The 70,579-nt window shown below is 40.9% G+C and overlaps 5 protein-coding genes and 1 long non-coding RNA gene across 10 annotated transcripts in view; 2 read left to right on the top strand and 4 right to left on the bottom strand.

Moving 5' to 3' along the window:
- The window catches only part of LOC130134999 (uncharacterized), a 4,522-nt gene extending 7 nt beyond the window's left edge, over positions 1-4,515 (top strand). The window contains exons 1-5 of the long non-coding RNA XR_008814487.1: positions 1-131; positions 248-313; positions 890-979; positions 2,746-2,923; positions 3,982-4,515. The exon at positions 1-131 is cut by the window's left edge and continues 7 nt beyond it. This is a non-coding gene — a long non-coding RNA (uncharacterized LOC130134999). The remainder of the gene's footprint in view (positions 132-247; positions 314-889; positions 980-2,745; positions 2,924-3,981) is intronic.
- Positions 4,516-11,516: 7,001 nt separating this feature from the next.
- Positions 11,517-17,486, bottom strand: LOC115682436 (probable glucan 1,3-alpha-glucosidase). Of its 4 annotated transcripts, none has more exons than XR_008814497.1 (7): positions 15,756-17,486; positions 14,313-14,586; positions 14,084-14,219; positions 13,628-13,838; positions 13,319-13,525; positions 12,191-12,647; positions 11,517-11,857 (listed from the first exon to the last, which is right to left on the bottom strand). XR_008814497.1 is itself a non-coding variant. In XM_056303183.1 (7 exons), the coding sequence occupies exons 1-6, from the start codon at positions 17,337-17,339 to the stop codon at positions 12,279-12,281; spliced, it is 2,781 nt and encodes a 926-aa protein (XP_056159158.1). In that variant the 5' UTR covers positions 17,340-17,486; the 3' UTR covers positions 11,517-11,958; positions 12,273-12,278. The 4 variants fall into 4 exon arrangements, 3 of the variants coding, with proteins under 3 accessions (XP_056159158.1, XP_030462520.2, XP_056159157.1); XM_056303183.1 differs by having other exon boundaries at positions 11,517-11,958; positions 12,273-12,647; XM_030606660.2 differs by having other exon boundaries at positions 12,273-12,647.
- Positions 17,487-19,688: 2,202 nt separating this feature from the next.
- On the bottom strand, positions 19,689-26,124 carry LOC130134975 (uncharacterized). Its single transcript, XM_056303096.1, has 10 exons — positions 25,614-26,124; positions 24,435-24,532; positions 24,298-24,343; positions 23,326-23,408; positions 23,174-23,238; positions 21,949-22,010; positions 21,653-21,712; positions 21,400-21,432; positions 20,219-20,284; positions 19,689-20,122 (listed from the first exon to the last, which is right to left on the bottom strand). Exons 1-10 carry the CDS (start codon positions 26,019-26,021, stop codon positions 20,078-20,080), a joined length of 966 nt encoding a protein of 321 aa, XP_056159071.1. The 5' UTR covers positions 26,022-26,124; the 3' UTR covers positions 19,689-20,077.
- An 8,442-nt stretch (positions 26,125-34,566) lies between these two features.
- LOC115665486 (beta-galactosidase 10) lies at positions 34,567-43,445 on the bottom strand. The gene is made up of 19 exons (XM_056303253.1): positions 43,102-43,445; positions 42,601-42,696; positions 42,371-42,483; positions 42,161-42,227; positions 41,919-42,015; positions 41,605-41,744; positions 41,241-41,329; positions 39,900-40,005; positions 39,290-39,377; positions 39,063-39,181; positions 38,400-38,561; positions 38,012-38,220; positions 37,460-37,569; positions 37,005-37,114; positions 36,595-36,702; positions 36,168-36,272; positions 35,841-36,052; positions 35,294-35,636; positions 34,567-34,934 (listed from the first exon to the last, which is right to left on the bottom strand). Exons 1-19 carry the CDS (start codon positions 43,270-43,272, stop codon positions 34,824-34,826), a joined length of 2,556 nt encoding a protein of 851 aa, XP_056159228.1. The 5' UTR covers positions 43,273-43,445; the 3' UTR covers positions 34,567-34,823.
- Positions 43,446-51,088: 7,643 nt separating this feature from the next.
- Positions 51,089-54,964, bottom strand: LOC115682639 (protein tesmin/TSO1-like CXC 2). 2 transcript variants are annotated; one of them, XM_056303244.1, is made up of 10 exons: positions 54,772-54,964; positions 54,343-54,573; positions 53,911-54,127; positions 53,555-53,801; positions 53,383-53,457; positions 52,883-53,066; positions 52,694-52,795; positions 52,289-52,355; positions 51,849-51,941; positions 51,089-51,755 (listed from the first exon to the last, which is right to left on the bottom strand). In XM_056303244.1, exons 1-10 carry the CDS (start codon positions 54,817-54,819, stop codon positions 51,397-51,399), a joined length of 1,623 nt encoding a protein of 540 aa, XP_056159219.1. In that variant the 5' UTR covers positions 54,820-54,964; the 3' UTR covers positions 51,089-51,396. The 2 variants fall into 2 exon arrangements, with proteins under 2 accessions (XP_056159219.1, XP_056159220.1); XM_056303245.1 differs by having other exon boundaries at positions 51,849-51,938.
- A 7,882-nt stretch (positions 54,965-62,846) lies between these two features.
- LOC115682605 (NAC domain-containing protein 2-like) lies at positions 62,847-64,431 on the top strand. The gene is made up of 3 exons (XM_030606874.2): positions 62,847-63,138; positions 63,522-63,799; positions 63,912-64,431. The coding sequence occupies exons 1-3, from the start codon at positions 62,976-62,978 to the stop codon at positions 64,353-64,355; spliced, it is 885 nt and encodes a 294-aa protein (XP_030462734.1). The 5' UTR covers positions 62,847-62,975; the 3' UTR covers positions 64,356-64,431.
- The last annotated feature ends 6,148 nt before the right edge of the window (positions 64,432-70,579 follow it).

Here is a 70,579-nt window from a genome sequence, read left to right as displayed (position 1 = left end):
TTGCTGAATATTATTAATCCGTTTGGGCACAAGGTCCTGCACCATCCGGAGAATTCCAGGAAGTTGAAGGTGAAAGTGAAGAAAGAAGAAGATCCAGACTGGAACGCAATCAGAGAACGCAAGAAAGAGCGGTAGGTTTTCATTTTGGCAATTTTTTTTCTGCAACTCTGAAGTGTGTGCTTTTTCAGCTGAAGGCATTTCGAATGTTGAGTGTATTATGTTTTTACTCTTTGCATGTTTTATTCAGGCCAAAGCACTTGCTGAGAAAAATCAGCGTGATCTTCAGACTCTAAAGGAACAGGAAGAGAGACATGTAAGAGGCTTGAGTTTCCCACTCTGTGTATAGTTTCACCAAGATGCCGTAGGTTTTCTATCATACTTATTTGATGTTGTGGCTGTGACATGGGAAAGGTGGAGTTATCAATGTAGCCCCTCAAAGTGGAATCAATATGACCCCATTTGATATGTTATGCTACAATTTCTATCCGATGTTTAAGGAAAGTGATAAGTAGAGTAGGAGGTGTAGTTGCTGTAGTGGGGATTATAATGGGTGTTAGAATCGGAAAGCAACACAGGGACTTAAGTGCATAGACTGAACCCCTCCCCCCCCTCCCCCCCTCTCTCTCTCTCTCTCTCTCTCTCTCTCTCTGTGTGACATGATGTTAGTTAGTTATGCCTCATTACTTCCCAAAAAGTTGTCTTCATGGTGCCCATAAATGCTTGGAGTTGCATATCTTTGCTTGTGACTAATTCCTCTTGCTTCTGATTACGCATTTATCTTCTCGGTGAAAAGCTATATCCTCTATGCCTCTATGGCTATTTGCTGACACTCCTGCTATTAAGTTTTCCTTAAGTTAACGTTAACCGCTTATCTGACAAATTCCTTCAGAGGATTGCTGAAACACTGGATATTGAGATAAAGCGCCGGGCTGCTGGAAAAGAGGGGAACTTGCGTGCTCTGCTATCCACTTTGCAATATGTAAGTTTTTTTTTCGCTAAATCTTTGCAATATGTAAGTTAGATGTGTTCCTCCATGTTCTTTTCCCTGTTGTGCATTGCTTGCAAAAATACAGGCTGCATCTTCTGGTACTCATGCTCTGGGACGTCAAGAAGTCCCATGAGGACTTAAATTAGTGTAGCGAACGCATGCTTTTTAGGTAAATGATGCTTTGGACGTGGCCTGAGTACTTTAGGCTTTGTTTTCTTTATTTAATGATACTGGCATTGGATGGGTGCAACAACAAGTGTTATGCAATCTTCTGTTACTCATCCTTTGGGACATCAAGAAGTCCCATGCGGACTTCTATCAGTGTAGCTGTTGTATTAATACGCATGCAATTAGGTAAAATGATGCTTTGGACGTGGCCTGAGTACTTTTAACCTTTATGTTTTCGGATTAACTGATATCCGTATTGGACGGGATGCAACAACAAGAGTAAGACAAATACACAGGGGAGAGAATAGGCACCCATCTGCATTGAAGCTGTTACTATCTCCTGTCTTGGTTTCATTATAGAATAGATTTGTTAAAAGAATGCATGGTTTATTCAGACGCGATCTTTTGGTATACAAGTAATGGAGCATTAAATATTTTTCCTCACCAGAGCCAAAAACTGATGTTCCCCGTTTTCAAAGCTCCAAAAAAAGAGGTGGATTTTATGTGGTTCAATATTGAAATTTGCGGTGGTAAATTTGGCTGAATATGGGATGGCCATTCTTCTTTAGCATTTCACTCATGACGAGTTCTTGAGATCCTTGAAGTCAGTATGTATAACATGGGATTATTGGATAATTATAGCAGGATTTTAATAGATGACACAATAATGCACTTGAGTCCTAAAACTCACTTGTTGGATTTAAATCATCAAACTTGTCACAGTCGTTCATTTTAATCCTTCTGTTAACTCTGTTTGGCTTTAGTGGATGGAAGATCTACGTGGCTTCTTTTTTTTCCTTAAAGGCCACAAAAAGAGGGCCACATGGCGTTTCTAGGACCCAAGTGCATCTAAGTAGTTTTAGGATTTAGATGCACTAAGTGAAAGTTTTAGGACACAAGTGCATTATCATAACAGATTGTAGGACTTACCTTGTCATTGTTACTATAAACACAATAGGGAGATGTCTGAGTGTTCTTCTTGAATGGCAGTTGTGGCACTCTCTCACAGTAATCAAATGCTTTTCATTGGAAAGCAGTACATAGGAAACAGTTTTGCATGAAAAAGATGTAGGTGCAAACTTTGTGTCAAGTGCCTACAATAAACACAGCAAACCCAGAAGATTTAAATCTGCTGGCAGTGATAAGAGGGATCGTGCACTTACAGAAATTCCTCATTGGTCTACTTGATAGAGAAAGTAGCTACTTTCTTGCTTCGTGTGCATGAGTTCAGATGTTTTTTGCTTTAAAAAATTGTACTGGACACATTGAGGTTTAAGGAAGATGCTCCGAAGAAATACTGCTTGTGAGCCATGTTAAACTGATAGCATTGTTGAGCTTTTGCTGACTTGATCTGGATGTACTCCTGCATAGGACTGTTTTGCGTATTTTTAAGCTACCTGCTTGTTTTTAAGCTACCCTGTGTTTATCGGCATATATCACCCAAAGTTATTTATTAGACATTTTGCTCAAATCTCATATCAACTTTTTATGATTGTATCCTCTACCATTTATTTCTCTTTTTCAATTGTTTGAAGAATACCTTTCTGGTGATAAGGCTAAGCAATTTCTGTTAATCATATTCTTATTAGGTGCTCTGGCCTGAATGTGGTTGGGAACCTGTTTCTATGACGGATTTGATTGCTGCTGCTTCAGTTAAAAAAGGTCTATAGGAAGGCAACTTTGTGTATTCATCCTGACAAGGTGCAGCAAAAAGGTGCCAATCTTCAGCAGAAATATATTGCTGAGAAGGTTATTGACCTCCTTAAGGTATTTAAAACCCAAGAGCTTTGAAATTATCATCTTATTTTTTTGGTGGACTGAAAAGCATTAGGACAGTTTCACAAAAATAGCATTGCTAACATCGGAAAAATACAAAATGACTCTAGTCTTACACCCATTCATTGGCATGCCATAAGCCGCAGCCATGATGCAGTAGATTGTGTGTCTTAATCTTGATGTTATGCTTTTCTTTGTATTCTATGGTTGGAGAGTAGGGTTAGTCCCATATTATCAGGTTTGAATGGAGGGTAGGTCCTCCATTTGCATCTGATTCTATTATGCATGTGGAAATCAGTTAATTTTTTTTTTTTGTAATGTACGTCATTGGATTTGGCAACTTTTGCTTTGCCATTTTTTTAGGAAATACCAGCTACACAAACTGATCTGCTTGTTTTCTCATTAGTTATGAAAATTTTGTCGACGGAAAACATTAAGACATTTGGAAAAGAGCTCATATAAAGAAAATGCTCATTTGCATGATTGAGAAGTTATTACAAGGTTACATTTTGGATGCTTTATTTAATGTTCTAAATCATTTTAAAGATCATTAAAAGAAGATCCATCCTCTTCAAAGACTCCATTTTTTTTTTTCCTTTCCTTTTGGGTACTTACCAAATGAGGAATAACAGTGGGAATTTTCTCCAAAAAATAAAAAATTGGTAGGAAGTTTCTTCATCTTTTGGCATGTGAATACCCTGCCAGGTCTGCAATTCTGGTTCCCTGATCTTGCAGTGGTGCCTCTTTATCATTCTTTGCGCTTCTGGAAGTCCCTTATTCTTTGTTGGTTTTCCGTAAACATAATACATCATTAACAATTCTTTTGGAGGAGGGTAAATGACCCTTCTGAAGATTCTCCCTCAGCGCTCTCTACTTTTGGTAATGTTTGCTCCATGTGATTATGTGGGAAAGAAGTTTTTTTTTTTGGGTCAAAGCGGGGAAAGAGGTTTTTACTACTTTTATGGGTGCCATTTGGTTCTTGTTTCGTGGTTTTAGTAATACGACATTCCAATGTCAGCGTTGATTATGAATTGTCCTTGTTATTACAGGAAGCTTGGAACAAATTTAATTCAGAGGAGCTCTTTTGAATTTTTGAGACAACCTTTCAGCTTCAAGCTATTTTAAGCAAGCGTACCATTTCTTTCCTTGGCGGATACTCCTGGAGGACAATGAATGTCTGAGGAATATAATCTTGCCAATATTGCACCCATTTTGAAATACAGTATATTTAAGGAAATTTATCCTCAGAAGCTGCCGAAACCGTTCTCCTCATAGCCAATGATTTACTCAGGGTTACCAAACAAGTACATTCACTCAGGGACTATAAGGATCTTGGTGATCCTTATGTTGTAGGTTACGGAATGGAAGATCCTGTGGTCGCGCCTGCAATGAATTCCCTCCGCATTGTCTGAGTGAGGAGGCTCAAACGCATTGCCTTTTGGAATCCCCCACCCAGCAAATATAATAGCATTGCGTATACATCTCATGGAATTGGAACATTAACATCCATACCAGATTGCTGGTATACTTGTGAGAGATTTTTAGCATGGGTAAATTGTCGATATTCCCCTTTGAGGTTTTTAGCTAGCGAACCCCCTCCACTTTGAAAACAGTGAAAGCAGTCCCCATGCTTTTGATATTGGTGATAAAAGTCCCTCTGTACCCTTTCCCTTATGCGGTAGCATGTGAGATTGCTACTTCACCAGATACCTAAGTCCAATAGAACTGTTGTCAAAAGTAGGATGGAGGTTTCACCAATATCCAAAGCTTGTGGACTAACTATACTAATTTTAGACTGTCACGCCCCGAACCCCTACGAGCTCGCGACATCTCCTGCTCCGGTCGAAATAATGCGACGTCCCAGGAACGTCGCCGACCCAATCCAAACATCAGAGCCACATGCGGAAGCGGATATAAAAACCCCGGATAAAAAGATGACGACAACGGGGTAGAACACCACAACAATCAAACAACAACATCTTCATACAGCACCAAACATACAAACATCATATTACAGACATAAATACAGACGAACATACTCCGCCACCGTTTTAGCAAAAAATCAAGGTCTGGTTAACTTAACTTCCCTATGGGTCAACCCGATTTACACAACCCCTAAAATATCCTAGTGAAAGCCTACTGGTCGCCCTTCCGCTCTGCTTCTGATTCTTCGGGTTTGAGCGTCCGGACACTCACCTGCAATTCCACCAGGCACCAAAGGCGGTTCCTCGAACTTCCAAAAAGAGGAGGCAAACTTCCCGGGTCTAAGGCTGGGGGTCTGAAAGTGGCGGTTATACAACCGTGAGACGAATCTCAATAACTGTACAACCCCAAACCCCACGTAGGCACTCACGTACCGCCAGACGAAAACACACATAACACACAATGATCAGCCAAACTAACAATCACATGCGACCCTACCTGGAATTTCTCACGCACGTCCCTGCACGTTAGTCAACCACACAGCCAGTATGCCACAGAAATACATCACCGCCGCGCGCGTGCCCCGATTATAGAGCAAAACCCACTTGGGCACGTCCCATACCATGCCTAGCAGTTTTTACCCCATAATCGAGCATCACACCACGCGATACAAACACACTCGCACACCAACTCACACCACACGCCACTTTCTTAATTTCACTCGTCCCGCCAATTCTTGCTCATTCTCAGCCTTTCCACCACTACCGCGCCCGCGTAAAACGCATCAAGCCAACGTTCTTCTGACCTCGTCAGGCATCGTCACCCCGTCGGGCCGAGCATCGTCACCTCGTCAGGGACGGCATCGTCCCGCGTAAACGTACACGCCTCAGGACGGAATCCTACACACACTTTCCTTCTACCGCGCCCGCGTAAAATGCATCAGGCCAACGGTCTTCTGACCACGTCAGGCATCGACACCTCGTCAGGCCGGGCATCGTCACCTCGTCAGGGACGGCATCGTCCCGCGTAAACGTACACGCCTCAGGACGGACCTTTTTCCAATCAATCCTACACATCCGAACCTTCGTTCCACACTCTCTACACGTACCACGCCACCACACAAACACACTGCCAAACATACACACTTCACACACATTTCACATTTACACAACCTCGTCACGTGAACACTACACAAACACCCAAGCTTGGCACGCGAACTCAATGCGCAATCACGCCACCACACCTCACAGCCACACAATCACACATACGAGCTCATTCAAGCATCAAACTACCAGTCAAAATGCCATGACAACACCGAATAATTCTCGAGAGAGAGAAAAACCGAGAATATATAAAATCGGGTCAAAACTGGGCAGTTTACACAGTGACCGAAATCCCAATAAAATAAATAGTAAACGAACTCCAAAAATTCTAAATTTTGGATATGTAATAAAAAACATCTTGATCAACATTTCTTATGAAGAACACGAAATCCAGTTCAATCTGTAACCATGCCTTTTTGTCCCTCGAAGTCAGACCAAAATCAGTTCGCTCAAACAGACCGTTTTGTCCTCAAAATACATTTATTTCAACATCCAGATCACCTTGAAAAGCTTTGAAATTTTTATATGTTATAGCCACAAATGTTCCCAACAACTTTTGTGAAGGAAGTATTTTGAAAATAGGCCTGGAAAAATTTATAAAAATTCGAACAGACCCGAAGGTCGGGTGAACAGTAAATCGGGCAGTTTTATTTCGTTCCAAAGATGGACTTCCGAATGGCATCAAATGATTTCCAAAATTTCCCAAATTAAAATATGTTATACTTCAAGATGTTGGGAACAACTTTCATGAAGAAACCTTCCTCAAATTCGGGCCACACAAGTCACAGTAAAAATAACAAAAATCAGCGACGCAACAGCAACCTAACTGGAAATCAGCCAACACACACCACCGAGCAAACCAGCCACTAAACTCACCCTAAACCGAGCCCTAAACAAGCCTAACAATACCCGAGGTCCTAGGCGACATTTGGGGAGGTCACTTACCTAAGAAAGACGAGACGAACGGGCTGAATGGGTGGCTGAAATGGGCAGAACAGCAGCAGCAGCAGCAGCAGCAGGTGGTAATGGGAGGAACAAGGATGAAGAGAATGAGAAAGAGGGAGAGAGAGAGAGAGAGAGAGGGGAGAGGCTGATCGTGAGGGTTCTGGCCAGAATGAGAGGGAGGAGAGAGAGAGAGAGAGAGAGAGAGAGTGAGAGAGAGAAAAAAAAAAGCTGATCGTGGGGGTTCTGGCCAGAATGGGGAGGAAGAGAGAGAGAGGAGGGTCAGCTGGTTAAAAATAGTGGCCTAGCGGCGTCACGTGTCGCGATCCTACTCGATTTGACCAAAATACCCCTAATCTAACGGTTCTAAAGAGATAGGATCAAATAATTGAGGGGTAATATCGTCTTTGGCCCCTAATAATGCAGCTGATAATTATTCATAATTATCCCAAATTATTTCCCAAAATTCGGAACTGAAACGGCCAATGGTTAAAATGGTCATTTTTCCGGTCCCGGGTCGAAATTCCATTTTTCGCCCGTACCGACCCCAAATGTGTGTGGCCAACATAATATGGCATCGGAATCGTGAAAATAGCTTCTTAAGCCCTCGAAAATCGACTGCAAAGTCCTGGGAATAAAATAATATTATTTTTCACTTCCGAGCCAAAATTCCAAATTTTGACCGAAATCACTCTAAATGTCCGTGGCCACCCCAAAATGGCATCGGCCTCGAAAAATAACCTCAAACAGCCTCAAAATCCAACATCGGTGTCCACAGGGGCAAAATCATAATTTTCCCGGTCCCGAACCGAAATCCATTTTTTTGCAGAAATGGTTGGCCCCAAGGTTGGCCAAGCCAAAAACGTCATCGGCCGCTCAAAATTGTCACTTTCAAAATTCTCGATTCCCGGGCCCGAATTCCAAGAAATGACTGAATTGAACAATCACGACTTTAGCTTATCTCTGGCTAACGGGTGGCTCATTGGGATTACGCGCTCTCGACCCGTGACCTACACCAAGTCAAATCACGTTTAAGCTTACTCTACCTGGAACGACCTTGATTGTCATATAATTGCGAGGGTCTGTCACTAGTGCCCTTCGGACACGATCAATCAAATAGACCGGTCTCGGTTGGCTCAAAATATTCCCTCGTCAATCGATATGGTCGAAGCTCGAACCAAGGTCGAGTTCTTTGGTCGTGCGAACTCAATCCCGTACTGGCCTTACCCCTAAGGTTAGCATCCCGTGAATGCGCATTTCCGGGTGAGATCTCACTATAGTGCATTGATCAATATTCATTTCTTAAATCCTAGGAAAAGGATCGAAAATTCAGACTGTTACATAGACTAGAGGGGTCGCTGGCTAAAATTGCGCAAGTAGCGGAGGTGTCTCGACGATTAAGCCCTCTGTTTTGGTTGTATTCAGATTATTGTCTATAAGGAACCTGAATGGCGACGGGTACTTCCCTTTGATTAGTTTCTTTTCCTCTCTTCATGAACAGGGATTCTACAATCGCTCAGCCCGGTTATTATAGTCTACTTTAGCATTGAAGCAGATGGGTTTCTTTTAGTTTTTAGAGATTTTTGGATATGGTAGATGTCTACAGAGGATTTACTTTTTCCAGGGAAATGTGCAGGGCAATCTATGACTTCAATTGGGTCTGAATGCAATGGAACAATGAAACATTCTATAACTAAAACTGCCCTAAAACCTATTGGGAATACTTAGTTTGGGTTTGGTTTTTCTGACACCCTTGGCTGCTGGCGCTAACATACAAATTGTAGTAATTTCTGCGAGACGTCGAGCAGATCTTACTAGGCATTGAGCAATCCAGATCAGAGCAGCTTCATTACCTCCTGGCCGGTGGCCAAGTCATGATCAATCAAACAGAACTAACTTAGAGAATTTGTAATGGTGGTTCCCACTATCGGGATCATTATAATCATCGTCAATAAACTAAGATCTACTTTGCCTAAAGCCGCTCAATCGGGTGATTAGCATTAAAATTAAGGATGGGAGGAGTGAAAGATAAGAAGATTTCAAATAAGTACGAGGATTCAATTCACAAGTCGACTATATTAGCTGGTTGAATATCTTTAAATAAGACTGCTGAGTGTTGACTAAGACAGTGTTTTGTTCAATGTCCTAACCAATTTCCATCCTCCTTTAATGCACGATTCTTTCATATTGATCCTGACTCAATTTTCCGCTCCAAGGGAACTCAAAGGTCGAAGACTACCGACGGCTAGAGTGAATTCAAGCATACAAAGCGATCAGAGAAACCCGAGTCACGGTTCAATTCGACTCTTGATTCCGTGTTCGACTCGGGCTCCAACTCATCATCGAGCTTACATGATGATGATAACGTATTTGATCGCATGTTGGGATCAAAGAGCTCTTCTATTTTGAGTGGAAGTGATCATTTTCATTACATTTAGCTGGATTTTGGGTAAAGGAGCGGTGGCTACCAAGGAAGTAATAACACCTAAAGAGGCTAGAGCAATGCCTAATTGAAAATGAATCGAATTATTGATTGTGTCATAAAGACCTTTATGTCCACGCCCCAATCGCACCCCCCCCCCCCCCCCCGGAGGAATATGTGCTTCTCAAAGATCTTTTATACTGTGCCCAATCCCGAAATTAGTTCTATACATATGACCAGCAACGAGAAAAAGAAATGCAATAGCTAAATGATAATGAGCAATATCAGTCAACCAAAAACTTTGCGTTTGTGGATGGAATCCCCCTAGAAGGGTTAGAATGGCAGTTCCTGATCCTTTGGTAGTGTCGAGGTGAATGGCAATCAGCCTTAGCAGCATTTTGTTGAATTGATACCTGGATCCGATCTAATATCTTCTTCGATAAACAGGTAGTTTTTTGTTTTCAGTCGACTTTTATGCTCAATTCACCTTATAATGTTTTGATTGATCATATGGTCGAAGTTATACGTCAACTTGGTGAACACGTTGTAATTTTGGGAGACTTTCATGTCAGCCATACACTAAGGCTGCGCATGACAACGATTCTGTGCCCGGGAACAGATTCTGCTCAAAAATGATTCTTTTTTATTCTGTGCCCGGAATTGATTTCGAGCATTTTAAGGCGTTTGTTAACAGCCCAAAATTCCATCCTTGGAATAGAAAAAGAACAAAAATGCGTTTGGTAATGCCACAAAATTTCTTTTTATTAATAATATTTTTAAATATTTTAATATTTCTTTCTTTTTTTTCTTTTTTTTTCTTTTCCTCCTTGGCCATAGCCTGCTCGCCGGCCATGACCGGTAAAATATTTTTTTATTAATAATATTTTTATTAAAATTATTTTTTTTTTTGCCATGGTCTGGTCGCCGGCCATGACAGGTAAAATATTTTTTTATTAATAATATTTTTTATTAAAATATTTTTATTAAAAATATATATTTTATTTTTTTTGGCCATGGCCTGGTTGCCGGCCATGGCCGGTAAAATATTTTTTTTATTAATAATTTTTTTTATTAAAATATTTTTATTAAAAATATACATTTTTATTTTTTTGGGCCATGGCCTGGTCGCCGGCCATGGCCGGTAAAATATTTTTTTTATTAATAATATTTATTATTAAAATATTTTTATTAAAAATATATTTTTTAATTTTTTTTTGCCATGGCCTGATCGCCGGTCATGCCTGGTAAAATATTTTTTTTATTAAAATATTTTTATTAAAAATATATTTTTTCTTTTTTTTTGCCATGGCCTGATCGTCGGTCATGGCCTGTAAAATATTTTTTTTATTAATAATTTTTTTATTAAAAATATACATCTTTATTTTTTTTGGCCATGGCCGGTAAAATATTTTTTTATTAATAATATTTTTTATTAAAAATATATATTTTTTCTTTTTTTGCCATAGCCTGGTCACCGGCCATGGCAGGTAATATATTTTTTTCTTTTTTATGGCCATGGCCGGTAAAATATTTTTTATTAATAATATTTTTTATTAAAATATTTTATTCTCGTCAGATCCAGCAAGGGCGGTCAGGCTGGACATTAGAAGCTAAATTAAAAATCAAGAAAAGAAAGAAGAAAAAAAAATTGATTCTCAAAATTGTTCCCAGAATCAAGAAGCTACTTTTTTTTTTATTCTTGATTCTGCTCCAAAATTAATTATGGGAACAATTTTTGATAAAATTGTGCCCAGAATCAAAAAATTAAACAAACGCATTTCTGTTCCCAAACTGATTCTGGGAACAAAAGAACAGAATCAAACACTGTTTGGCAAGTTGTCATGCGCAGCCTAACTGTGACTTTCATGTCGAACGATTCCATCGAGCAGCCAGCCTCCTGTTCACACTAATTTTTAATCTAGGTGAACCGCGAGTAATTCATATGCTTTAGGTTTAGTTATCCATGATTGTGTCTGTAACTGGACTCTCTAGAACAAAGGTGAGTTTCTCTGTCCTGGACATCAGGTATGTTGGACATCATTACTTTCCCTGATTCAAATTACTAGTCACTTATAAAAATATTGGGACAATGCCACATGAAGTCCTGCAATCAAGTTCTACAATCTAAAATTTTCAAATCGTGCAATTAAACCCTAAATCTTGCACAGAAAATGCAATGGAGGGCTACTTCTGCTTGACTAGACTCTATGAACTGAAATTTCTGCTAGCGACTTTCCAATACTGAGTAATGGTCTAACCATCTCTCTATCGCTTCTCTTACAGTAATCTGATAACTGAACAGTTAATCTAGTACAATCCTCAAATTGTAAATTCGTATCAACATTCCTCACTGTCATTCACTCTTCCAGAGAGAATGAGTAAGCAGAACAAAAATTGACTGAAAAATAACCAGACAGATGACTTTCTGTTGCATAGTGATTCAGGTCATCTTCGAGCAATCCTGGAATTCCGGTTCCTACTTCTCAGTAACAAAACCAACCAAGTTGCTAGTTCCATTTGCCCAATTTGCGAACTCTGCAAAAGGAAAGGGAGAGTGCTTGTTGTGCAATCATAAGAAAAAATTTTAAAGAAAAGAAACCCAGCATTTATAGCTGAACATGGAAAGGACGACAGGTCTGCACAGAAATCTAGCATCAGTTACGAGCATTAATTTGTCACTACATGATAGTGGCGAAAAAAGGAAAAAAGAAGCTTCTTCTGAACATCAGAATTATCACCAACTATTAGTCCCACCATACACTGGTTAAAAGAGGGTGAAATGTGATGTTTCCATAATACAAGTTTGGGCAATATACGAGCATTTATGAGTAGGCTACCCAAAGCTGATCAAGAAAGCGTGAAATCCACCTATGTGCTTGACAAGGTGGACCCAATGACTACAGTTAATTTCAGATGTGTGAGTGGAATAAGGAATTCGGGACAAGCTCACATGCTCTTACAAAACTTTTATTGTCCAATCATCTGCAATTCGGATGCCAGGTTTCCGTATGGTCAAAACACCAGAGCTGCTTCTTCCTTGAAGCAGAAGGGGCCCGAATTCAATCTGGGCCTTTAGATTTCCTGGCTCGATGAGAGCATTCTTTGGCCCACCAGCATGTCCAAGAAGTATGATCCGCCCGATTATGCACTCTGATTTAAATGGAAGATTACCAGAGGTAGCAGGTGCCATGTTAAGTGATGTAAGTTTGCCCTCAGTGAAAACAAATCGCCGGTGAATGTATGCCCCATGCTTGAATTCAAAGCTTTTCCCATCATCAATATAGAGTTCGCCTTCGGCTGCTTGGGAACTATTCAGAGCTATTACCTGAAATGAGATAGGAATGCTGTAAGCAACACTCACATGTCATCAGTAACAGCATTCACAGGACAGCAAAAATGGGCCTTCATAATGTCTGCATTAGGAAAATAATCACATGCACAAGCAACACTGAAAGAAGTGTAAAAGCATCAAAGGAAAAATCTTACAAATCTGGACATATTATAGGTGGATGATGTAAATAAATAACAGTTATCCACAGAGGAACAGTACTGAGAAAGAACATGAAGACAGCAATTACACCATCTCAGAGGTTATTGCAAAATTAAAAAGTGCCGTTTCCAGGAAGCATTTTATTAGATGGTCTTTTCTCTTTAAATGCTAATAATCATAATAACAATAAGCCAGTAGTATGATTCCCACATAATCATTGGTTATTCTAGAGGTTACTTCATATTGCATTGTGCAATAATCAGATAAGTGCATCAAGAATTCTTCGACTCCAATATCATATCAGAACCGCATAATAGGAATAAATTGATCATTCATATGTTACATGATTCCCAGTTACATGCTGAAGCCAAGACTGAATGTTACAGTAAAGCCAAGAGGCTTTCAGAAAAAATAAGCAAGGGAGCATTTATAAATTGCTGTGTATTTAGTAAGCTTGGAGCATAACAACTTGAGCCTCGAAATGACAAGATATTGTCAATACATACCAGAGTGTAAGGATCATTCACCATCTGTGTGGTGCTACGACGAAACCGATCTCTTCGTGGTATGATGGTTCCAGCCCTCTGGAAAGCCGGAACATGGTCTTCTGAAGCTTCCAGCTTGTGAGTTTTACTGCCCAGGTATGCTGTCCCAGTTCTTAGGTCATACCAAGACTCTTTCCCCGGCAAATATACTGATACATGTTTGGCACGCTGGTCCAGAAGAGTAAAGTATGCTTGATATTGCTACTAAAAGACAATAAAAGAACAACAAACTGAGGTTCCAAAGAGGACAAAAAAGCAATGATAAAGCACCTCGGTGAAGATGCCTTGGACCAACAGACTATTTCCCACCATGAATGCCTCGTCTTTGTCAAAAGTAGCTTCATCAAAAGGGAACTCCATCCACAGAGGGCGTAGCACTGGAACACCAGTGACGTTCGCTTCTCTGAACAATGTGTAAAAGAATGGGAGCAGCATGTAGCGTGTGCGTATGGCATCTCTCACCAGTTCAGTATTGCGCTCTCTGTAACAACATAAAGAACAATGGCAGACCGAAATCAGCATCAGAAGGCGCCGACGGGGTTGACAGTATAGTATTGTCTCAATGGTCACCCATGATGAGGGACTACCACAATGGACGTGCTACTTTAAATCATTGTATCGAGTTACAGATCCACTTGTCCTCCTATTAATTAGGGAAAGCGTAACATTTTCCCACAGAAGAACACTATGATCCATTCACAACTTGGATATTAAAGGATAACCTACCCAAACGACCAAGGTTCCCGTCTTTTCGTGTCCTGATGGGCATGCCCCCTGAAGAAAGGATAGTACGCAGCAAGTTGATACCAGCGGACAAATAACTCAGGTTCAGGGTTGCCAAAATAACCACTAACATCCGCACCTACAGACGATGCAAAGTTACATTGCAAAGAAAAATTTTAAAAAGAAAAAAGAATCTCACATCAACTATTAATTCTAATCAATCAAAACTAACCAGTGAATGAAATTCCAGTGAGACCGAGAGCCAAAACCATGGGAACTGAAACCCTGAGCTGATCCCAATCTGCTGTATTATCTCCAGTCCAGATTGCTCCATACCTTTGACTTCCGGCAAAAAAAGCTCTGGCAAGAACAAAAGGCCTGTCATTTCCATTTCCTCGCTTTAAGAGCCCATCAGATGTTGCCATGTGGAAATAAAGACCATTGGCATTATGCAGTTCTCGATGTTCCACACCTCCATAGTGTAAAGCATCTCTTGGCATCGTCAGCTGATGACAAAAAAAAATTCAATCCACCATGATTCTGTTATTTAAACAAACCCAGGTCGATAAATTAGCTATAAGCTATTACTTATACGACGAATAACTTATCCACTCTCAATTCATTTTTTCCTTCCACGATATATCAGAGCGGGAGAACAAATTCTCCTCAACCAAAAACAACTGGCGGATTCTTCTTACAAATTGCCAAGAACAAGATTTTTTGGACAGTAGAACTTCTCGTTCTGTTTAACATCGTAACCTTCTGTATATACTGATTACACACAAAAAGTCTTGAAGAAGCCAAGATGAAGTTATGTAGCTTGACATGAGTCTACCTTAGACAAATATTTCAGCCTTCCATTTTAAAACTATAAAAGCTTATTCAATCTTTCTTTTCTGTCAATCTATCTTGCATCACAAGTAAGTACAATAATTGTTCCCAGTCCAATGGTCAAGTCACTAGATTCCAAGACAGATGGTGTACAACAGATTTAGAACTAGCAAGTCATGCTTTGCACAAGCCTAACTGAGAAATTTAACGTGTAATTAAGTTACCGTGGGATGGTTCTAGCACATAAGTTTCCTGAATAAAATTTAAACACCCCCTTCCCCCAAATTGAAAAGGGAAAAGTCGGTAACTCCTCAAGCTGCCACTGAATATAAACCAGAATGCATAAGCATTAGTCAGAAAAATTAAAATTAAATTTTCTTGAATGGAATCGATAATGCAGCATAAAACCCCAATGTTGACGTTTCTCCAAGACACAGATAAAATGACAAAAGACCTGCTTACTTAACCTTGTTAAGGATATCAAGTTCTTTAAGTATTTACTTTTCTGGTGAAGCTAAGACACTTCGCATAAAATTTGCAAAAGAAATGCAGAGATATGACTAATGACTTCCACAAGCATTAAAAAATTACTATCATAAGTCTCATCCAAACGGTCAAGGGTTAAAAGCTCTTCATGGTCTGCAATAGCTCTAGTTCTTCGCACTAGCACCAACATAAGGTCCTATGAGCATTCCCCACAGAGTGATGTGACCCAGGTACAGTTTAAGATATGATATTTGTAAGAGAAGTGAAGGTGTATCATGAATGGTAACCAATAAAACCTAATCTCAGCATGCATGTGGACTTTAAGAGCCAAAGAAAAGAACATAAAGAACATACATACCTCAGGACCGTTAAAAACAGAAGGCTCATTCATGTCATTCCATATGTACAGCGAAGGTGTTGAGCCGACATAGTTTTCAAATGAGAACCTGTCGGCCCACCATGATCTGATTTCCGGATTTAGCATATCAAGGTATGATGATGAACCGGGCCAACACCAACCATCAAAATCGTTTCCGGAGGCATCCTTGATATAATAGCCATTCTTGGAGGCCTCCTTGTGTATGAAGTATGACCCGTCACGCTTGATATGAGGATCCACAATTGTCACCAGGTGCCTACCCTTTGCAGCTAGCTTCCGTTGCATCTCCTCGGGATGAGGGAAAGACACCTTATCCCAGGTGAAGTACCTCCTGCCGTCTGTGTGGTCAATATCGAGCCAAAGAACATCACAAGGGATGTCATGCTCATCGAATTTGGAATGCACGTTCTCAACATCCTCCTCATCCCTGTAGTTCCATCTAGACTGGTGATAAGCTGTGGCAAACAGCTGAGGCATTGCAGGCATACCCGTCACACTAACATATCGCTTCACGACATCCTTAGGCCCTGGACCAATGAAAAAGAAAGCATCCACGATCCCAGCCTCGCTCATCCAAAAAGTATCCACCCGCTTCTGCGACGAAGGCAGCGCAATCCCGGAATCAGCATCCCACCCCTCACCGAGAACATCAATCTGCATCTCGGCCGCATTCAACCAAAAGAACCCGGAAGACCCTCTCGCCTTCCCATGGGAAATCATGAAGGGAATCGACCCATAAAGCCCAAAGGGAGATTCATGCACGAACTCAAACACATCCAAATTAAACAACCTATACGGCTCCGAGTGCTCGATCCCGGGTCCTCTGGTCGGTTTCAAGGCCAGACTAGTGGCGTGCTCGGGAATACCGTAAACAAAGTCAGCCCCATAGAACGAAACATCGAAGCTAATGGATTGAGGACCATAAGGCCTAGTATCCGTATGGGACCTGAACCTCTCTTCCCACTCCTCCCCTTCTTTCTTCGCCCTCAACTGCTCGAAGTCGAGCAAGCCATGGGAATTCAAAGACAACACGCGATCCCCACTCGATCTCTCGCGAACATAAACCTCGAAAGGGTCGTGACGGACCACCCCCTCGTGGTCATCCGACAGGAACACGATCGACGAGAGATGCTCGTCGCCGCCGACCTTCTCCGTGGAGAGCCTCTGCAGCCAGAGCTTCTCGGACTCGAACCCGGGGACGACCACATCGGGGACCTGGAACCGTTTCTTGGGGGATTCGAGAGATGGGTCCTCGTCAATCTTGACCCTCAACACGCCATCCCGGTAAACGGAGAGGGTCAGGGCGAGGGGCTTGACCGGCTCTTGATCCTCGCGATCTGGGTCCGGTTCTCTGGGGGCGAGCTTGGCGACGAGATCGCCGCCGGAGACGGAGACGTGGGTGGCGACGAGGGCGCAGGAACCGGGCTTCCGGCCGCGGGCGCGCTTGCAGAACGGGGTCTGGTTGCAGTTCCGGAACTCCTCCTTCTTCCAAGAGCGGACGGAGCCGGGGCTCCAAAGGAGGACGAGGAGGAGGGAGAGGAGGAAGAGGAGATGGGTCCTCATGAGGGGGTGGAGGAGGAGGAGGAGTGGAGATGGTGGGAACCCTAGAGGGACGAGTTGAACGGAGAGCTACGAGAGTTGAACAATGGCGTCGTGGGTCTGCGAGGTCAGTGTCTGCGAAGACTACACCAAAGCGACTCACTCAGTAAGAAGACGGGGGGGCCTGCGCGGAGAGAATACGATTCCCAAAACGCAGCGCCGTTTTAGGACCGATGAGTGCTTCCTAGAACGGTATGTCGTTGTGCTTCCCTCGAATTTGTATTAGTATTTTTCGGGTTTGAGATGAGGACGCAAATGGTCGCTGAACTTTTACCCAACGTGTGATATGGCTCCTAAGCTATTTTGTTCAATGTGATGCTTAATGCGCAATATAGTTCCTGGACTTTTAATTTGTTCAATATGGTCTTTAAATTTTTTTTATACATATTTAATGTAGTCCATGAACTATACGAAAATGTCTAATATTGTATTTTCATTAATTCAAGTTCATGGATAATATTGAATATTTTTATATAATTCAAGGATTATATTGAACATGTACCAAAATTTTAGGGACTATATTGAATAAATTAAAAGTTTTATGAACCACATTGTACATTAAGTCAAAATCAAGTAACCACATTAAACAAATTAAAAGTATATAAACCATATTGCATATTGAGTCAAAGATTAGAGACCATATTGAATAAATTAAAAGTTCAGGAATCATATTGTACATCGAGCTAAAATTTAGGGATTATTTGTGTCATTTTGTCTTTTGATTTTCTAGGGAGTACTTTCTACAAAAATACACTTTTCTTTGTATGCAGGGAACACACGTAACGATATATAGTTTTCAAGTTTTCTTGACCCAATTTCTTCCTAACTCTTTTTTTTTTTTCATCTCGGTTGAGATTCTTCACAATGTTCACATAATGTAATTTGTACTTTTACTCTTGTAGAAGTTTGGATAAAAATAAACGTGATTTAAATATTTTTTTTCACTAGTTTTCAACCGGTCTCTAATATTGAAAAGTAAAAGCACTATAGTTTTTCTACATCATTGAAATTGAAATGAGAATGATTTTTCACACCGAAATGTATTTTAATTCTGAAATCACACTAAAAAATGCCATTAAAATTTTCTCGAGATCTAACAAGTAGTCCCAATGGGTAGATGCATTCCCCATTTGGAACTATGGATATCATGTGAGCAAAAGCCTTATCTCGATTGAAAAGATAAGATGCACAAATGTTTTTTCACCCAATGAAAATTTATTCTTGAGACATATTGTCATATTCACTTATGGAAAAAGTACTGAGCTCCAGCTAAAATCGCTTGACCCTTTTCTGAGGGTCCGTTTGATTGAAGAAAAACTGTTTCCGAGAAATTTTTATCCGACTTTTTAGTATTTGAATTACGGAAAACTAATTGATTTACGAAAAGAGCTTTCCATGAACTAAAAACAAGCTTAGAATAAAGAAAGATGACTTCCCCTCTCGACAAAAAGGAAATCACTTTTCCTAAATCATCAAATAAATGAAAACTAACTATTTTTCTTGAAAATAATTTTCATGAAAAATATTTTCCTTTATCATTAACTTTCCGGTAAAACAAACACATCCTAAAATGTAAATCACAATCCCACACTGAAACAATGTTTGCACCGAATACTCTCTATCGTTCGGCATCAAGTGTCCTTCCAGCATACTAAATAGCAAATGTACGGTGTATAACGTAAAGAGAACAAGGATATGCCAGAAGATCATATCATCTAAATCTCAAAAAAATTGTGATTCCCGTTTCGTACTATGAGTAGAACGAGAATGTTGGCGAATATTTAAACTAGTCAGTCGCATTCTTGGCTTCACAGAGTTACATCTTATTCTCACACACAACGGTGAGAAAGCATGCGGAGGTTGGCATTTGCACATGAGAAAATTAGGCTACATGACCGAACGACCGATCGCTCGTCTCATGGTAGGTTTGGGACCATCGCCAGGAACATGAACAAGCATTACCAATTTCTTGCAAATTAAGAGAGAAAATCTTCTGATACAACTGAAAATTTGAGATCAGCTATCTTCACTGTCGATAAGAGATCTGAAACAAAACACTAACCAGAACCTGTCATCAACAAGAAGTGCATGAGTATGAGGCAAGAAAGCTACGTAGTTCGCGATGAACTAACGAGTGTCTAAAGACCTATACCTCAATGTATTAGCCAAATAATCTCCAGAACAAACATCTTTAAAACAATCATCCGAGCAAGCCATCTCACATTGAAAGATGGTAGAAGTTGTATTCCACATCCCAACCTATACATCAGCACCAGGATCTCCAACACATCCAAAAAACAAGAAAAAAAAAACTGATGGATAAATTCCTTATGGATTACAAAATTCACGTCCATCATGTACAGTGTCCATATCTTTCCTAGACCAGACATCTCCTCAACTTCTATATCGACCTGAATTCTTGTAGACAGACCAAGCCAAATGATGTGAAGCAAGCTTTCTTCATGAGAAACCACTGGTCAAAGGGGCCAATAAAGAGGAATAGAAAGCATTAACGCAAACAATGACTACTTGCAGTTTTGCACCTTACCGCAGAGAGATTCTACCATTTACAATAAGACGGGCATAAGGGCAAAAGAACACTACAAGTTTAAGGCCTTTCTTTGGCATTGCTTCTTTAGCCAGACTGGTCTTTCAAGACAGCCACCTAACACCCTATATTCTGTGTCAGCCAAGCTCCTTTGTCATCTTTCTCCCATCAGTGATTCAAGCAGGGCAGCTTCTTCCTCCTGAGAGAGAGAGAGAGAGAGAGAGAGAGAGAGAGCAGCCGTGTTATTATTTTCTTTACTAGCGTACATCCGGTATCAGCAAAAGATGACCCTTACCACTAAGGCATTGAACTCAGTCTCTTCATCTATGGCACTTATTATGCAAGGGTCCTCCAACAGATCCTAATAATTCAAAAAACAAATAATTGTTTCAAAAATATTCCACATATTTGCATATTAATGTGGATTCAGTATTATGAAGTATATGCGTCGTAGACCCATCACAGAACTTGTCCATCACTTAGGATTTTCATGTTGGAAATTAGAATCATAAATAATTGAATCGAATGATCTCTAGATTGATCAGAAGATCCTTTCAATTGGCTTTTGCCTTTCACATGAGCCGTTAGATCATGTAGGACCATGGCTCTCTAGAAGCACACTAGCATTCATACTGAGTTTCCACCCACAGAGTAGAAAATAGATTGCTCGATAACAGACTTAATTACCATATACTATAGTTGTTGTCAGGATGGCATGAGAGAATAAGTCGCAACGCTAAATGCATTCTAGGTCCTTAAATTCTCCAGTACGGGATTAACTCACAGTCATCAGTGCATAAACATAATCAAGAATCCACTCGCACATATTCCAGCATATACACGACATCATGCTACACTATGATTTTCAACTCAATAACCCAGTAAGTATGTCAATTGTGAAGTATCACCTAAAAAACTATAACACCTCCAAGATCCTGGTTAGTATCTAATTTCCAAAGAATTGCAAAGCACAGCTTATTATGCCAGAGCACAACTATGTTTCCTTTAAACAGTTTTATAAATTAAAACATGTTACATAATAGAAAATCAAACAATTCTATTTGATATTGAAAGAGAAGTTTGTTCTGTGCTCAATCAGAAACAGGTACAAAACAGCATGTGGAAAAACATGAGAAATCTGTCCACAACAAACATCAAGCTATCAGTTGGTCATCAAATCTTATTCCCAGTCTATGGTAATTCAATGATGTCCAAAAGCAGAAAATGAGTAAAGCAACTCAAAACAGAAAGCACCAATCAACTGGCGATCTATCGACTTCAACTCAGTTGTGCACTCACAAACTTCTTGTATTTCAAGATAATATTACTTTTTATGGGGTAATTTAAACTGCTACAAAATAGCATAGAAGCCATCACTGCAATCTATAGGCAATGCATCCCTCAAAACACAAAAAATTAGTGACAAAAAAAATTCTATTCAAAATCAAAATTGCAATCAGGAAAAGAACTGCTTACATCATCAGCAATCTGCAACTGCCCATTGTGATCCTGCAGGACAAAATCCAGCTTGAGAGTTCATGGTTAACTCTAGCAATCACAATTTTTTCTACTCAGCTAATGGGCATCTAACAACATTCAACATAACAGGCAATGTTCTTTCTTCTACCATTTTTGTGTATTGAAAAGCATGAGTAGAGGAATAAATCAATCACTTGATTTGGGTGAGAGCACAATTTTTTTCATTATGGCCTCAGTAGCAGGAACTTACCTTCACAGCAACAAAAAGAAGTGGATCAGAGGGTGTATAAATCATGTAATGTGCACCATCCTACAACCACAAAGCAACAGAAAGAGAGCATAATAGAATTAAAATCAATAGTTTCATCTAAAATGCCTAGTACCTTATCAATACAGAAGCTATCATGTTTGGAAACCGTTATCTAACGCTATTGATTAGTGCTGCAGGATCATACTGTCCAACACAACAGGTAAAATAGGACGAATGGAAACAAAGTGAAAGGAAAGAGAAAATCATTTCTATTGGGGAAATGATCATTGCATTACCATATGAAAGCATGTAATTTCCACTCCTTCAGTGGGTAAGCCATCAACATCTTGACCATCATCTGCAAGATAATAAGCATCTTGCTTCAATTGTCGTTCTGACAAATCCTCAGGTTTTGTTAATTGATGTTTGTAAATACATCACAAAAAGCAACTGACAAAAACATGGTATTTGCGGTTCCTTGCACATGGAAAGGGGAAGAGGAGAAGTACTTATAACAATTTCAAAGGTAACAATGACTCAAATAATCTGAACAGAAAATGAGAATGCAAGCTTTTAGAAAATTGATTATCAAACAAGCAAATATTTCCGTTATAATTATTAAAATTCTAGTGGCACTTTCTAACATCAGGAAGCTGAAAGATGTATATATAGCATCAGTCATAATTCTGAAGCAAGATTTCATCATTTTATAGATCAAATTAAACCAACCAACATTCTAAATCTGAACTAAGTGCGCCGATTATCAGTGACTTCTTTCTAGATTTGGAAAAACAATTGAAGAATTTATGAAAGGTATTTTGATAGCAGAGTTTCAAATTAGATTGCTCGCCGCTGCCATATTTAAACCAAAACTCAAGTTAAATAAGATGGTCAAAAGTACCGGTCATGTTTAAAATTTATCATCAGCTTTGCAGTGAAACCGCATGCATAGAAATATAGGGATGCTCAGTAGTCTAAAGACACAACACATGAGTCTCCACTCTCCAGCATGGAGTTGATTCTCTAAGAAGTAATCTACTATCAGAAAACTCCCACAAACATAAGAATTCATTTCTAAATCCAATAATACACAGAAGGAGATGCCAAATGCATTAACTGAGGAAAGCCCCAACAGCTTTTATTTTACCTTCCAGAATTATAACCTTTTTACTCAGAGGAAGCAATAGAGAAAGAGAGAGACGATGATGAAGTGAGACGCCAGACCCTACTGAAGTCTTGACTCATATATACAGGCATGCATTTCGCACCTGCTATATCAGTATGCCCATCACGTGTGACAAAAGGGGCCAGTGATGCATAAGCAACATATTGACTTGCAAGGTTTGCGGGGGAGGCAGGCACTTGCATCAGCATTATCTTGCAAGCAATTATATGAGCTAAATATACCAGTCTACATGTGAATACACATACACCAATAATTGGCACAAGTATGTAAATGCAGTAAAATTAAGTATTTCAAGAGTCAGAATAAACATTTAATTCAGAAAAGAAGGTCATTACCTGTTCGGAAATCAAATATATCATCTTCCGAGTAGCAAAACCCTCCCCGAGCAGTATAGCAGAATCTGTTAGGAACAATGCAAGCAAATTAATCCAGCAAAAATACATTTGAAGGGGTAAAAAATAAAGTTCTTATAGTAGAGAGTACTCACCCGCTATATACCAAGTGCATGTGTATCTTTGCAAGAGCAAAAGCTGCAGTAGGGAGTATTGATTCAACTTCTTCGTCACTTACCTAATAAAACAAACTTAGTGAATCTCAACGAACAAAATATGGATACCACAGCAACAATAGTTCAAGACATTTTTGTAGCTTTAGAAATCAATGCCCATTACAACACAGGAGAATCTTCCCGATAAAGAACTTCATAGCTACCATTAGCCATCATTCTTAGTATAGCTACAAGAGAAAGACTAACAACTGATTGGAAGTACATGGAGCTTCTCAAGTCCACTCTCACCCAGCCTTTCACACATCCTGTTCTTCTCCCTCCCTACTCCGTCACATCTTAGCTAATTTAGTTATATTTTTCAGAACAGTCATCTTGCTATTGCTCCTTTTTGCTTAACAAAAATAATCTAAGATTTCATTGAAAGAAACAAGATCTCCTCAGAAGCCACTGAGTTGAAGGAAAGAATAACTCATAATCATTCAAGAATTGTGAACCATAAGAAAACTACATCGCAAATGCATTTAGCTCCGTGCGTATGCATAAAACCCTATAATGCATCCTCCTAGTATCTTAGGTTGAAAAACAATGAGCTATTGACATTTCAAATGCTATGGGAAAGTTGTAAGAGAGGCTGGAGAGAATCAACAAGGGGAAAAAGGCATTCACACAAGGAAGAAACATGCAAATCTCAGGTTGAAAAACAATGGGATATTGACATTTCAAATGCTACGGGAAAATTGTAAGAGAGGCTAGAGAGAATCAACAATGGGAAAAAGGCCTTCACACGAGGAAGAAACACGCCAATCAAACAAAAGAAAATGTAAAAGTAGAAAAATTCCATATACATCAATAAGACACCAAACCACTAGTATCAAGAGATTTGTCAACAACAAAAACAGACCTGAATAACTTCAATACTAAAGAACTTTAAATTAGAGACAAAGCACATACAGCTGACCAGCCATCAATATTGGTGCTCTTCAATATCTGGACGGGCCTGCTCAAAAACCAAATCCATGTTATAGATAGTAAATGAGGGGACAACTCTATACTTTATAGCCTAGTGTTGCAATGGAACCATAGCTTACGTGTCTGCAGGGCAAAGCAGCATACATTCATCACCGCTTGAACTTCTGAAAATTCTCCTTATAACACACTCCAAGGGAAAGTTGTTAGCAGGATCAACCTGCCAATGACCACTTCAAAAGTCATGAAAACTTGAATTTATCACGAAAAGAAATCTTTATAAAAGAGAGACATAAGACTGAGAAATAATATGTTTAAAGGAAAGTGCATTTGTTATATATCCACTATAACCAGAGCGAATCGTCATATACCTAAGCCAAAAGTGTGCCTTAGTTTGTACAGATATGACAGCACAAAACACAGATTGTGGATGTCATCGTGGCCAGGTAGCGCATTAAAATACAAATCCAGGGTATGATAATCCTAAGAAACTAGCATACCAGCACCACAGCATACAACACTCAAAGTATCTAATAGTGAAATTATTCACAGAGAAAAATCTTGTGCATACTAATAATTCAAAGAACGCTGCCATCGAAAAGGACTACTCCTTCAATCACTTTTCGAATTTAGGAACTGTGTAGTCCGCTACATAAGTTAAAAGTTCCCTTATATTCCTATTTCATTAATAACAGCAAATTTTCATTGAAATGGTACCAAGGGGGTGCCGACCCCTGTGGAAAAATCATCTACAAGGTAAGGCGTTCGACAGATGTAACTGTAACGCATCAAGATCTGCCAATCTAGTGTGATAATTAATGGAAAAGATAATGCAAAAGAGCCATGAGTCATATTTACTTACCTCACATTCCTATTTCACTTTATCCCCTCAACCTCAATTTTTTCGTGTTCTACTGGATAGCTAAGAAAAAAACTATACAAGGAGTGGATTTGAACTGAGATTGGAGCTTAATATATAGTATTCTCGGTAAATTCTTATCTTTCAAAGAACACATCCATCTCACATTGCGGATATGAAGAAAAGTTGTCTTAAAACAATCATCCATGTTGCCCACCACTGAGCTTTCAGTCATCAAGCAACCCTCAGATCAAATTTGGCATTGGACTCCCAACAATAGACCTAAAATGCACAGAAGCGTATTGCAGAAGCCGGGAAAAAAAAAACACCATGAACGAGTTCAAACGCGGAATCCCAAATTAACACAACAACCGACAAAGAGAATCACCAACCGACCACGCAAAACAGCAGAGAAGACAAACAGGAACCCGACTCAACTCACAATCGCAACCAGGCGCTTGTCCGAAGCCATGACGACCCTGCCCTGATCATCCACCACGAACCCGGCGGGCGGCTTCGGCAACGGCGTGGGATGATACCCCGCCGCCGACGAACTCTCCCCATCGTCCTCGCCGATAACGAAATCATCGACGACCTCGACATCCTTCGCGTCGCCGGACTTCTTCTTCCTCTTGCCGGCGCCGGAGGACTGGCGCTTCTTCACCGGGCTGCCCTGCGGCTTCGAGGCGCGGCAGAGGAGGGGACCGGAGGAATTCGGCCTCGGGTTCGAGACCGCGAGGAGCGACTGGAGCGAAGGTCGCCCGGGGCTACTACGGCGGCGGTGGGGGGAGAAGGATAGGCCGTGGAGAGAAGTGAGAGCGGGAGGAGCGGAGGTCGAGACGAAGGACATCCTGCGGCGCTGCGCCGGGAGCGGCGGGGGGCTCGGTCGCCGGAAGGGTTCGAGCTTCGGAGGTCGCGTGGTTAGTCTGCAATGGCGGAAGAAGAAGAAGGAAGAAGAAGAAGGAAGAAGAATCATCTCTTGCTGCAGAGACAGCGCCAAATGAAGCGGCATTTTCTTAGCGGGCAAAACGATACAAACGATCCCTGAAGCAATACGTAATTTGATCCCTAAATTTTTAATTTATTTAATATAATTTATGAACTTTAACTCAATATATAATATGATTCATAAACTTTTAATTTATTAAATGTCATTCTTGAACTTTTGATATATATTCAATCCAGTCCCTGAACTATATGAAAATATTCAATATAGTCCTTTCATTAATTCAAGTTTAGGGACTACATTAAATATTTTCATATAGTTCAAGGACTAAATTGAACATGTATCAAAAGTTTAAGGATCAAATTGAATAAATTAAAAGTTAAGGGACCACATTGAACATTATGCTAAAGTTCAGGGACTACATTGAACAAATTAAAAGTTCAAGGACCAAATTGCACATTAGATCAAAGTTCAGGGACTGTTTGTGTCATTATCTCTTTCTTAGCTAACACTGAAATATCTTTCGAATTATTTATTTTTATTTTTTGCAGTAATTAAAAGTGAAAAGAACATAGAAAAGAAAGTCGTTAATAAATTAGCTTAATATCACGAAAATCCTTAAATTAGTACACACGTGACAAATTTACCCCAAATTTAATTTTTTGACCACGAAAACCTCCAAACCGGTACACCCTTGACAATTTTACCCTTCCTTAGTTTCCGTGAAATTTTACCGTTAAATTTCCGAGTTAGATGACACATGCCAGTTGACGAGTGTACTAGTTTGGGTTTATAGGTGTACCAGTCAGTGATTTTTATTAAGGGTGAGCAAGATGAATCACCCAAACCGGGACCGGACAGGACCGATCGGTTCTCGAGAATATCGATCCGATTCCCAGTTCCTAAAAGTGGAACCGGTTTCCTGGCGGTCTGGTTCCCAATTCTATGGTGTGAACCAGACCGGACCGGACCGACCGGACCGGACTGATAAATATATATATTTTTCTAATTTTTTCATATATATATTTATTTACTTTTTAAATTTTTTTTTAAAAATAGAAAGTCTAATTTAATTTCCCCAATTCCTTCTTGCCTTTACCAATAAGTGATTGGTCCCTTTGGAACTGGACCAGACCGGGCCGAACTTCTGTCCGGTCTTGTGACATTCTGAATTTCGACCCACTTTCGAGATTTATGAAATGATATTATCATCAATGCACTTTCTGTTATATCTCACTCGGAATTGGCCATTCTTGAGAATATTAACCGTTAGGGAATGGCTAGTTAGGATTTCGGTACGCACGACCCAAGAACTCGAACCTGGATCGACACTTCGACCATAAAGATTGACGAGGAGATATTTTGGGCTATTATAGGCTGATCCAAGAATGATTATGGAACAATTTAACAATGTTATACAATTGAGTCACGAGTGATTCCGTTTAATCGTTGTATGCATTCCGAACATTCCAAAATCAATTTCTAACGATTGTGTCATTCGGAACTAGTGATTGACCCTCGTAATTACATGACAACCGAAGTCACCATGGCTCGAGTAAACTTAAACGTGGATTGATATCAAATCAACCACGGGTCGACACGCGTAAACCCTAAAAGCCGCCCGTTAGTTTGAGATACACGAAAGACGCGTTTGATCGATTTTGGCCACGAATTGAAATCCGAACTTGGGTATCGAACTTTCAAGGATATCAAAATTATTATATTGGACGACGCCGCGTTAAGCTCGCTTTATTATCGGTTTGGTCAGAAATTCTCGAAAAAGTGAAAATTGGCTCGGAAATTGGAAAAAACGATTTTACCCCTGTGTGTTCTAGAGTTTATTTGTTGAGTGGAAGGACATAATGGTCTTTTTACCCTAGTGGCCGAAATTCCCTCTCTTGGACAGATTTGCCCTTGCTTTTTTTTTATTCATTACAAAAATGCCCTTCTAGAAGCCTTTTGTCAAGATGCATTCCTAGCCTTTGGATTTTTCTTGGGCATCAAGGACTCATCCAAGCCATCCATTTGAGAGATATGTTCAGCTCACTCTCTCTCTCCTCACTTTTTTTTTGCTCTCTCTCTCCCTCACTACAAAAAAACTGATTTTTTCCGACGAAATTTCCAACGAAAAATTCTGGAAAATTCGTTGGAAAACGAATTTCCAACGAATTTTCCAACGAAAAAAAATTCGTTGGTAATAGGTCGTTGGAAAATTTTCCGACGAAAAATTTTAATTTTCGTTGGAAATTTGCGACGAAAATATTTTCGTTGGAAATTTCGTTGGAAAACTCGTGACTAAATTCGTTGGAAACGAATTTTTTTCGTTGGAAATTACAAATTTTTTTTTGATCGAAAAATCGTGGAAAGTTTTTTTCCATCGAATTTTTTTTTTTTGGTCGAAAAATTTCAATTTCAAAAAAATTTTTTTTGGCCGAAAAATGGCCCTCGCCGGCGGCGAGGGCCAGCCTCGTCGACGGCGAGGGCCGAGCTCGCCCAGATCTAGGCGAGCTCGAGCTCGTCGCCGGCGAGGGCCGAGCTCACCCAGATCTGGGCGAGCTCGAGCTCGCCGGCCATGGCGAGCTCGGCCCTCGCCATGGCCGGCGAGGCCCGCGGACCGGCGAGCGGCGGTTCCAAGCAGCTCACGCGGCCGAGAAAGGAAGAGAGAGATCAGGTCGGTTGGACGGTGGCGGTGAGGCGGGATGGGTGGCGGCCTCGCCGGCCATGGCGGCAGGCCGAGCTCGCCATGGCCGGCGAGCTCGAGCTCGCCCGGATCCGGGTGAGCTCGGCCTCGGCGGGCGACGAGCTCGAGCTCGCCCGGATCTGGGCGAGCTCGGCCCTCGCCGGCGACGAGCGTCGGGCGTCGGGGCGGCCCATGGTGGCGTCGGGAGCGCCGACCGCCGCGGGGGCCTGGCCCTGGATGGCCGCAGCGACGCCTTCGGGGACGGAGCCGACGTCGCGGATGACCTGGATGCCGATCTTGGTGTCCATGGCACCGGAGCCGAGTCGGAGGAGGAGGGGGGGCGGCGGGGGAGGCAGCGGGGAGAAGGTGGAAGGCGAAGGAGAGACCGAGAGAGAGAGAGGAGGAAACAGGGAGCGAGTCAAGCGTCGAATGGACTCAGCCGAGTTGAGGGAGAGAGGGACTCGGAGAAGGGAGGCTTGGGGGGGAAGGAGATGAAGGAGACGGCCATGGCGGAGCAGAGGGAGCGAGCGAGAGAGAGACACTAAAATAATTGCCCGGAAAATTAAAATTCGTTGGAAAATTCGTTGGAAATTTCCAACGAATTTTCCAACGAAAATTGTATAAACTGAAATAATTGCCCGGAAAATTGAAATTCGTTGGAAAATTCGTTGGAAATTTCCAACGAATTTTCCAACGAATTTTAAAAATGCCGAACGGTACCGGTTTTTTTTGTAATTCGTTGGAAATTTCCAACAAATTTTTTTTCGTTGGAAATTTCCAACGAATTTTCCAACGAAAATTGTATACAATGAAATAATTGCCCAAAAATTGAAATTCGTTGGAAAATTCGTTGGAAATTTCCAACGAATTTTCCAACGAATTTTAAAAATGCCGAACGGTATCGGTTTTTTTGTAATTCGTTGGAAATTTCCAACGAATTTTTTTTCGTTGGAAATTTCCAACGAATTTTCCAACGAAAATTGTATACAATGAAATAATTGCCCGAAAATTGAAATTCGTTGGAAAATTCGTTGGAAATTTCCAACGAATTTTCCAACGAAAATTGCACAAACTGAAATAATTGCCCGGAAAATTGAAATTCGTTGGAAAATTCGTTGGAATTTTCCTACAAATTTTCCAACGAATATAAAAAATGCCGAACAGTACCGGGTTTTTTGTAATTCGTTGGAAAATTCGTTGGAAATTTACAACGAATTTTCCAACGAATTTTGTTTCGTTGGAAATTTCCAACTAATTTTCCAATGAAAATTTTTTCGTTGGAAATTTCCAACGAATTTTGCGACGAAATATAGTTCGTTGGAAATTTCCAACGAATTTTACGACGAAAAATTTTTTGTTGGAAATTTCCAACGAATTTTACTTTTCGTTGGAAAATTTGTCGCAAATTTGCAACGAAAATTTTTTCGTCGCAAATTTTCGTGGCAAAAATCCAGTTTTTTTGTAGTGCCTCTCCCTTGGCCGAGACACCCACCACCACCGTCCACCACCTACCAGCACCTCACGCCACCACCTTGGACCACCGTGGACCACCGTGAGCAACCCACAAGCCGCCGTTCACACCCGGAGCAGCCGCCGTTCGCCGGATCGCCATTTGGGCCGCCGCCGTTCGTCGGAGCTCTTGGCTTGGCCGGGATTGGTGCTGCTGGTTTTGGCTTAGTTCTTAGCTTAAATTAGTGGTAAGTAACTCCCTAAACCTTGATTAGGTTAGTAGCTTACTAATGGATAGTGTTTAGGGGTTGTTAGGGTAATTTAAGGGTTATGGTAGATGCTGAATTAATGATTTGTTGGTGGCTGGATTTGATGATTATATAGCTGATTTGAATGTTAAGATAGGTAGATTATGTGACCTGAGCTTGAGCATATGTTTAATGTTGCTAATTGTGCTTAATTTGGCTAATTATGATTGTTTATTGGTTGTTTTAATTAAATTCGTGGGTTAGTCTTGTGGTTGCAATAATCATGTGGTAATGCCTGAATTGGATGATTTGGACATTGATCATATGGCCCTCATTGATTCTAGATTGATTAATGTTAATTTTAGGGCTTAATTAATATGATTATGTGCTAATTTTGATCGTACGGTTTAAATTAAATTAGGATGTGATAAAATTTGATCATATGGCTTATTAGAGATTTGAAGTTGATCGTGTGACTTTGATTGACCATCGCATGGCTAATTAGTCGATTATTTGCTGATTAAATGTTTAATGATGATCGTGTGGTGGATTAGTTGTTTAATGCCGATCGCATGGTTAAATTGTTTAATCGTATGGTTAATTTATTTAATCATGGCTGAGTAGTTGACTATGGCTTGATCGTGTGATTGGAATGATGATTTCGTGGCCTAGAACAAAGATCGTATGGTTGAAATTGATGTTTCATGGTTGATCTTGCACTTGATGAATAATCGTAGGATTTTAAAAGTGGATCGTGTGGTTAATTATGGCTATTGTTGGCTTAACATGGCATATCGTGATCATATATTGATGTTTGATACGAAAACGAGTGTGATTCATGGCATATTTATTCGTAGTAAATTGCACGTCATAAACACTTGCATTGGCTAATTAAGGAAGATTAAAATTGGCAATGCGTGATTGTTTACGTGTATGGCCATAATGAGTTCCGTCTAAGACGAGTTCTAGACGATGCCTGGCGAAAGTTCGGATGCTGTCTGGTATCCGACTTGTCGGGAGGGTTCCATCCCAGACATTGCCGATCGCGGTAGAGGCCGGATCAATGCTCCTAAATGGAATGCCGTCCGGTACCCGACTTGTCAGGGGGGGTTCAATCCCGGACGTTGCCACACCCAAAGTAGTGGGGTGATGCCTGGCTATGCCGGAAGACCGGCGGGAGTTCGGTGTGACCTATAGTGGGTCGTTAATACTCTGGATAACTTCGAGTGTTATGTGTATATGGCATGCTTTGCGCTTGATTATGGGATAAAATCGTGAGGCACGGTATGGGACGGGCCGAAGTGATTTCATCTTATAATTGAGACTCGTGTGAATGATTGAGTATGTCTGGATTATTATTATTGCTGTTATGCATATTGATAGTATGCCATGGTTGTGATGCAATTCGAGACTTTGCATAGTATGCAGTACCATTGTTCGTTTGATAGGAACTTACCCTATTGGTTAGAATTGCATGATTATGATGCCGAAGGTACGTATTGCCCTACTCGAGGCTTAGGCAATTTACTTATTGAGATTTTATCTCATTCCCCGTTGTTAAACATTTCAGTCCCTCGACCTTGATTATGACTGAGCCTCCGCTAAGTTTCGGGGTACCAATGGAAATTGAGCATTGGGTGACTGAGTACCCAGCTGGTGAGAATAGGGAATATCAGAAGTAGGAGAGTACAGTTTGGATCGATGATGGTGAGCAGTACTTGACAGCTCACAAGTATATGGCATGGTTTCTGAGGAATAGAGCTCAGACTTTTGGTCCTCTCTGGAGATTTGATATTCCCCCTGACGATGGTTTAGGAGAGTGGGATCTTATAGAGATTGATCCCCCTGATGGAGCTGTTGTTAATCCTCAGTCTGAACCGATGGTTATGGAACCCCAGGCGTGGTCCGAGGAGTCAGACCCTGAACCGGAGCCTTTGCCGCCTAGTTCTTATAGCAAGGCATCTGACCCGACTTCGCCAGGAGCACCGCTAGGATGCTGTGGAGGTTTTTGATAGGGTTAGAAATCCCTATCTTTTTGGAGCTCCTCTTTTGAATAGAATAGTGGAACAGATTGCCCACCCTATCCCTTTTTGAGTATGCGTGATCTGAGTTTATGGCCTTTAGAAAGGCTTGTATATGTTATCGCTGTATGTGACGTTAAGTTTATAAAATGGTTTGTTGGTTTATTTAAATTATCTCTCTCTATTATCCCGTTTGAATGTTTGTTGAATGGAGTGTTCGTTTGGCTTCCGCGTATATTCTCTTATTCTATGGTAACGGGTCGGCGATGAATCCTGGGAGTCGCATTCTCAACGATCGCGGCGGGATGTTACGTGTCCGTAGGATACGGGGCGTGATAGGTCTCGTCCACGGTCCCAAGACAAGCCGATCTGATCTCTAGTCCTAAAAACTGGGAATCGGTCCTCCTGATCTGGTTATCAGTTCTTGAGTTGGATCAGACCGAACCGGGAACTGCTCACCCCTACATTTCATAGTATTAATCCAATTTAATGGAAGGTAAATTTATCACAAATGTACCGGTTTGGGGTTTTTGGCAGTTAAGAAATTAATTTTGGATAAATTTGTCACAGGTGTATCAGTTTGGGGTTTTTATTGTCAAAAAATTAATTTGGAGTAAATTTATCACGGATGTACCAATTCGATCTTTTTCCATGATATTAACCCAATAGATTAATAGAGCAATTTTCAGAAAAAAAAAATCCATGTATCTCGCTATGACATGTTTGTAAAAGGATATTTTGCACCGGTGTAAATAGAGAAAAATTAGTACATATCGAGGTTTTCTAAATCACGTGGAACAAGAGAATTAATCTTTGATATGTATGCCTTAAGCGCGAAATAAGATAATTAACTTTTTGTCAAAAGTAAATAAACAAATGGTAAAGCTACCAAGTATTCGATAAATTTTAAGGACCAAGCAAGAGAGTGAGAATGTCGCGAGATCTTAATAAACAAAAGGGAAATTTCGAGATATAAATACATTATATACTTAAATTTTCGAGATAATGACACAAACCGTCCTTATGTTTTAGCCCAATATATAATGTGGTTCCCGAACTTTAAATTCGATCAATATGGTCCCTGAACTTGAGCATAATATATAATATCGTCCATAAACTTTTGATTTATTTAATGCGGTCCCCTAACTTTTAGTACATATTTAATTTGGTCTTTGAACTGTATGAAATATTCAACGTTGTCCTTAAACTTGATTTAATAGAATGACAACATTGAACATTTCCAAACAATTTAGGAACTAAATTGAATATGTACCAAAAGTTAGGAGACCACACTGAATATATTAAAAGTTTGGGGGTGCATTGCATATTGGGTTACAGTTCAAGGATCACGTTAAATAAATTTAAAGTTCAAATACAATATTGTACATTTAACTAAAGTTCAGAGATCATTTATGTCATTTACCCTAAATTTGCGCTTGAGATTCTACAATGGAGATTGTAACTTTCTCTATAAACAAGTACAAGCCAAATGAAGTTTACAAATCTCCAAAAATTATCATAAAGTTCCTAAACTTACCGATAACGCGTTATAACCCCTTTTTTTTTAATATCTCATTTTTCCAGGGCACCGGACATGCCGGAATCCGACCCGACATGATTCATCTTTTTGGCATCCCTTCAATGCTCAGCCACAAGAGAACCATGTATTGATTAAACAGGAAGCTGTCAATATCTCCAAAGCATATTTTATGTCGGAGGCACTCTTTAACATTCTCCTTTTTGTTTCGGTCCCTCGCCAGATTTTTCGCTACCAAATTATGAATTTTTCTGCTAGCAAAACGGGCAACGAGGGAATAAAGTGAAAGCAAAGCAGTCAATGAGAGACTTGGCATGCAAGATTTGCATGAGTTAGATTCATTCTAGGACAACGGAAGGGATGATTGAAGATAAAACCAGCAGCGTATCCCATGATAATACTGCTAAAATGGTTGCATCTCAAGGGGAGAATGAAGCCTCCCGCTCGCAATTGGTATATGAGACGCCTTGATTCGAAGATCCGACAGCATTTTCATATGATGCACGGTTATCCATGTCGCAGATCTTGCAATTATTCATAAATATGCACCGTGGGTAAATTTCAGAGAGCACTGTTTGATGCCTTCTGACATAGTAAAGCCGATTGATATCGCAAACTAACATGTCCTCTGCACAGCTTTTGCTGGAAAATGGAAAAGAACCTAAATCTCACAAATTATAAGCCGAGTAGCTGCTTTCGCGAAATAGAGAGTAGAAAAGATATCATGGAATGGAACCTCCGGCTTCTGATCTGCTCTCTGCTAGTTCAATATCACATGCAGACTGCTTCCACGGCTAGTTTCTTCGTCGAACCAGGACACGGGTCCTTACTGAAGTCCCCTTCGGTTAGCTCTATAGTACATTCATTTCTGTTTAGGCAGGCCTGCGGCGACGAAGTGTGTCAGAGAGGTTACAATGCTATGCAAATAAATCATTTCTACTCTTAAGACATGAACTTCTATAGAAGCTACAAGCCTGAATACGAAATTAGATAACTAGAACATGGCAAAGACCTTCTGCAACAATCAAGAGGACTGTGCGTCCAGAGGCGGTATAGGCGAAAAAGCAACGAGTCAAGTAGATGTTTAAGGTATTATCACTGGTGTTGTAGAATGTGATTCACTTTCAGGATAAAAAAGTCTGAGCTTTGCCCTCGGCTCATAGGCAGATGACGTCAAATCAGTAACACGTTGAGTTTAGATAATGTTGATCATTATTAGAAGCCAATAGCGCTAGACTCACCTTTTCAACCACGGATTTGGACGAGGGATCGTGGCAGTCCCCCAAGCTGTAAGATCCACAAGATCCCGCCGGATTCCCAAAGCTTGCAAAATTAACAGCAGATATTTGGGTAGAATCGGGGCATTTCAAGTGAGCTCTGGGTGCTTTATCTTGACTGCTGTCATCATCTATATCTGGCTTCCAAGATTCTAAGTCGATGGATGGGTAATCTTCTGCAATCGAGCTGCAAACAGTTGACATTTTCCGCTTTGAGAAGGTGACTTTCGTTGGATCGCCTCCTACCTCCTCCAAGATAACAAGAACGTTTCCAGATGGCTTGAACCAGGATCGTGGGACGTGGTACCTGTTCCACATAGCAGAACAAACAATAGATATAACATGACAAGAGACAAATTTCCACTGTATATATCATCAAGTTTGAGAAAGTTGATCCACTAGGCATCATCTAAATTGTCATAGAGAACATCATTCCAAATAATCTTTGGAAGAAGACTGGGCAGTTGCAGTATCACTTTGTGTTCTAATTTTTAGAGTATGAGTTTTGTACCATCTCTGGCTAGGCTCTCCACATCCAGTAACGCATTTGTCTGGCTTGAAGCTGCCTCTGTAGTCGCACCCCTTGACACAGGGGTTCTCAAAGGAGACTAACCTAGGCCAGTAAATTCCTATAGGCTGTCCGTTTAACCATGCTAGTCCTTTACCCATATGGATCATATCCAGCCCAACAGGTTCATTACCAGTTGGAGGGTCCACAATAGCCTGCAATATATAAAATTAAATTTTGAAAGATGGCACATTTAACTAATAGTGCACTCTTTGAACCAATGAAAACAATTCCAATGAATGCAGCGGGCATTGTCCAAGCACTCTTTACCTTGTACCACGTGAGTGGCTGGTTCTTCGGTGGTTCTGTTGTCGAAACCCAGTTTACGCTTTTCATACCAAATGGCGCCCCCAACTGTTCTCCCTCCAATCCAATCTGACAACGGAGCAAAGAACAGGTCTTTAACTTTTAAGACGACCAAACACTTTTTAATAGAGCACTGCCTATATTAATATTCTTTTTGTGGATAGTTTCTTGTGTTAATCATTTAAGTTATTAGTAGGTTCTGTCTCAGCCCCTCTCATAGGTTACAGTAACTTCATTCCCAACAGAATAGCTGCTCTACGCTGCAAGCAGAGATGGCATTTGTAACCACGCTAATGTTTAAGCGTCACATGATATGATGTTTCTCTTGAACGAAATATCACAATTTCAAAAACAAGAAAGATGAATTACAGAAGGAGGAGGAGGATAATACCTTGTAGGTCCATGTATATCCAGATATGTCCAATAACCCCTTGTTCAATCCCTTGATCTTCACATTAGTCAATCCAGCTGGCATCCATTCATAATGAGGCCCTGCATTCTGAAATCATCCAAAAGAAACAACCTAAGGATACTGAGCAATTAATAAAGGGCACAAAGAAGGAAGGACCTTATGAGCCAAATGGCATATAAGAAAAAGAAAGCTCTTGCTAACTTTTTATCTTTATCTGAAAAACGGCTTTGATCATCGTCAGACTCTCTTCCGAGGACCCTTTTAAACTGCACTCCACTACTTTAGTAAAGTTGGCCATTCTTTTGCTAAACAAAAAATTTAATGACTAGGGGCCAAAAGGAAGTTATTCTTCATAAACCTTGGACCAGGAGCATGAACATGGGACTCACTTGAATTCCGACTGTCAAGCTCAAAATAGTGATATCATTCTTTCCAGCCTTGAGAGATATGGGAGCAGAGAAGTTGAAAGGTACGTTCGACCCATTTCCATAACCACTACCTGAATATTGACAGTGCAATAATCAAACACCAAAGTTTGAAGTGCAGCTGCGCATTATGAGCAGATGACTGAATGAAAGATCTTCCTCCAACATATAACATGACAAGAGCTCGCCCTTAAAAACAATATGCCACTAAAAGCAGGCCATGGAAGGAAAAAGACATCACATGATGAAAAATCCACACTCATGAACTCTCAAGCGAAGATCAGTTTGCACCACACATGGCTGATAAAGACATGAATGAAATGGAGGCATAATTGAAAGCAAATGCTAGGCCACAAGTTGAAGGACAAGTGGAAGAAGTTCCCTCTAGGAAGAAATCTCAGAGGAGACACAACGCTAACCTTGAAGTTTCTGATTCACAAAAGCATGGAGACCATGACCCTTTGATTCAACCAGAAGGAAAGGTCGGCTTCCTCCCTTAAGGCAATCCTCATTTTCCGCGACATTTATACTAGAATATGCAAAGCAAAAGCATTCATCAGAAGTTGCTCAATCAAGATCCGTTCATCATCAAGATGTATACAAGGGCACATTCGCTAGGAAGCTAATCTAACTACGAAGAAAGTGAAGAATCCAAAAAGAGGCCAATTGCTGATAAAAAGTATGAAGAAAGTGCAGAAGAATTAGAAAGGGAGAAAAGAGGAATAGAAACACCGAAAATATTATACAGATATATGCAGAAATAATTGACCTCCTCAACTGTGAAGGTCGAACATTATCTTTGCTTTTTATATAGTTCCACTTCAATCTGGGACATGGTAACCATATGTATATTTTGGGTAGGATAATTTATTAACAAATATGCCAGTGACTTTCTACTAGTGATCCTCTTCTCTGCATCAGAAAGGGCCACTATATTTGGGTAAATGAAATCTACAGAGATAAAGAACAACCTTGTCGTATACCAAAGGTAGTCTGTTGTATACTTTGTGGTGTTGAGGTGATCCACAAAACCGTTCAGACTAAGGTCTTCTTTTCCCCATAGTCCAGGTTTCTCGGTGAATATTTCCCATTTAAGAGCTTTCAGATCCTTATCCAATGATGAGGCAGATGGTATCAAAGATTCTGGTACCATATCGACCACGGAGCTCTGGGAGCGAACCTGTTCAGGTTATGCTGTTAACACTGAGGTGATTCTAGAGAGGACTCGTAAGAAAACCGAAGGCATGCACACCAAAGGGAAAAAATATGGGTCCAAACCCAAGCTTTTGTTTAAGAATGCGATGCATCACAACAAGAAAAATGCTTATTATAAAAAGTCATAGGAGTTCAAAGTGTTACCTTTGCTGAGTTAAATACTACATTCTTGCAGTCAGGAAGAATGCTGACTGACCATGCAGGCAGATGATAAGACATGTTTCGGAATTGTACTGTCTTGTCTTCTTTGTCAGCGATGTTTGCCAGAAAGGCAACACAAAATCCTGAAGAAGTGTAGACATCGGCCTATGCAAATTTTGGTCAGAAAATGACAATTCAATAAGGTTAATCGGGATTGGGAAAAAAAGGTTGATTTGTCTCAAAAGTTGCAACACATAAAAACCGTAAAATATATCATAAAGGAATATAAACAGTAAAAATCAGAATATGCATCATTGCAACTACTTAGTGTGCCACTTTTTCTCAACCGTCAACTATCAAGAGATGTTCTAATTTTAATAAGCTTTTAACTGGAAAAATATTCCAAAGTACCCTATCAACTTGCACAAACGAACATGATTTCCAATATAACTCCTCATGGTAACTTAGTATGATCCGATTTCATGTGACAAGTTCCAAAGAAAATACGGCAATGATGTTCTGCAGACGATGAAGTAAATAGGTAATTAAGTAAAAAGGTGATGCTATGTTGATGTTAATATTTGATAAAGGTCCCAGTTAGCATCAGAACAGAAGTCATAGCGTTGAGAAGTGAAAAACAAACCACAGAAAGAAAGAATCGATCACCTCGGCATTGGGACCTAATGACAGAGTAGTTGGCTCACTGTTCAACAGCGCTTGCTCACATAACATTATGGATTTGTGAAGCTCCTTTAGATGTCCCCACTTCGGGAACCTTGGTAAACCTGAAAGCAAGCAGTCAAATTAGTAGCCAAAATATAGTCGAACTTTAAAAGCACTCATAATTATCAATTTTAAACATGCGCATGTACATGCAAACAAACTATGCTTACCATATTCATCAATTGGTGCCTCATAGTCATAACTTGTGGTGATGAATGGCCCGCCATTAGTACGACCAAAATTTGTTCCTCCGTGATACTAGGCAAGACAGAGCATAACATAGGTAATTAGTATATGAAAGGATGAGTCATATACAAGGTTAATTACCAATCAAGCACTAAATAGAGGATGAGATACACATCCAAATCTATCTATACATCAATTCATACCGTAAACTTGACTTCCATCATTAGCGATCTTCATTAATGATGGGTGACCTCCTTCATATAAAAGAAGAATATCCACAAAGTTCCGCAAATGATAGAAAACTCAACTAGTAGCATATCCACCTACTTTATTAACCAGTAAAAGGGCGAGAGATTATTTTCTTTCTTCTGGAAAACTAAAACCAGTATTATAAAACAGGATCTAGAGATAAAAGAAATAGTATCATACTTCTACTAAGGAAGATACTTCTTTGCAGAAAAGTTATCAATTGCAACCCTCACATCAAATGTTCCAATTCCTTTAACGTAGGAAATTATATACAGGTACAGTTAATGGACAGGTCGATTGGCTAGTGCATAGAAAAGGGTACGATTCTAAAAGAAGCGAATTTACCATGTAATAGTTTTGTACACACCCGCCTTTCTGGAAGAACCGCGCAACTGAAAATGCAATGTCTTCTGGGGGCCGGTGTGGATCTCTCCCCCCAAAAGTCTTAAACCTGAAAAAGGAGGGTCATCATAATTTATCAGGATCACATGATTCAAAAGGAACCGCCTGTATTATTTTAGCTGCATGCTCGGTGCATATTTAACAAATAGATTTAACTCTATCAACAAGTTACCATCTAAAAAGGCTGATATCCTGGTCTTTCTATGAGACATCTACAATGTGTCATGAGACAATAAAGTTATGTGGGCTTGTTTCTTAAGTATTTAAACTAGTCCCAACAATTAAAGATCTTTCACCTATGAAAATCAATCAAGCAACTCATTAGTCCATTGTTGCTTGAAATGCTAACTTAAGTCCAAAAGTTCTCGATTCCCCAAAGCTACAATTCTCTGCAGCACAACTACAACACGGCACAGATGTTGCACAGCAACAGCAATACTATATGGACTATCTGTGTATAAGGCCATTAGGGTCCCGATATGCAAGCAGAGTGGAATATTTTAACCCAAGAGAAGACTTGTCTTCACAATGCTCTCTCGCTAACAACAATACTTAAGTACAGTTTTGAGAAAAACAAATGAAAGAATTCAAAGTTTCCTGACTAAATCGTGTTCACCTGCCTTTCGTAAACAAAAACAGCGGCAATGACTTTACCCAGGAACATCCTAAATAATTAAGACAGTCCCACAAAAAATAAATCCTTAAGATACTTTAAAGATTATTGAACCAGACAGAAGGAACTCTCCGGAGAAGGTAATATTACAAATCAAATCTGTACTATAACAGATGGACCCACATGATACTAAGGATCACATGCACTGGGCCTAATTCACCAGGTGTATGCAATTTGTGGCCGTAATACAACAGATGCCATAGTGAATCTGCCACCAAATCAGAATTTAACCAAACCAATAATGTAGCACAGTACACAATTCTTCATGAAGGTCCACAGAGACAACCAGCTTCTGCAAACAATACATTTCAAATACTTTTGAGAATTACTAAAAGCGTTGTGCAAGTTTAACTCTCTTCATTCCACATACTCAGTCAAATATTAGATGCAGGTTCTATCATGATTCAAGTAAGGCAGACAAACCAAAGAAAGGCAGGGATAGTTAAAAGGAACCAAACCTAATGGAAATGGTAAAGTATGTGTTCATTCAGAAAGAATGGAAGAACTTAAAGAGAAGTTAAGTGTCATGCCATCAAAATTCTCCAAAACGCAGAGGAAGTGCTATCAGAAAGAATAGGAATCAACTTAAGCATCCTGAAAAAAGACATTACCATCCAGGCCAATTTTCAGTCCAAATTTTGGGCTTCTTTGGAGAATTGGGAACATATTGATCACAATAGAAGGCATTGCAAGTATCTATCTGCAGAGCACGAGAAACTCCAGTTAAAGATGAATGGCGATAAAATAAGTCTTTGGTTCACCATGCCAAAAACAGGGAATAACGCTACTTCTAGTACTATTCAGTCTCAATAATGCAACCCCTCAAAATCAGAAAACATCAGAGAGCAGATGTCAGAAGTATCCTCATCAAAAGCAAAATATATAGTTAGCATTTTACTGCACACAAATGCTGCAGTGCACAAATATCTACCCATGATGCACTGTGGAAGAGGTAAATTATGATGAAACTCTTACAATATATTCAGGAGCATCTGGCTGCTGGCACATAACCCAAGGAACACCCGTATTTTGAGAGACTGCCATGTTAGCAGACCACATAACATATGGCTTCGCCCCCTCGCCATAATATGGTTCGTTGTACCCATATTCATTTTCTACCTGCAGTGAGAGATACATGTTTCACCCACTATTTAGAGGCTGATCAGACTTATGAAGATAAGAAGAAGCGCAATGCGAAAATCTAAAAAAAAAAACTCACAAATAAACGTACTACAACCATCAAAACTTTGAAACTCTTGTCACTATCATTATACTCGTATGAAAATAACCTGCCTGGGCTAAGATGATAGGACCTCCTTGTGAAGCAAAAAGGTTTTCCTTCTTCATCAGATTCACTATCAACGTCACAAATTTCTGCATGTGATACTGAAAAAAACAAACAGCGACATCACGAAACATTATGTCGGACCCACGTCAGATATGTGAATTCTTAATTAAGATTCATTTATTGGCATAGAACATTTTTTCAAGTTCCTCCAAACCGGATTTGTTGATATTCGTATTAACATACCTTAAAGGGCGCGTTATCAGTGCGGAAGACTGTCCCTGGGACGTAATGGAGCCAGACCGGCACCCCTCTGTATCAAACAGTAGCATATAACCACTCCAAAGCAATCATCACATTCTTTAGAAGTAAGTATATCATAATGTAATGTAATTTCATACTCAGTAGCTTGTTTCTATGACATTCTGATGATCCTATTATCGGTTAAGAACATACCCAAAGCTCCATTCAGCTGCGACAAAGGGGCCAATTCGGAGAATCATATACATCCCTGCATTCTGGATTATCTTCACGAACTTGACAAGATCGTATCTATCCCCGAAGTAATACTACACTCTCCCAAAACAAATGGAGGCATTAATTACAAAAATCGCTATGCCGAACAAAGGATAGAAACACGTCACAGCTTCTTAACGAAAATGAGAAGGAGTAGCAGCAGCACTCACTTCGCCTTGAGAAGGTTCATGACCATTCCAAAACACATACGATTCGATCGTATTGGCTCCACCTTCTTTGGCTGTGTGAACCAGCCCGGGCCACATCTAAACACATTCCAGATTATGCACTTGAGCACAATCTCAATTAAGACTCGCACATATCACCAACACAGCAGTGCCAACAGATGACAGACCATGGATTTAACCAAAAAAACATCAACCCGCATGCTGACATATAGAAAAAAACGATGAAACCAGAAATTACAAAATCAAGAAACATGAACACACGCGCACATAAGCAACCCATGAAACAAGCCATTACATGAGCTTCATTTTCGCGGAAGACAAGCAGCTGGGTCATTAAAAAAACACAACATTTCATTCACCAAACAATCAAAGAACGAGCATTGCAGAAAAAAGTAGCTCTTTCGACCGCCATTTCACTTTCTTTCTTGGTTTTCTTTAATTATTGGCGGTTTCAGAACCCAGAAAAGTCGATTCATCGCTCACCCCAGGAACACTGCGAGGATAATGAATCGCAGCGGAGATGAAGAGCTTCCTCTGCCCGTCGACGATGAGCGACCGGTGGTCGTACGTCACGTTCGCCGCGAAACAGGACGCGAGCGACCAGAACAGGACGAGAGCCGCAATGGGTGTTGCTGTCGAGCGAGAAAGCTCCATTCTTCCTCTTTCGGTGGGGCTGGTGCTGGTGCTGCGGGAAGCGAGCGAGCGAGGGGAGCAGTATATAAGCTGCTCGGCTTCATGCGAGCAGGAGCGTGAAGCAGAGCAGGAGCACAGGCAGAGACAGAAGCAGAGCAAGCTGAAACAGAACGTGACGTGTCTCCGGACGAACCGGAAGATACGACCAAATTCTTTTGTTAAGCAGAGATCGTGATCATTAGCTTGGACTCGCTTTTACTTATTTTGACTAATTCGGTTCATTTGGTATTAGATTTGTTAACTTCATTTCGTGAAACTAAAAGAATACAACAAGTTATATGATCAGGTCCAAATTAGATTTGTTTAGTGTCGACACGTGTGCCGATTTGATTCTTATCGAGATAATTTTATCCACTAATATGCCCAACGTAGAAATGAATTAATAAGGTTCGGTTAAATATCTCACCCGAAATCCGAAATGATGTTATACGTGCTCTTATGCTACTCGAAGTCCACTTCTATCTTGTCTCGATTTCTCCTCTTCAGATCGTTCTGAAAAGATCGATTTTGCTGAAGAATTTGCCTTCGAAATTAAAATTTAGAAAAAGTTACAACATTTTATTAATTCTACCCATAAATTACGATCCAATTTTGGAAAAAATGAACCAACATTGATTGTGGTTGTAACAGTGGGATAATGAAGAAGCGTGTTGAAGTCGTGCCATTGCCAGAAATGTTTTTGGCAGGAATAGGATAGGGATGATGGATGGTCCAAAAGATAAATATTGTAATTTTTTTTTGTCTGTTCTACTCTAACTCTCAACTCATTCTTAGACTTTTGTCATGTCTCTTTGTCGAGCATGAGATATTTAAAACTAAACGTTATCATCCTTAGCCCTCGAGAAGATGGGGAATTCGATTCCGTGTCTCATCTTTCCTAAATAGGAAGGGTGGTCACCGGGGCAAACCCGAAAATTCACAAATGTTGCAATTTTTGCTGTCCTTTCCATGTCTGCAGGCTTTCTATTTCTATTGGGTCTGGCAATTTCCAGAGAAAAAACGTAAGAGGACAAGTCAATGTTTTTATATCAGCAAAAATACCAGATACTGGATAACAACTGTCAATTGCTAAGCAAAAAGCTTGCTGCTGACACCCTTTTGTCAGAGAATTTGGCGGTCTCCTCATGCCCCCATAGTAATGCTTGTTTTTTTTGGTCAAAGCCCCCATAGTAATGCTTTCTCAACTCATAATATTGAATTTGTTTATGGGGGAGGGGAGAGGGGGGTTTTGGTTTAGTGGTCATAGGTTGAATTTTGCGCACCTCGACTAGTCTACTTCTTTATAAAATCGGTGTGAGGGGTTCTAGAATCCAGCTCCGGCAATGCTCGGTTAGGGTCGGACCCAAGACCATAGAAAAAGATGAGAAATCCTTCGTATCATTTGAGCCAACAACTATCATTTGAGCCAACGACTTTGTCAATAAATTATGATTGTCTCACTTACGAATACTTATCAATATTCTTTAAGTGAAAAAATCTAGCTCGACACTCCGCTAAGCATTCAAATACGTCGTGACATTTTTCTACATCTGTCCCGCGATTATTGATTAAATTACTATTATGTAGCAAATTACGCTAAGGCAAATATTACTGTAATCATGGATGCTGAGATCATGATTTTGAAGCTCATTTCGAGCTACCCCAATCAGCTTCATGCAAATAATTGTCATTCTCGTCGCAACGCCACGAAAACCGCGGGGGGTGTTCTGATCTCTCGAGTCAAACGTGTCGTAACAAGTGTAAAACTCACGCGGCGACGACGCTCGGAGATGGTAATTACATCGACCGCCGTTCTTTCTCTTTTTTACTTATTAAAAATTTTAAAAAGCTTGGCTATATAAAATGGGGAAGATGTATTGGTAGGACCCAAAAGAAAGGGTGCAATGCAATAAATCCCGGGCAAAAGTCAAAAAAGGGGACGGTCAGGGCGAGGGTGAAATCCAAATTGAAGTAGACAAAAGCTTGAGAAAAGGCTGTCTGTGGCATCCAATCGCTGTCGCTTGGGCTTTTCCTTTGCTTCTAGGTTTCATGCAAGTTGTCCTTTTGCTATTGCTACACCTAAATAAAAAGCCACCATTTCTGACCTAAAACAAAACAAAATAAGATAAAAGCCACCATTTTAATTTCCAAAATGAAAAATTCAGAGGAACTTTATCATTGCCTCTTCTTTGGACCATGAATCCATTAGAACATGCGAAGTCACATCAATCATCATTGGAAAGGTTTCTCCTATTGCATCCCTTTTTTTTAAATTAATATTATAAAAAATCTCAAATTAATATATATATATGATAAATTTACTCAAAATTAATTTTCTGACCATCAAAATTCCAAATCGGTACACCTGTGATAAATATGACATAAACTAATTTTTTTGACCATAAAAAACCCAAAACTAATACATTTGTGACAAATTTACCCTATGTTAGTTTTCGTTAAATTTAATTAATACCACGAAAAATCACAAACTGGTACACATATGACAAACGGAGAGTAAAATCCTAAACTGGTATACCCGTCAACTGTCACGTGTTACCAACTTAATTTGACGATAAAATTTAATATTGCCTCTAATGGAATTTGAGGAGAAAAACCTTCTCGAACAAATTAGTTCAAATGCACATGAGCTGAAAAAAAATGTTTTCAATATTAATTGACTATATCAAGTTTCAAAATGTCGGACTTTTTTTTGGCCAAGAAAAAATATATATACTTTAAGCATTTACAAATAATAGGAATCGATCGGTCTTAATCCAAATCAGTCTGTACATCCAATCCATTTCTCTATAGCCGTTACGAGAACCGAAAGAAATTACACCCCCCACCCCATTTTTCCTTCTAAATCCCATTATTCGATAATGAAATCCAAAGAAAAACCAATCTAATTAGCTTTCTTACAAGCGATAAAATTAGGAATAAATCCTAAAATATTGATAAGATTCGTTCGCGGGTTTGAGGGTTCAGGGGCGAAGCATAAAAGTGATGGTACCGTTAATCTCGAAAATATACGCACGTGCAGCATTTTTTTGTGCACACCCAAGTGACGTGAGATTTCTTAAACAGATCTTATTGGTTAATCTCGAAGAAATTGTTCAGATTAATTGAAAAAAAAATAAGAAAAAGAGATTTTTCTTTGACGGTGGGCAAGAACCAATGGTACTGTTGGATGGGGAAAAGAGAAACAATGATGCATGGGTCACGCGGAAATGCGGTCCCCGACATAATCTTCAGTGGGATGCTACAAAAATAATTAAAATAAAATAAAATAAAATAAGGGAAACAAGAATAATTAAATATTTTGGCCTCTTGATATATCCAAGCGCCGAGTTCCGAGCGTGATCAACACGGCTCAAGCTCGGGGATACAATCGAGCAACCGGACCGGTTGAATCCGAGAATCGAAGCGAACCGGGATAGTTTCGTGGGCGGAAAAATCGGGGTGTGGCTTGTCGAAAATCGTCCAATCTAGGTTCTCGGGTAGAACCGGTTTTTAACCTATTTTTACTTTATTTGAAAAAAATAAAAGAAGAAGAGTTATGTTAGGCTCATGGATCGAGCTTGGGTGACTTAGGAGCCAGCTCCCAAATATAATTCTGGAATTGGCTTGGAACCGGATCGTTCGATTCCAGGTCGTCCTAAGGGACCCGGTTCATTCCCGGATCCAAATTTCGGAAATCAGTTTGACAGAGTAGGTTCGAGACTCTTGATTTGGAATATATTTACCCCGAAACCGATCACTTCTGATATTAGTGCTCTGCACTTTTTCTTGGCTGTTTTGCATAGATGATAACGTTAGAGCTCTTCTCTCCCTTAACACTAATGAGCATATTATTATTTTTTTTCCTTTCGCTCTCTTCATTATTTCATGGCTTTATTTGTATTTCTTCATTTAACAAACATTTTTGGGTTTTTTTTTTATCTTTTGTATGCAAAAATTGTACATGACAATATAGTGTAACGAGGAAATGTACTTGAGATGCAAAATTTTCTACAAGATGTAAGCAGTATGAAGTATCATTTGATATTCATATGCACATAAATTTCTCTAAATACTAAGCATTAAACCTATATTAATAAACTTAGTTGTTGTTTTATTACGTTTTATAGGAAAAGCCTGCACGATACGTGGGCATACGCCTTGTACGAATGAAAATTCATATTATCGAGTAAATTTCGCTTTGCATTTCTATAGTGAGTTCTTTACCGGGTGACCTTTACCTTTTAATTCTTGGTTATACTACAAAAAAACCCCAAACTGATATACTTATGGCAAATTTATCAAAAATTAATTTTTTTAACCATAAAAAAATCACAAACCGGTACACCTGTGACAATTTTATCCTCTATTAGTTTCCGTTAAATTTTACCGTCAAATTTCTGAGTTAGATGACACGTGGCAGTTGACGAGTGTACCAGTTTGAGATTTTTGGTGGTCAAAAAATTAGTTTACGATAAAATTGTCACAAATATATCAGTTTGAGGTTTTTAGCGGTCAAAAAATTATTTTGGAATAAATTTGTTATATGTGTATCAGTTTGAGATTTTTCGTGATATTAACCCTATTAAAAAAATGATGCTAATGAATTGGGGGTTTCACCGAGTTGTTATTTCTGATCAACATAGCACAAATAATCTCTCGATCTTCGGTCCGATGTGCAATGCCGTTCATGAAGTTCTAATTTATGCAACGTGATCCCTGAATTCTGACCCAACATGCAATGCCGCCCTTACACTTTTAATTTATTCAACGTGGTTCCCAAACTATTAGCAAATATTCAATATAGCCCCCCCCCCGATTTTATATGAAATGCTTAAAAGTTCAGGGACCGCATTAAATATTGGATCAAAGTTCAAAGATCATATTAAACAAATTAAAAGTCCAAAATTGACATTACATATCGGATCAAAATTCAAGAACCGCTCGTGTTATTTTCCGCGACGGAAATTACAATAACGGAGGAATTAAGGTGGGGGTGATCCGCACGCTCCAAGAAACCGCGAGTAAAGGGTTTCTGAGGAGGGGAGGGGGAGGGGCTGTTGGGGGGTTGCGACCGCATTAAAAGAGCACACGTGTGAGTGTCGAGAGCAGGACATGCTGATCCCCAGCCTGGCAATTACTTTGTTTGTTTTGGGCCCCTTCGTTTGCACCTAATCCGATGCCCCACTCCCACTGTGCCTGTTCTACTATGATTCATACCTTTTTGGATGATGTCGGGAAAATTGTCCAATCAATATTAAAGGTAACGGTTTAGTTTTCAACTTTTTCAACTTTATCAATTTTATCTTAAATGTATGTGTGCGAAATTCCAATGTTGTTATTTCGATCAATTTTTTTTTTGCAGGAAATCACTGGCGTGGCGGCGTCAACGTAGGAAAACGAGAAAATTATCAGAAAAAATCGTAAACCTATTGTAATTGTGCCAATTCAGTCTTAAAACTATTTTTTTCTTTTTTGGGCTAATTGAGTTTTAAACCTTTTGCATTTATATCAATTTAGTCCATTTGGCCAATTTCGATTGGAAATCGCTACCGTGGATGCTGATCGTCCTAGATGGCAAGGCCGATACGGACATGGCGATTTTTAATAATTTTTTGAATTTTTTTATTTTTCTTTTATTTTTCCTTTTCTTTTGTTTTTCTCCACAGTGGCTGGCGAGGGTCACCAGAGCTCATTGGCCACGGGCTAAGTCGGCCTCGCCCGTGGTCCGCGAGGGTCGTGGAGCTTGTCAACCTCACTCGCGGCTGTGCCTACCCAAACCATTGTGAGGCGCGGCCCTCGCCCGACCACGGTGGCGAAAAACAAAAGAAAAGAAGAAAGGAAAGGAACAAAATAGAAAAAAAAAATTAATAGAAATTCAAAAATTATAAAAAAATTTCTACGTTAGAGCTGCTCGTGCCACGTAAGATGGTTGGCATCTATGTTAACGATTTACAACCAAAATTGACTGGATGGACCGAATTTGCACAAAATGCAAAAGGTTTAGGATTCGATCGGCAAAATAACAGTTTAAGATTGAATTGACACAATTGCAATAAGTTTAAGGCTTTTTCGTTAATTTTCCTAGAAATATCGGTGATGACCGGACCGCCACGTCAGCGATTTCTGGTGAAAATCTGCTAGAAATTTCGCGTAAATGTTGAAGACTAAATTGGCAAAATTGAAAAATTTATGATTAAATTGATATCCGTTCAATAAGTTTAGGATTAGTTAGGTAATTTTTCCCAACGTCCAGAATGTCTCCATAACGAGGATGATAACTGTTTCATCGTAGATGACAAATTCTTGCTCTCTTCAGTGCAGAAGTACTATTTGGCCGAGTCAAAATCCAGTTGCCCGACTAACCTCAGCTCGGATCATGCTATCCAAAGATTGACTAGAAACCCGAATCCCCGGTAACTGGTTTTAAGCTCGACGCGAATCGCCTTTGGCTTGCGCTCTGGCGAGGAACGAGGAAAGGAAGAGTCGAGCCGGCAAGACGGGCCTTGCGGGCAAGTCTTAAGCTTGGAGAGATGTTCAAACTCCGTCCAGGGAGATCGGAACCCTGGAGGCGATTACTTTGTCTCTAATCAGACAGAGGATGTGATAACGAATGGACTTGACTGACTAGTGAATCCACGCCATGCGTTCTGCTAATACACGATAGGTTAACAATCCTAGCTGATGGGCGTTTTTTGGGGAATATGCTCATTGGGATAGTATTTCAAGTCATTTGTCCCCGACGGGTAACCATCGTAGGAAGTGCCGGGGCCGGTGGAGCCATCATTTGAAGACTCAACACCTATTTGCTCTTATGGACGGTTTGACTACCACATTTTGTAACAGTTACTACTTGTCATGATATGCAGCCACTTGTCATGACATGTTACCACTTGTCATAATTAGATCGCCAGATATCGATCAACACTCCCGATTGCTTCGACCTATAGATAGTGGCTCGACAACTCGTATAAACTTCTTCTTCCCCGTTCTACACTTCACAATATACACACTTTTATCTCCAATTGCTAACTTAGGCAACGGAAGACTAACCAAGGCACAAATCCTAGATGCCCTAACCCGTATTTATTGGTCCAGGTCCATCTCAAAGTAGGGGCTTTGACAGGTTCCTCAAAACCGAATCGTGCATCAATAGTTTAACGCGGACCGCAGGAAACGCACAATTAATCGTGTCGTTCTCATCTTGAATCATCCTAAGGATTGCTAAAAACCTAAACACCATCTTGGATCCTCGAAATGGATAACCAATTTAGTTACCCTAATTCTTCCCAACACACATATACCGAGTCCTTTGCGAACTAATTATTAAAGTATAACGTCACATCGCTTGATTACTAGGTTTTTTTTTTTGGTCGGTAGCTTGATTACTAGGTTTAGTTATGCCTTATATGCATCTTGTTTCCCTTCTAAGAATTTCAACTTCTAAAGGTACTCCTTTAGATCAAAATACTCCTATGTTTGCGCAAATTTAGCTCAAACGCCCGTAAACCCCTAACGCCCTCCTTTGACATGCCGCTAACCTTGGACCACCTGCTGCTGCTGCTGCCTTCTCGCATGGAGTCTGCACTTTCAGTTTCAGCACTCGCAGCCTTATTCCACAGTCCACACTTGTGCATTTGGCTTTAGCCATCGTTGTTGGCGGGTTTACGCATACATAATCATGTGCTGATATCAAGGTGTGCACGCAGGCCCGGAAGGCATTTCAGGGAATATGACAAACACCGTGAAGTTCATGTATCGAATGACGAGCCGTCGAAACGGTAGTACGATGATCCAAAGAAAACTGAAAGACAAAACAAGTTAACTCTGGAAATTTAAATTCTGATAGCTTCGCCTACGGAAAACATTGGAAAAGGAGGCGACTGAGACTATCATTAGTTGAACGCAGCAGGCACGGGATATAAACCTACGAACGAATTCAAGATCCTAAAAAAGCAACCAAAAGGCTTATCATCTTCGTAAGTGACGAAAAAGTCTTCATCGCTGAACTGCAAAAGCACTAAAGCTAAGTCAAGATTTCATTGCTCAATGAGCGATCATCTCAGATCGTGCTATTCTGGATTGATGCTGGTTCCCTCAGTTCCTGATTTAAGCTCGACTTGAACCGCCTTTGGATTTGCCATCTGGGGAAGGACGAGTCTGCAAGTCAGGTTTGCGGGCACGTCTTGAGCTTGGGGAGATGTTTGGACTCTGTCCAGGAGACCGAAGCTGCGGAGTTGATACTTGTCTCTGATTGGGCGAGCTAGCATTTGCCGGGTTGGACAGCGAAGAAGTACCCATGTCACTAATATTTTCACCCTTCACCATGTTGTGCGTGGTAGATACACCAACGAGGTCATGTGACGCTTTATCTTCGTCTGATGGAGGCATATCAATGGGTGAACATGGCAAGTGGAGAGGCTCAGTTCCTTGGTATTCCTCAGCTTGAGAAGAACTTGAGCTGCCTTCTGTGTTAAGATAATTGGAATAAGCCAAAGGACTCGGAGATGGAGTATTGTCGAGCATATTGACCGTTCCTTCACAAGTCGAAGCAGACTGACCTCCGGTCCCAGTTCCGCTGGAGTTGGGCGTGCCTTGCATACTATCCGGCGTTCCGTAAGGCGACATTTCCCTATGTTCGATCCCTTGTTCTGCTTCATTGGAGTTCATGTCCCAGGGAGGAACATGTATGGATAAAAAATTAGACTTCCTTCACGTGATAGAATCGAAGGAGAATTCAAGCAGGATATATCAAGAAGAATGCAATCTGTTATTGCTCTTATTTTTATTATTTCGCGGAAGTGTCAATGTGCTAATTGGCAATGATTATATGATGCCCAAGCACAGTGTCGTAAAGGAAGAAAATCAAATGTGCTTGATCAAAGGATGCTTGATTCCCATCAAGAGAAGCGAAATATTGGTTCGGTTTGTGTTCATGCCAAGGATGTTAACGGTCTACACAAAGATCTATCAGAATAATAGCCACAAGTGTGCCACTCACCTGATTTTGGGCTAAAAGGGTTACAGCAATCTTCACAGTTGCATTCATGGGAACATCCAGCCTTGACCTTGCAGCAGGAAAAATATAGTGTCCAGTAAGATTGCTATAGAACTATTGGAAAATCCGTTCGATGCACTGGTTCAGAAATCAATTGTCTTAAGAGTTTATCTTACCGCTGTGATGTTATGAATCCACTTAAAATAAGTGACATTGCATTTGTGTGACATTTATCTAGACAAGTCCATAATTTTCAGGCAGAAATCGATAGCTTAAACAGGTTGACTGAGTAATGTAACAGTTCGTTCTGACTATTATACCAAATCATCTAAAACAGCTAAATCCAAATGTTACAATGTAAGGATTAATTACCGAATATTCTTTTGATAGATTAAATTAGCTGCAAACCTGATAGCATTCGCAGTATTTTTTCAGGCACTGAGACTTCTTGCAATTACATCCGCGTATGTGCCTCACGGATGATGGGGTCGCCTCACTCCCACTGCCTTCCTGTTGAATTGCCACTCGAATTCAGATTTCCCTTCATACTCATTAACTAAGAATGAGATAAAACTTCCCGGATAAAAGGATGGTTACCACTTTATCCGGAGGAGAATTGGTGGCATGCTGAACAACCTTGGGCCCGAATGCAAGAGGATTACGAGATTCAATCTGCCTCCGTGTTTCAAGAACTGTGTCCTCGAAGTCAAGGCTGTTGTAGCAGTCTTCGCATGCACAAGAGTCAATACAGTAAAGTCCCGCCGCAAAGCATTCGCAATATCTGCCAACATGAAAGTTTCAACAATATCTTTCAAGCTATACAAAGCTTCTTCTATCATTTGGGCAGGAAAAACAACTAGAGAACTTTCAGTTAAGTACAGTAATCTATTGGAACCTGCTCGTTGTTCCGATCAAGGACATAAATGAAAAACAGTGAATTAGCCATCTGTATCTAAGTAGACAGGCTGTTCCGATATTCAGGAACTGCATAATACAGAAACTAGCATCTCTTGGCACGCCCAAATCGAAAATTTTGATGCGTGAAAACTGGACAGAACAAGAAGTACAAGAACCTTGCAAACCACAGTACTGCTTACAGTTTCAAGCACTTGGATCTCCTGCAATTGCATCTTTTGCAGCTTCCATCCTCTATGGCATCTGCTGCTTTCCTCCTAAGTCAAACCAAAAATAAATAAATAAATAAACCTAGTTCAGCAACTAGTAAGTATGTCAATATGGTGTACAAACACACGTCATATGTGTCCTTGCCTCCCATTTCTTTGAGGAGTGACCGAGTTTGGTTCCTCAACCTTCTCATGATCTTGTAATTTGGAAGCGCATTCACTGCTCCAACTTTTCAGAGTGTTAGTCGCTCCATCTCCATGTTGACCATCGCCAACAAGATCGAAGACTTCCCAGGTTGGATTGCTGAAAACAAAGCTACTTTCCGAGTCCTCTAGCATCTGCATCAGCTTGTCCATACCACTTGGGTACTGGAGTGGCATCTTGCTTGCATCTGAATCCATGGAAATTGATATGTCAAGGCTATGAAGAAACAAGAAGTGCAACGACTCATTGAAACAGGGTTGGCCATTGAGTCTTTAAATCGTAACCACTAGACTGACCGCAAATTTGTTGCCAATTACTGGATTCTTGCAGTTCGCCATTGCTCAAAAGCGAATGGCCTGAGTTCGGGAGGCAAGGAGGAGGTACTCCTGAACTGTACCCGGCATGATTTTGGCCTGCGTAGGAATCATGGCTCCTAGGAATGGAAACGCGGCAGGGCATTACGGCATCGAAGTCGAGATGCCGGCGAGTAGCATGGGGGTGAGGATGCGCTTCCTGCATTGATTATCTATATTATCCAAGCACATGAATTCTCCAACGACAGTTGATTAAAACCGAGTCACAATCATCAAAGGTAACTTCTTTTTAAAAAAATTCTGAACTTCAATACCGATCAAGAATTAACTATGCAATAATCAGTCGATAACATCAAACCTATCAGTTCCACTTCCTACCATCGGGAAACAATACTACAAAAAAACCGCAGATACCTGGTCGCTAAAAAATCCTTTCTGATGCCAGTCTTGGTAAACAACAGGACAGCTATTGACTCTCTGAACCGCATTTTGTCGACCGAAACCATGGTCTTCCATAGCTTGCCCTTTCGACGGCAAACCACACAGCAGTTGGCCATCAGGGTCACGATCACCGCCTTGCAACCAAGAATCTACCGAATCCGGAGGATGAAGACTGCCGAAGTAACCGAAGACGGGGCACGATCCCTGCAGACACCAAAAGCCCATTCAACAAGGCGGCAACAAAATTCACACTCCGACGGCTCAAGAATCGGGCTGGTCAACAGCCGAGGAAGAGGAACGTGAAGCCCGACTCGGATCACGTCCGGACCGACTAAAACCCCGAGAAAAACCGACCCGACAGAGATACAGAATGCTAGAAGCAGAATTTGAAACCCAAAAAACCTGGTGCCGAGGGGCCGCCGAATCGCCGCCGCCCTCGGGATTGTCCATGCGAGATGGACCCCAGCAAGTTCGCCGAGAGAACAAACGAGGGTAACAAGAAAAAACGGAACTTGATTCGAAACAGAAGAGGATGAAGGATGAGGTTGGATGGGGAGAGTGCGCGAGTAGAGATAGGCCTCTTCCCGTTCTTGGTTTTTTCTGGTATGTCGTTCAAATCCGATCGCGAGTGAGCGGGAACGAGACGTTACCTCCCCTCCCCAACCCCCCCCCGCGATCCTTCGCGCCAGCGAATTGGGCCTCCCGTCAAAAGCCCATCAGCCCACTCCAGGCCCATCAATTGGGCCTCGGGCCCATTTATCCGTCACGGCCCAATCGCGCGTGCCCCTCTTCGGCCCATTCTCGGGGCGTTCAAACGTGGCGGCTCGCATATGGAAATCGGAATCGGCGCGAAGTTTCCGAGGAAGGTGGGGGAAATCGAGAAAAATAAAATAAAATAAATGAATAAATAAATGAATGAAATTAATTAAAGCACGTGGTTAATTTCACTTGGACAGCACCACGTGTCGCTTTCTATCATCCCGTCACGCGAACAGCAAACGACGGCCGACATGAACCGAAGTGAATCTTCTCCCGTGAATGGTGGACTCGTGCGTTGTCGACCGGGGTCACGTACGTGCCTATTGCGCAAAGCAAAAGGTCATTAGAACGAACCCCATCTGCGATTTGGACCGTCGTTTATGTTAAAAGGATCAGACTAAAAGGATTGGGATTCTCTTGCGAGGTACAAATTTGTCCCGATCCGTCCGGCCCGGATCGCGCCGGATGCAAGCATCTCGAATCCCTGGAATCTCTGTTCTCGGGACTTCTCAAGTACGGTTCGGTGCGTCGGTTTCTATTGAGCACTTCCACGGCCCATTGTTGTGCGAAAAGGACAATCGGCGGATAAGAAGGCTCGACCGCACCGATTGAAAGGGGTTCGAGGGTAAGAAGAAAGGAGAATTTTGAAAACTTGATCGGAATGAAAGAGTACCCGACTGTAATTTCGGAAAATTGTCAGCGCGATTCGAGATATGGTACGGGGTGATTGGTTCCAAGGTATGTAGGTTCCAGACCTGAAACCCACCCTGTTATAACCAGTTCCCAGTTTTTGAAATATGGAACCGATCCTATTTGTCCTGGAACCTGTTTTGGAACTTACCATATTTTTCCGGTCCGATTTCAAGGCCTACTCGAAAACCTATTTTTCTTTTGTTCCTTTTTCTGGTTTCATTTTTTTCAGCAAAATAATAATATGACTAGCAATGGAACGATTCAAAGTAAAAGATGGATAATAAAAATTACCCCATCCGTCAAAAGCAACAATCTCTAAAATGAGCAATAAAATTACTATCCATCAAAAGCAACAATCGAAAATATAGTAAGTAACAAGATGATCTACGGTTTTTTTTTTTTCTAACACAAGCTAAAAACTTGTTCCAAAACTGGTTTGGGTGGATCTTCACTTGGAATCGGGAACTGGATCGGTTCCAACCGGTTCCCAAAAAACGAAAATGGCTCCCGGACCTATTTTTCGGGTGGTCCAGTCCAGTTCCCCGGTAAACCCGGACATGTTTAGTGGGGGGCGTGTCCAACGTCACGTGCATGGACAATTGAGGTCATGCCCTACGTCACTCGCATCGCCGAGCACGGCCCGAAGCTTCCGTGGCTAATCTAATCTAATCAAGGGTGGATGTTACCTACCCTGCCGTTTCTGCCTTTCTGAATAGACTGAAGATTATCCTTACAACACTTTTATTTTCTTTAAAATCCAAGCACTTTAAATTTTCGCATAATGCCAATGTTGATACGCAGATTCACGTATATATATATATTTTTTCATTTTAGAAATCTAAATAATATTTTTAAGTTTGGCGAGAAAAGAAAAGAGTACCGTGTTTTGCTTTCACTTAATCCTAAACAAACGGGTCTATTATTCCTCTTTTTTTATTTTTTTGCAAAAAATTGGCAGCATTCTGAGTAATTCCTTCGTGACTTCAGAATAAAGAGATCATGAGTTCCAAATTTACTATCTATTGAGGCTCTGCTTGTTTTGCAAAAAATGTGACATTTCTAGAAAATATTTTCTAAGAAGTAATTACATTTTCTAGAAAAATGATAATATTTTTCGGTGTTTGACTGAAAGCTGAAAATATACTGGAAAATATTTTCGTCGTTTGGTAAGGAAAATTCAATTTAATTTTTCTAAATAGACACGAACTATTCAAGTGCTAGTGACTTGCGCATTAGCAGCAAGGGAACCGGGTACGGACACTAGGGTCCCGAGCCAGGATCCCAACTCCCAAGCACGAGCATCGGCAATGGTCCCGAGTTCACAAAGGCTGGGTTTGGGACCTTGGTGCTCGGACTTGGGTCCACAGAGGCCAAGCCTCGGACCCTAGCGCTTGGGCTTAGGACCCTGGCGCCGATGCTCGGGTCCTGATGCCCATGCCCATCGACACCGGGCTTCGAACCCCGGTGCTTGGGACCAAGACCTTAGCGCCCGGACCTGGGTCCATCGAGGTGGGGTCGGGACGCTTGGGATCCAGGCATGGGCATCGGGGTTTCAGGTCCGGCCTTAATGGACCCTGGCCCGGCCTTGATGGACCCGAGCCCGGCATCAATGGTTCCAGGCACAGGGGCCAGAGACCTAAGCTCGGCCTTAATAAACTTGGGTTGGGACGTTGGGGACTTGAGCATAGGTGCGGGGGTCCCGGGCTTGGCATCGATGGACCCTGCCAAGGCGCCAAGGTCTTGAGCTTGGCCTTGATGGACCTAAGCCTGGGTACAAGGAGACCTAGGCTCGGCATCGATGGACCCAAGCCGAAGGCCTAGGCTTGGTTTCGATGGACCTGAGCACAAGTGCGGGGGATTTGGGCACAGGCACTAGGGTCGCGAGCCCGGTCTTGATGTACCCGGGCCTGGGCTCGATGGACCTAGGCTAGGGCGCTAGGAACTCGGGCATAGCCACTGGGTCCCGGGCCCAACCTTGATGGACCCTAATGTGGGCACTAGGAACCCGGGCTTGGCCTTGATGGATTCGAGCCTAGGCACCGAGGACCCGGGCACGGGTGTTGAGAAACTAGTTCCTGGCGTAGGGATTTGAGGCTCGACTTTGGTGGTCCAAGGCATTGGCGTTGGGGACCCGAGCCCAAGCACGGGGGTCCCGACTAGGCCTTAACGTACTCTGGCTTGGCCTAGATAGACTTGAGTTGGGGTGCCGAGGTCACAAGCATGAGCATGGGAGTCCCGGGCCTGACCGTGACGGACTCGGGCTTGGGTGCCGAGGTACTGGGCCTTGCCTCGATGGACCCACGCTTGCCCTCGTTGGACCTTGGTAGGCCTGGCCTCGACCTTTAGACCCGGCCTTGTTGCCAAGGGCCTAGGAACGAGTGTTAGAGTTCCTGCGTTCAAGTGCAGAGTTTTTTGTCCTAAAGTCAATATCTAGTCATATTTTGAAAAATGATTTTCAATTTTTTTAAAGAGGAAATCATTTTCCTGATTTAATATATAGTCTTGGGCCTTAACTAAGAAAACCTTTTCCGTTCATTCATTTTACTAAGCAATCCAAATACCGGAAAAAGAGGAAAATGTTTTCCCGAAAAATATTTTTTGTGAAACAAAAGGAGCATGAATGTGACGTGTTTCATCTCACCTAATTCAACTATCATCTGTAAATCGATCTATCCCTCTCAATTTGGAAAAAATGTTCAAAATGTCCTAAGCTTAATTATACGACAATTAATTTACCAATGTAGCCCTTCTATCCAATTTTGGCTAGAAATCGCTCATGTTGACAATTTTTGCGAATTTTCTGAATTTTTTCTTTTTTCCTTTTATTTTATTTCTTTTCTCTTTTTTCTTTATTTCCTATTTCACTTTGCATGTCTGGAGCCCCGATGGTGACCAACGGAGGTCGCTGGCCGCAAGCTAGGCCTAGGACGCCCTCATTGGCCATCTTTGGGGCCTTGGATTGGCGAAGGGACATAGGAAAAAAGAAAAGAAAACGAAAAAAAAATTGGATGCAAGAGCTACATTGGCAAAACGTTAAAAAGGTTTAGAAATAAATGGCCAAATTAAAAAATTTAGAATTGAATTGGTCGTCGTACAATAAATTTAGAACTTTTAAGACAACTATCCGCTCTCCAGCTCGTTTTAGTTATTTGAGGTCCTAACATATTAATATCTCGATTCACCTCATACATATAAAAACAGTCGTGGCTCTCTTTTGGTTCCAATGGTGTTTATGACACGATTGCGGGAAAGGGTGATCGATTCGCTAAACTTTCGTACCTTTTGCGTCCTTTTAATTTACCAAGGATTGAATTGTCACGAGGCAAATGAGATTAGTACTTTTGAAGCTCTAACTTAAGTACTTTTTTTCTCTTAAACGATTACATCTTTGCTTAAACGAGATTAGTACTTATGAAGTTCTAACATAAGCTCTGACACTGTAATACTCCTAATCAATATAGAAGTAATTTCGAATGTGACATATGTTATCTTGTGATTAACCCTCCCCTCAATTTGGCCAAGAAGGGGAATATCGTTTTTGTTTACTCTTCTTGCTACTGCGACGGGTCGTTTCGCTAGTGATATAGGTGACGTATATCTGCACATGTATGCATCTGTCCCAAACGGGACCCCGTTTCATTATGACGGGGGTCAATCTACTGCGTGGAATCCAATGAATATTTAGCTAGGATTTGGGAACCACTTTATAAAACATCTTGTAGCAACTTGACAAATAATTCGATACACATAGAAGACCCAATTAGAGACTTATGAAAACCTCTCCGTGCCGGTTAAATTTAACCTTTTAATCTGTGCAAATGACTCGGTTCAAAATAATTTGCATGCAAATGGTGAGATATGAACATGTATCTCCGGTTCATGAACTGGAAATCACTTGCCAACCCAAATCAAGTATGTAAACCCGAAGGTTTTTGGTCGATGCACCATCTTTGCTTAACTAGTAAGTGTGCTCGTCATTCTTGTTTGACGTCTAGGTTCGAATAATCACACTTATGCATTCTCTTAGAGCCACCTGAAGGAGCACAGACCTGTGTGTCTCTGATAATTACTCAACGTGTGGGGCCAAAGAATTGTTATCGTCGGTGAGAATTGTTAATGAGATCTAGATAATCATTGTTCCGTAGAAAAAACACCAACTTAAATATGATTTTGTTTTTCGAATCTATGAAACTTTTGAAATTGAATATGCTGAACTAAAGAACTTGGTCCCACAAAATGATAATCACAAATGGCCAAGGGCAAGATTAAATTAATAAAAATGCTTGACATGCACCCAAAATATAGATATAGAATGAGATTTCATTGTCCGGCGAAATAAGGTTTTACGTAAGGACGGTTACACTTCCGTGCTAGCTAATTGAGGGCAATAAGGGCTCAATTCTTTTTTCTTCTTTAAGTAATACTGGGCGCGATATAATGCAAGAAAATAAATTGGGCAAGATCCAAGTGGATTCCTCTAATGTTTATCCTCACTATATTTGCGCAATCCCATGTATGCTTATCTCGTGGAACACGTCGCTCACATCAACTTCTGTCCTAATCATACAATGACTTCCTTCATATTTTGCTAGCATTGACAAACAACTGGTCAAAGGCGAAGCTTCTCCAGCACTATTTTGACCAAACAATCATCCATGGTTCGAGCAAATCTCCTCCAACCAATTTTCTGATTAAGCGAAGTTAGCATGGGGGCAATACCAATATTTATAACCCACTAATTAGAGATTCGGTATGAGGATTTCATCGATTGGAGATAAAAGACGAAAACACAGGCCTTCTCTAAAATCAAGGAATCGATGACTTGTATATATTTCAAACATGTCGAACGTGCACATCTTTTCTTACCTCTTTAATATCACAAGAAGGATATGGTGTTATCAAGTACCGATAATCGATGACATTTCGTTATATAACAGAGATTCGAGCATTGGCTTCAACCGCGTCAATGTGTTTGATTTTTTACCTTGTATTTGGCTTTTGTAACTTGTAGATTTTTTAGATTTAGTTGGTTTCCACTAAAGAGCCACTCTCAAAGCCATGTATGCTTTTGATGATCTGTAACCTATGCTCATACAGCTGATTTGGCAGGGCCATGTGAGAACAAGATGATTGGCAAAAACCGAAATTAAAATAAGATGAGATAGAAATAAAGCATATACAAATGCATTTCCTGTTTGTGAGTTATGCGACAAAATTTTTTAATCATCTCAGCCGTGAACGTGATTTTTATCTCGAAATTTGCGATTTGGGTGTATTAGTGCGGACATAATATGAGAATACAAGATGAGTTCGTTTTTTTATTGGTTCGAAAAGATGAGCTCGTTTCACTAATTTGTTTTCCAGTTGCCATTCCGCGGATTTTGTGCATCAGAAAGTTTTGAGGCCTAAGAGTCTTAAGGTGTAGATTGATATTGTTTAGAAACTAAAACACTGTCACATGAAATACAATATAAATAAACTTGAAAATGCACAAACGATCATGATAAGAATCTCTCGGGATCCATTGCAAAAGAAACCACAAATGCACTAGCGGAGATAACGTCTATAAAAAAATTCATGATTATTGTACGATCTAAATCTTAAACAGCAAAAGAGCTCCTTGTAGCATTTTATAGCTATAGATTCGACTGTGACAAGAAATGTAAATGGGCTACGACAACATTGACGAGTTAGATCAATTAGCGAATGTCGAATCTAGTAAGAGAGAAAAAACATGATCTTTCACCTTCTCTATTTTGAAAGGTATAATGCTTCAATTTTCTCGCTTACTTCATTTTGATTTACTTAATGTTTGTTTATTTTCCCCCTCTTTTATCTATTATTTATTTATTTTTATTCTTTTATTCCCTTTCATCATTCCTAAATTTAATTTAATTATATAATAAACTATACTAACATACCTAAAATATGTAATAAACATATATAATTTATATTATAAGATAGAAAGAAATCAAAATATATTAAAAAATGGAGAATAAATAGAAACGAAATTGTTGTTGTTGTTGTTATTTTTAATTTTCTATTTTATATTAGAGTTCAAATATTATCTATATTTAATTATTATTAATTTAAGAAGTTTTTTATTTGAGAAAAATTACTTTTATAACATGAATATAATAAATCATATCCACCTTAATCCAACCTCCTTCATGTAATATTTTTATTCAGGTTATATTTCTCTTATATCTAATTTTATCAGGTTGTGAGTTGAAAACAAGCACATGGTATGAAAAATTCTATCCTAAATTTTAGGGTTAATACCACGAAAAACCCTAAACTGGTACATTTGTAACAAATTTACCCAAACTAATTTTTTATCATAAAAAACCCTAAACTAGTACGCCTGTGACAAACTTGCGCTTCATTAGTTTCCGTTAAATTTTAGTTTCAAATTGTTGAATTTGAGGACATGTGTTAGTTGATGGGTGTACCGGTTTGTGATTTTACCCTCTGTTTGTTACATGTGTACTAATTTATGATTTTTTGTGGTATTAATCTAATTTAATGGAATCTAGCATAGGGTAAATTTGTCACAAATGTATAAGTTTGAGGTAAATTTATCACAAATATACTAATTTAGAGTTTTTTATGATAAAAAAATTAGTCTGAAATAAATTTGTCATATGTATATAGATTTAAGATTTTTCATGATATTAACCATAAATTTTTTAGTCACTAACGAACGTACCCTAGGGGCTCGACCCATTGAAAGGTTTTTAAGGGGGTCAAAAGGGCAAGGAGTCCCAAAATTAGCTGACGGACGCCATGACAAAGACGAAACCCAAGGTGGGAGTCGCCCCCTCCCCAACACGTGTCGGCCCGTGATTGGCCCAATCGGCACCTGCCGTCACGACTTGCTGCTGGAAAAAGCTCAGGTGGCGGCTGCCTCTTGTTTGTCGTCGTTTGTCGTGCCCTCCTCCTTGCCTTTTCGATTCAGATACACTACGACCTGTCGTTGCGCGGTGTCCGTGTTCGTGTATATATACCCCCTTGGTCGTCTCGTGTGTCCGTGTGGACATATTCGAGTTCGAACGTCGACCGAGTTCGGAGCTTGGAAGTGAAAGGGCACGGAGCAGAGAGTCGCGGAAGAACAGGAACACGGAGTCTGACAGAGTTGAGAGAAGAGAGGGAAGATGAAGAAGGCGCAACTGGAGTTGCCGGCGGGGTTCAGGTTCCACCCCACGGACGACGAGCTGGTGAACCATTACTTGATCCGCAGGTGCGCTTCCCAGCCCATCACCGCCCCCATCATCGCCGAGATCGATCTCTACAAGTTCGACCCTTGGGACCTTCCAGGTACTTCGGCACGCTCCCTCCCTTCCTCTGCGTCTCGAGGTTCTGCTCCTGAACAATTTCTGTTTCTAGCTTGTGTTCGTTTTGGCGAATCATCCTATTTTGGGAAAAGGGTCGACGAGTTTTGTCACTCTTTTGGGTGATTTTGTTGTCTAGTCCTTATCTGATGCCTTTAGGGAGGTCCAATGCTCGACAGTTTGAACTTTTCATTTTGACACGTGGGTCAAGAAAAGGGGTGACTTCTTCAGTCGCTTTCTCGTTGTCAAGGATCAAGCATGGCGGCTTTCATTTTCATTTTAGTCTTCAAGTTCTCTCGTGAATTCGAACACAACTTATTTGTCTGCTGAGGGTCATGATTTCTGATGGAGTTTGGCTTGGAATTGCAGAAATGGCTCCCTACGGCGAAAAAGAATGGTACTTCTTTTCTCCCAGAGAGCGCAAGTACCCCAATGGGTCGCGGCCGAACCGGGCAGCCGGAACTGGGTATTGGAAGGCGACCGGGGTCGATAAGCCGATCGGCCACCCAAAGACGCTCGGCATAAAGAAGGCGCTAGTGTTTTACGCCGGGAAAGCTCCAAGAGATGAAGTGAAGACCAATTGGATCATGCACGAGTATCGCCTTGCCAACGTCGATCGATCCGCCAGCAAGAAGAACAACTCGAGGGTAATTACTCTCTTTCCCTTCTTGTCACTGTTTCTGGTGTTCCCGCACATGTAATTGGACGAGTTCGTAAACGAAACTCAATGATTAACATCGATCCTTGCTATTATTGCAGCTTGACGATTGGGTTCTATGCCGGATATACAACAAGAAGGGCACCATGGAGAAGCATTTCCCCGTCACGCACAACAAACCGGCAGAGTTCCGGGGAATGGAGACCAAGCCGCAGATTGTTATGCCAGCGGTGCTGAACCCATACACACCTCCACGATACGGGCATTTACCAATGACCACGGATCACATGTTCATGGACTCGTCGGAGTCGGTGCCGAGGCTGCACGCGGATTCTAGCTGCTCGGAGCACGTGGTGTCCCCGGAAATGGTGTGCGAGAAGGAAGTGCAGAGCAAGGGGAAGTGGAACGATTGGGGGAAGGCCCTCGATGTCCAGTTCGGTTCGATGGATAACTTCTTGGACGATGCATTCGCGCAAGGACAGTTTCAGTTGGCTCAGTTCTCGCCTCTTCGGGACATGTCCATGCACTTGCAGAAGCCATTCTAAAAGACTGTAGCAAAATCGTTTCGATATTTTATTTAGTGAAAGATTATTTCAATTATTATTCTCGTGGTTAATTCAACTGAACGGAGTACAAAAACGACGGTTCTATGATCCATCGAGAGATGGATCTTCAGGTCATAACAGGTCATAATTTTTTGTATTTTTTTTAACTCCTAAGCAAAATGTCATAACACGCAAACATTTCAAGGGTTTTCTCATCAAAGGGCGAGATTTAATTTTTATTTTTGACTTGACAATTATCAAGTGCTTGAGATTGCTCAAAAATATGATTATTCAAAGTGCTAAAGATCGTTTCGACCAAAAGAAAAAAAGTGCTAACGATACTTTGTCGGTTTACTAAATCGGTTTATCATATATTAATGACAAATCTCCTGTTGGGTAATAAAAATATGCAAAAAAAAGGAAAATGGACAAGAAAGGTGAAACAATGTAAGAAAAGATAATAAATGAATAAATAAATAAAACAAAGCACACGGTTCATTTCACTTGGACCAAACCACACTCTTTCCATATAAACAAGAAATATGTTGGTAGGTGATGCGATAGCAACTTTCATCATCCAACACAAAAACAACAGCGACGGCCGACATGAACAAGCGATTTTTTTCCACCGTACATGGACTCATGTATTGGACAAAGAAAGGTCATTAGAATGAACCCCATCTTTGATTTGGATCGTCTTTTGGGTTAAAAGATAAGAATAGGGATTCTCTGAATTTCACTCGTGAGGTACAAATTTGTCTCGATTCGTCCCTTACATGTCACGTCGGCCGCCAGCATCTCTTTCCACTACTTGTTTGTTTCTCTAGACTGTACTGACGCGGCACAACATGTCGATTTTACTAAGCATTTCCGCGTTCCGCCGTTCATGCCGCGTAAGCGAAAAGGACAATTAGCTCGATTACTTCAATCGGATCAATTAAAAGAATTGAGATGGGAAAAGAATCGAGGGAGTCCTTCGGGTATTTCGTCAGAAATAGGACGAAAGCGCATCATACTGTGAGCTAAAATACTGTCGATTGAACTTGACATTTTTCGTCTCACTTAATTCAGCTATTATCTTTAAATAGAACAATATTTCTTGATTCAGTTTATTCGAGGTCCTAATATATTAGCATTCGTTCACCTCAAACAGTCGTTTGTTCTGAGCTATTATCAAATATTAGCTGAATATTCGAATAAGTAAGGCATTTTGAGCTAGAAATGTATACTTCAAAATGCCTTACTTATTCGAATATTCAGCTAGTATTTGTGCACTACTTCATAAATTATATGGTTGTCTTTTGGCAGCTTGACAAACAATTTGATGCACTTGATAAGAAAGAAAGATTAAAAGAGAATGGTATTTATTCTCTTATAACGGTGTAGGAAACAATGTACATGAGAAGCCTTTATATAGGCTTAGAGGAATAAAGGAGCCTAGCATTCTTCCTATGTGGGACTAAAGAGAAAGAAGAGATGTAAAGGAAAACCTACAAAACTATACAACATGTTCTAACACCTCCCTCAAACTCAAGGTGGATCAAATAACGAGAGTTTGGAAAGAAGAAATTTAAATTGTTGTGATGTAAGAGCCTTCGTAAAACAATCGGCAAGTTGATTCTCAGTTCCAACAAAAGGAATGAAATAGTGCGAGCTTGGAGATGATGACGAGTCAGATGACAATCGATCTCAATATGTTTGGTACGCTCATGAAAGACTGGATTTGCACCGATATGAATGGCACTCTTGTTGTCACAATGCAGAGGAGTAGGATCCAGAAGTGAAACTCCCATATCAGCAAGTAAGCGGCGAAGCCAAACAATCTCAACAGTAGTGTTGGCCATAGCACGATACTCGGACTCTGTAGAGGAGCGTGAGACAATATGTTGTTTCTTGGAATGCCAAGAAATAAGTGAATCGCCAAGAAAAATGCAATAACCAGTGATAGATTTGCGATCAGTGACATTGGAAGCCCATTCAGCATCAGAATAGGCATACAACTTGAGAGCAGAAGAGGATGGTAGAAATAAGGAACGCGATAAAGTGCCTCGAAGATAGCGCAGAATCCTTAGAACAGCCGCATAATGAGTTGTTCGGGGAGCAGCAACAAACTGACTGACAACATGAACAGCATAGGCGATGTCGGGTCGGGAGATAGTAAGATAAATAAGACTGTCAACCAAGGTCCGATAGCGGGTGACATCAGAAAGAGGTTCTCCATCGTCTGGGCAAAACTTTTGATTTAGCTCAATAGGAGTGGCAGCAGTACGTGAATCTGATAGAGCAGTCCTGGACAGAATATCAGCGGTATATTTCTGCTGAGAAATGAGAATACCACGTGAACTGCGAGCAATCTCAAGCCCAAGAAAATAGCGCAGTGGTCCTAGATCCTTCATGGCAAAATGTTGCTGAAGGTGCCGCTTGGTATGCTCAATATGGTCACGATCATCTCCGGTGATGACCATATCATCAACATAAAGAAGAAGAATAGTGCAGCCTGAAGAAGAGGTATGAACAAACATAGCATGATCAGCCTCACTTTGAATGAAACCAGCAGACTGAATAGCATCACTGAACTTCTCAAACCAAGCACGAGGGGCCTGTTTGAGACCATAAAGAGCCCGTCGCAAGCGGCAAACCTGTCTAGAGGTATGAGCAAGACCAGGCGGAGGTTGCATAAAGATATCTTCCTGAAGATCACCGTGAAGAAAAGCATTCTTCACATCAAGCTGAAAGAGAGGCCAACTGCGAATTGAAGCAACAGTTAATAAAGCACGGACATATGTCATCTTTGCTACGGGAGCAAAGGTCTCCTCATAGTCGATACCATACTCTTGCGAGAAACCTCGAGCAACCAGACGAGCTTTGTAACGCTCAATACTGCCATCAGAACGAGTCTTAATCTTATATATCCATCGGCAAGATACGAGCGAGCGACCCGGAGGAAGAGGCACAAGCTCCCAAGTACCAGTACTCTCCAAAGCCGAGAGTTCCTCAGACATAGCCTGGCGCCATTCTACATGCTGAACTGCCTCGCGATAACTATTAGGTTCTTGTACAAGCATGAACAAGCAGCTAAAAAGGATCCAAACTCGTAGAATAAGAAGTAGCAAAGAACATACCGGGCAGGTGGACGCCGATCTCGAGGAGGATTACGGCGTGACTCTAGTTGTGCAGAATCGTCGAGGGCAGATACAACAGGAGGTGCAAGCACAAGGGATAGGTGAAGATGGAGAAGGTGGCAATATATCTAGATCCGATGTAGAAGAGGGACTAGAAGGATCAGGTAGAGGATCAACAGGAAAATCCATAAATGGAACAGGAGACGAAACATGAGGTGTAGTATTTGTTGAAAAGAAATGGATGTGTTCATGAAACGTAACATCACGAGAAATACGTACACGTCACGCATTTGGGTCATAACAACGATAACCTTTGTGCTCAGTGCTGTAACCCAAGAATGCACATGGGATAGAGCGGGCGGTAAGCTTTGTACGTTCAGTGAATGGAAGAATGACAAAACAAGTACATCCAAAAACTCGAAGATGATTATAGCTAGGAGGTCGAGAGTAGAGACGCTGAAACGGGGTGTCTTGATGGAGAACATATGAGGGTAGGCGATTAATTAGATGAACAGCCGTGAGAAGAGCCTCAGCCCAGAACTCAGTGGGAACGGATGTGCCAAGTAAGAGAGCTCGAGTGGTCTCTAGAATATGACGGTGCTTGCGTTCAGCAACTCCATTTTGAGCTGGAATCCCAGGACAAGATAACTGAGGAAGTGTACCATCACTAGCTAAGAGGGAACGAAAGACACCAGAGAGATATTCTCCCCCTGAATCTGAACGGAAAACTTTGATTTTTGTATTAAATTGTGTGGAAACCATGGAAGTAAAAGACTGATAGATGGTAAAGAAATCACTACGTTGACGCATAAGATAGACCCATGTATAACGAGAATAATCATCAATAAAAGATACATAATATTTGAAACCACTCTTGGAAGAGAGCGGGGCAGGACCCCAAACATCAGAATGAACAAGATCGAAGATCGCACTAGTTCTAGAGTTACTAACAGGAAAAGGCTTAGCAGATTGCTTGGCCAAAGGGCAGATAGAACATGGAGGAAGACTACCAGAAGAAATAGGACCCAAAGCACCTTGTTGGTGAAGGACGGTGAGACGAGAAGACGGAATATGTCCAAGACGCTGATGCCACCGAACAAGATCGAGGGTAGCCAACACAGGATGATGAAGAGAGGAAGTTGGAAGATGGAGATGTTGCATAATATAAAGTCCATCCCGTCTACTGCCCCTGCCAATCATCTTGCCACTTAAACGATCCTGCACAAAGCAAGAGCTATTTGTAAAGCTTACAGTACATCCAGTATCAGTGAGTTGTCCAACAGATAATAAATTGAGAGCCAAAGAGGGAATATGTAACACATCAGGGACATTGAAATCTTCAGAGACGGTAAGAGTACCCTGTCGGGTAGCTAGTAGAGGAGAACCATTAGTAGTAAAGAAATGTGCTGGTTGCTTGAGCTCAGAGAGCTTAGTGAGAAAAACAGCGAAAGTAGACATATGTCTAGCAGCTCCCGAGTCAAGTACCCAAGTAGTAGAAATATCACCTAAAGGTGGAGTAGCTGCAGCGGTGCTTCCAGCAGATGAGAGAGTTGTAGAAGTACCAGAATCGGAAAAAGACCTGGGTAGAGAACGACTCAAACGGGCAAGTTAGGCCTCAAGAGCAGCAATACGGTCATCTGTAGAGAGAGAAACCAGAGTAATAGGTTGAGAGATTGGAGATGCGGTAGTGACTCGTGGTGATGCAGAAAGACGTGAAGCATTCCTCTTCTTCCAACAATGTGACTCGTCATGACCAGGACGATGACAATACGTACATGAAAGGCGGCGAGGACCACGAGTAGGCGAAGGACGTGGTGGAGCAGCCAAAACTGTAGGCGGAACACATGGTGGAGCAGCCAAAATAGCAGTTGAATCAGAAACTGTCGAGGAGGAAAGAAGACCAAGACGAGTTTCCTCAGACTGTAATTCTTTGACAACGTCAAGGAGGAATGGTCTTGGAGAGCGGTGAAGAAGTTGGCTGCGAACACCTTCATAGGGAGAGCTGAGCTTCATAAGAAAAGAATGTAGACGGTGCCTATCTTGAGTCTGAAGTCGAGTAACACCGAGTACAGTTCAAGCATGATGGGCAGAGAATAGGAGCAAGAATATCCAGTTGACTCCAAAGTGAGTGCATGTAATTGTAGAAATCTCGAATAGAGCGAGACCCTTGCGTAGCACTGTAAACTTCTTGCTCCAACTGATAAACTCGAATGTCCCCTGTTTGGGTGAACATCTCGGTAAGCTGATCCCATAAACTTTTCGCCTCAACAACATTAGAAAATTGTGGGCGAAGAGCAGGATCAATGGAACCAAAAATGATAGCCCATGCCTTCCCATCAGCAACATTCCATGCTCGAATTTCAGCGGCACGTTTCGCAACTTTATCAGATGATTCACTTTTAAGAGCACCAGGACAAGGACAAAGTCCCTCAACATGCTCAAACAAGTCGTGGTAAACAAGTGCTGCCATTGCCGTGGTTTCCAAAGAGAATAGTTTGAACCATCGAGTTTGACGTCAATACGGTCACTAGAATCACCCATGACGACAGAAAAAGAAATCACTAGCAAAGCTAGAAATATGGATTGAGGTGATCGAAAGGATCGAGAAAGAAGAAGCGCGGATTAGAACGAGCAAGGATGATGGCCCAAAAGCCCTAAACTCATTATCTTAATTTCTGATGCAGAAGATCCAATTTATGGCAACCGCAGAGCATACTTTAAAAGATAATGAGCTCATTGTCTTAATTTCTGATGCGGAAGATCCAATTGATGGGAACCGCAGAGCATACTCTTCAAGACAATGATCTTCGCTCTAATACCATAATAAGAAAGAAAGATTAAAAGAGAATGGTATTTATTCTCTTATAATGGTGTAGGAAACAATGTACATGAGAAGCCTTTATATAGGCTTAGAGGAGTAAAGAAGCCTAGCATTCTTCCTATGCGGGACCAGAGAGAAAGAAGAGATGTAAAGGAAAACCTACAAAACTATACAACATGTTCTAACAGCACTATCTAGAGGCATGAGCACAAATGCACAAATTAGCGAGATCACCGTTGTTTTAGCTCGCTCTCCGAATATTATGACAATCTTCAGTTGGG

The sequence above is a fragment of the Syzygium oleosum genome, unplaced genomic scaffold, assembly GCF_021117445.2.
Source record: "Syzygium oleosum isolate NSW1041296 unplaced genomic scaffold, Sole_v2.1 Sole_v2.26, whole genome shotgun sequence".
NCBI lineage: Eukaryota > Viridiplantae > Streptophyta > Magnoliopsida > Myrtales > Myrtaceae > Syzygium > Syzygium oleosum.
The sequence above is the reverse complement of the archived record's forward strand: the minus strand, read 5'-3'. Positions and strand labels throughout refer to the sequence as shown.

Coding starts and splice junctions, on each gene's coding strand:
- LOC115682436 (XM_056303183.1), bottom strand. CDS start 17,339: ATGAGGACCCATCTCCTCTTCCTCCTCTCCCTCCTCCTCGTCCTCCTT. Junction 14,587..15,755: donor CTGTTTTTAACGGTCCTGAG/GTATGTATGTTC, acceptor TTTTGTCATCAG/CTGACGATGCCAAGAGATGC. Junction 14,220..14,312: donor CACTGGAATTTCATTCACTG/GTTAGTTTTGAT, acceptor CATCGTCTGTAG/GTGCGGATGTTAGTGGTTAT.
- LOC130134975 (XM_056303096.1), bottom strand. CDS start 26,021: ATGTCCTTCGTCTCGACCTCCGCTCCTCCCGCTCTCACTTCTCTCCAC. Junction 23,239..23,325: donor ATGCACTTGGTATATAGCGG/GTGAGTACTCTC, acceptor TGTTCCTAACAG/ATTCTGCTATACTGCTCGGG. Junction 20,285..21,399: donor AGTTGCAGATTGCTGATGAT/GTAAGCAGTTCT, acceptor TTGAATTATTAG/GATCTGTTGGAGGACCCTTG.
- LOC115665486 (XM_056303253.1), bottom strand. CDS start 43,272: ATGGAGCTTTCTCGCTCGACAGCAACACCCATTGCGGCTCTCGTCCTG. Junction 42,697..43,101: donor ATCCTCGCAGTGTTCCTGGG/GTGAGCGATGAA, acceptor GAATGTGTTTAG/ATGTGGCCCGGGCTGGTTCA. Junction 34,935..35,293: donor CCAAATCCGTGGTTGAAAAG/GTGAGTCTAGCG, acceptor TCGTCGCCGCAG/GCCTGCCTAAACAGAAATGA.
- LOC115682639 (XM_056303244.1), bottom strand. CDS start 54,819: ATGGACAATCCCGAGGGCGGCGGCGATTCGGCGGCCCCTCGGCACCAG. Junction 53,458..53,554: donor ACTCCTCAAAGAAATGGGAG/GCAAGGACACAT, acceptor GGTTTGACTTAG/GAGGAAAGCAGCAGATGCCA. Junction 51,756..51,848: donor CAGCGGAACTGGGACCGGAG/GTCAGTCTGCTT, acceptor ATCTTAACACAG/AAGGCAGCTCAAGTTCTTCT.
- LOC115682605 (XM_030606874.2), top strand. CDS start 62,976: ATGAAGAAGGCGCAACTGGAGTTGCCGGCGGGGTTCAGGTTCCACCCC. Junction 63,139..63,521: donor CGACCCTTGGGACCTTCCAG/GTACTTCGGCAC, acceptor TTGGAATTGCAG/AAATGGCTCCCTACGGCGAA. Junction 63,800..63,911: donor GCAAGAAGAACAACTCGAGG/GTAATTACTCTC, acceptor CTATTATTGCAG/CTTGACGATTGGGTTCTATG.